The sequence below is a fragment of the Sander vitreus genome, chromosome 9, assembly GCF_031162955.1.
Source record: "Sander vitreus isolate 19-12246 chromosome 9, sanVit1, whole genome shotgun sequence".
NCBI lineage: Eukaryota > Metazoa > Chordata > Actinopteri > Perciformes > Percidae > Sander > Sander vitreus.
In genome coordinates this window covers 4,116,360-4,188,448 of record NC_135863.1, presented here as the reverse complement: position 1 = coordinate 4,188,448, position 72,089 = coordinate 4,116,360, and the positions used below count along the sequence as shown (strand labels likewise).

At 39.6% G+C, this 72,089-nt stretch overlaps 1 protein-coding gene across 1 annotated transcript; it reads left to right on the top strand.

The window, feature by feature from the left end:
- Positions 1 to 32,310: 32,310 nt before the first annotated feature.
- Positions 32,311 to 66,283, top strand: brinp3a.2 (bone morphogenetic protein/retinoic acid inducible neural-specific 3a, tandem duplicate 2). Its single transcript, XM_078258112.1, has 8 exons — positions 32,311 to 32,531; positions 49,584 to 49,774; positions 51,529 to 51,719; positions 57,189 to 57,294; positions 57,518 to 57,754; positions 59,692 to 59,914; positions 64,527 to 64,869; positions 65,513 to 66,283. Exons 1-8 carry the CDS (start codon positions 32,311 to 32,313, stop codon positions 66,281 to 66,283), a joined length of 2,283 nt encoding a protein of 760 aa, XP_078114238.1.
- The last annotated feature ends 5,806 nt before the right edge of the window (positions 66,284 to 72,089 follow it).

Here is a 72,089-nt window from a genome sequence, read left to right as displayed (position 1 = left end):
GGATTCACTACCACCGTGGGTTACCCTCAGCACAGAACACAGCAGACAGACAATTTACAGGCCAACAGTATTTATTTTTCTCTGACTGTTCACACTTAACACAAATTTACAACTACTAACCGTCGGCCCGGCTACGGGTAGGCGCACGGCCCATTACTCAATGTTTTAACAAAACGATCTCCTGGTGTGTGGCAGCCAAGTGAAGGTCCCGCACGCTACTGCATTAAAAGGGATAGCTTCAATTAGCACAACAACAAACAGCTGAGACAATCAACTCACCTGGCACTGCTCTCCTGCTCTAACCCCACAGCTTTCTCCACTGCAGCTGATTGCGGACCACGCCCACCTCCACATATGTGTTTCTGACTTCTTTATGTAGTAGGTCAGGATGACTCTATCCAAAGGTATTGGACAGCCAACATATTAGCAAACTTGTCTCACAAGCCAGAAATATGTTTTGGCACTTTAGGTCCTTATGCACTACTCTGGTATTTAGATCAATCGGAAAGTTCAAACCTGTTAGCATATTTCATAGTTTCTGGCCACTGATGAGCAGAACAACTCAACAGGCGCACAGCCCTGATATGTTATTGCCTTATTATGGTAAATGTGTTCTCAAATAGTTTCCTATTTACACATCTAACACAAACAGACTAACATTAGCATTCATTTGGAGTTGTATTTCTGTCGACCTGATAAAAGTAAAGCAGATTTACTCTTCCCTTCAGCTCTGCTTTGGTCTTGATCAATTCCTGAGAAAAAGATCTATCTAGCTAAATGTTCTGCTTTCTTCCCTAGCTCACCTGTTTGTCTGTCTAGTCTTTAGTGCTGGGCCAGTAGCGTAGACAGTGTTTATCAGAGCTCTTTTGAAAACTGCTCCCTGAAACCACAATATGTTTGTATGCTATATTGTGCGTAAACAATTAGTTAATTAATATATTTAGTAGATCTACAAATACTGAACCCACAATTCTGATAATTAATCTTGAAAAGTAATTCAGGTCAAGCAAAACTAACAATCACTGGTACTAGCTTCAGATACAGTATACGCCTAGTTTTTCCTATTTTCAACAGTTAATCAAATTATTAACTTACAAATAGTAAATGTAGCTGAAAGATGAGCTAGTAAACCAAGAACCAAAACAATGCAGTATGAGCTACATCTTTCACATTGCACATGGCCATTTTTAATTATTTTTAATTAAAATGTATTGTTAATTTATTTTGTATTGTTGTTGAGGCTCCAAATTAGCTTATTATACTTTTTTTTTTCCTTGAAACAATGTTTACCTGTATGTTTGCGTTTAAATAAGCATAGGATAGAGAGTAATATAGAGAATACTGATTAGTGGAGGTTTGAGCAAATTAAAAAGATCTGTAATCTGTCCACCACCGCATCTGTACATCACACTGTTATAATCCATATGCATCCCAAAGGTTATGATACTACAAAACGGATTAGGTAAGAGGTGATAAACAAGAGAATGTTCAATTCACATAATTAGAGGGGAAGGGTTTATGCCAGCTGATTTATTGGCTCTAATGACATCATACAGTGACGGGTAGAAACAACGCACATGCAAGGATAAAAACAAAATGGAAAGATAAAGGGCATCATAGACTTCTGTCCCTTCTTGTCCCATGCTCCCTCAGCCTCCGGCCTGAGCGATGGCTCTCAGTAACATACGGGATGGTGACTTTATCGCCATGATTGATGGAGCCCCAAAGGAATCAATAGCATGCATGCCTCCGACGGGGAGAAAATGCCTACATATTTCAGAGCTATTAACTGACCACAGTTATACTCTGGACAATGTTTCTCAATTTGACCTGCCTATTCATATCAGGAGGTAGCTAGGTAGTTAGATATGAAAAAATCTGATACAGAATGCAAAGGTGCCATGTGCACTGCTCCTGCTCTCTGTTAAAAGCATCGGGGGCCAAGCAGGAGGGGCGCTAGTCTGTTTCTAGGGTCAAAGGACATTTGCTAACAGCGTCTGCTAGATCTCTACAATCCCTTTTATAAGTGATAGTGTTTACAGGCAGGCTAGATGATTTAAGACCTTGCCTCCCACAATTGTACATCGCTTTCCAATTCTGAGATACCAGATGTAAAGCAAAGTCAATTAAATGACGGGTGAGAAGGTGTTTCATCAGAGTTGGCAACATCGCAAATGGAGGCAGTACCTTGGTCAGTCATTCGACCTTTAATTATCTTTGCTCAAAACTGGATTAGATAAAGCTTTGCACCCATTGGAAACATGTTGTTATCTATCCTTTCAATTACCCTGGTCCCTTGATAAAGGGAAGGAGGGATTACATTTGAAAGCAGAGATATAAAGGTTTCAGCATTCATGTTTTGGCTCCGATGTTTTTTTGTATCCTAATTTCTTTTGTCTTGTAATGTTGTGTTCATTCATTCATTCATAAATACATATATATGCATACACTCATTCATACATAAATACATATAGACATAACGACATACATAAACATGCACATATACACAGATAAACATTAAATGGGCAAGGCAGGGCGGGATGATAAAACTCAAGAGCATATTTAATATTCATGAATGCTTTCTTATAAAGAAAGTTTTAAGAAGGGATTTAAAAGATGCTAATGATGTGGCGTGTCTGATTTCGGTAGGCAGAGTGGATTGCATAATGTGTCCTTTTAACAAGGCATCAGCATGTCGACATGCTCACAATGACAGTATTAACATGCTGATGTTTAGCGGGTTTATTGTTGACCATGGTCAGCATAGGGTGTTAGCATGCTAACATTTGTTAAAGCCCCTTTTCCCCACCAACATCTGATGGTTGTGTTAGGGGGAAAGCGCACAGCCGTCATTCATTCCCCAGACAATTGACTCTGCAGTAGTCATGGGTGGTTATCATCTAGAGCTCCGATCGACAGTGACGGAAACATGACACCCGAGGGGACACCCTAATTTTCACACCCGAGTGGACACCCTAACTTTTGCGGTAACTTCTACGACTCTTTGTCATCTCAGTCACAAATTCCGTCTGTCACCATCCAAGCACTGCTCGAACATCCAAGCTAGTTGCCACCGAGTTTGAAAGAAACTGAATAACAGATATACAAAAGAAGTAACCACCGTGACATTTTCACTGGCCTCCATGTTGCTTTCTAGTGTTTACTAGGGGTGGGGGAAATAATCGATACAGCATAGTATCGCAATATTTTCTGTGGCAATACTGTATCAATACACGGATGCCAAGTATCGATCTTTCATTATATAAATTGCAAATGAGAATTTTGTCATTTTGTCTGCTTGACAATCACATTTTGCAACAATAAAATTGAAGTGAGATGAACTAACATAGACATTTATATTATAGATAAAACAGATAAAGTTTTCCTTTGGGGACTTAATTTGAAGTTGGGAAAAGGTAATAAATTGCAATATATCACAGAATATCACAATATGTTTAAAAACAATAATATTGTATCGTGACATAAGTATCGTGATAATATCACATCGTGGGGCTTTAGGTGATACCCACCCCTAGTGCTTACTAACAGTGTTTTCCGGCGCATAACGTGACTTTGAATGTGACACAAAAAACAAAGGCTTACAAGCGTAATGGCAATGGGAAAGGAATCTATCGCCTATTTTCAGTGGGTTCTCCCGCATTTAAAAACCCTGCTATGCAAATACAAATTAGTTGTAGTCAGTGGTGGAATGTAACGAAGTACAAATACTTCGTTACTGTACTTAAGTACATTTTTCACGTATCTGTACTTTACTTAAGTAGAATCAATAGTGCATACTTTTGACTTTTACTTCGTTACATTTTGCAGCAATTATCTATACTTTCTACTCCACTACATTTCTACAACGTTCCGTTACATTTTCGTTACATTTTCTGATCAGTTTTTCCCCCTGCCAAAACGTCTTCCTGACCGTCACACCTTTGACTCACCAGTGAAGTTTGGTTGCCATTGATATATATGGGGCACCGCCGATCCTTCATCGACTTCCAAGCCGGCTTCGGTGCTCCAGCGCCCGGGCACAGCGCCGCTGACCCTCGCTAATACAGCCTCCGGTAAAAGTGAAAATGAAAATGTTTGTTTTTTATTATTCCCGTTTTTAAATCAGAGTTGCCATCTATTTCTCTCCACAGCATTGTTTACTTCTCCGCCAGGCTGCGTAAGACGCGTTCATATCTTATTTATTTGGCTGGACCTCTTCACGTCGCCTCCCCATTTCTGCTGCTTCACACACTTTATTTGCTTACGCTCCCATGGTTAAAGGAAATAAAACCGTCTTAAAATACATCCATGAATAAAACGCATTCCGATTCTAACAACATATTTCCGTTTCATGTTGGTTAGGATAGGAACTTTTTTTAAAAGCCAGCTGGCCTTGTTTGTAGTAGTGGACAGTATGGATACTGTTGAAGCTTAGCATCAAAATAACTGAACCACCCTTTTCACAGATAATCATGGGTCACTAGACATAGTGCCCTCACTGACCAAGGTGCAAACTAACGTACTAACCAACTTTTTTTGTCTTATTTGCATATTACCATTTTAAATGGTAATATGCAAATAAGAAAAAGAGAATAAATCATTATGCATATACTTTTACTTTTAATACTTAAGGAACATTTAAAATCAGGTACTTTTTACTTTTACTTAAGTAGTGTTGTCATCGTGGTACTTCTACTTTTACTGAAGTAAATATGTCTCTGGTTATTTGTACTTTTACTTAAGTACTGAGATTCAGTACTTCCTCCACCACTGGTTGTAGTACAGTAGCACTAAACAGAGTAAACCTAAGGCTGGAAAGGTTGTTAGTCTTGCAAATATTATGAGGGGGACATGCATGTATATACCAAATTTAAATTCAGTTAATACAATAGTTGATACTTAAAACCATAAAAGTCAATCTCATTGGTGATTCTCTAACTGTTCATCTAGCAACAACAAAACCTTTCATTCAGATTTCAGTCGGTTCATCCTCTGAGGAAGATGAGCCCTGATACTGAAATTAATCACAACATTTTTTTTGGAAAGCAATGGCTCCGTAAACAAAATTAACAAAGCAGATGAGAGGGCCAATAAGGGCATATCCCACTGACACCAAAGCATTATTGTCAGAAAACACATGCACACAGCTGAATATTTCCTACTTGGCATTGTATGCCTTTATGAGGCCCAAGCAGCTGGGGTTCAATTAATTAACTTGGCAGTAGCAACGTTTGTTGTTTTTTTTCAGCACCAAGTGCACAAGGGTGTTTTAGGGCTGTTAAATTAGGGCTCAGGAACAGGGGAATGCTTGCACCAGATTCAGGGAAAATTACAGCCAGTCAAACCCCGAGGGAAGAGGCCTCTTCTGGAAGCTCTCTGTAATTTAACATGGCTGTCAATCACTGTTTCTAAAGGGCTCCTAAATCCCTTGTCTGTAGCGGGGATAAAACAACAACGCCAGGGATTGGCGACAGCGCCGTTTCTGGATAAATGTTCTTCAAAACCGTGAAAAACAGATGTCCAATATTCAAAATGCAAATACGTTTTTATCGTCAAAAGTTTGTATTGAATTCCAGCCAAAATGCAATGTTCTTTGTCCCATTAAAAGCACAAATGTACTGTATGTGTGGTATAGAAACACCCCAATTATGTCCCTAAGGCAGGTGGTTATACGGTTTTATGAAACTGACTTTTAGTTTGGACTTGACAGTTCACTGGTGCAAAGAAAATGCTTCTAGCAATGACCTTTCCTTGTTTTCAGGTTGATTAACCTTGTTTTGTTTTTTTAAAAATATTTTTTCATATTCTATTTTAGGTTCTACGTTCTCTGTAGATTTAATTGATAGTCAGCTCATTAAACTTCATGCATGTGAAGGTTACCAAATCTTTCAGCAGCTGTACTAGTGTTCCTTACCAGCACAAGAAGTGAGCACAACTGTGATGATTTCAGTGACTTAGATGATGATGATTTTGCTTCCTGAAAACCAATAACTTGATTTATTGACACACGTGCCTATGTCATTTGCTCTGAGGTGTGCCAAGGCCCCTTGTATTATCACCCCCATTCAAAGTGGCTACAATCAATATTTTTACAACAGTGTATCGAATGACAATGCGTGTGACAATGTGAAATGGGCTGCTTGTAGTAAAGAATCTACAGAGAATTAATATGTTTTAATAAATGAATGGAAAACCAGCAAACAATTGTCGTTTTAATTTGCAGTCATGATCACATGCTTAATCTATTATGTAAGGAATAATACAGATACATAACAGACATAACAGGGTGATGCAGGACCCCGACGCAAAGCCAAGTTTAACCTGTCTATTCTGTTGCTACCACCTCATTTCACTTCACTTTCACTTCATTTCCAACAACGCTTCAGAGAATAATTGGCTGAAGACACTATCCAGGCATTTATCATGAAGAGTCTTTTCAGGCATGTTAAAAAAATAAAAAATAATAAAAAAATTTGACTTCATTAATATTTAGAATTAGAATTACATGAATTTTAGGTAAAGGAAAGTAACTCTAAAGTAAGACAGAAGCAGAAGTTATCTTTTCTGAAAAATGGGTTCCCAAATGGGACCCATATTCATGTTTTACACCACACACATTAGTGGCATGCATTTTGAATACAAACATATATTTACCAAATACCTTTTTTTTTCATCCAGTATCCATGAGTGAAATAGAGTGGCTTTTGCTCTATGGCCAAAACATGCAAATCCATTTTGCTAAGCTCCGCTATAATTGAAGTAATTAATTTGGGCAGACAGATATACGGGTATTATGGTAATAATAATAATGTTGGAAGCACTGGTTTTAGTAATACTTCAATGAGAAAAGCCAGGTTTTAGTTATGCTTTTAATTTGTGTGTTTAATCAGGGCTCATAGTCCACAGAAGAAATCCATCACTTCCATCCGTGGCTTTGTGAGCACATTGAGATCTGCCTGCTGCTTTTGGATACCTAAAAAAAAATCCCTTTTCTAGTATAATAAATGCTTTTCATCACAAAATGGTAACTCACGGGTGATTCAACTCAAACTCAGACATAATGTCCAGCAGAGAACCAGTCTTACTCAGACAGAAAAATCTTCCACACAGGGAAAAAGTGGTACCAATCGCATTGTTATACAAATTGAAACCACACCTTAACCATAACTGTTGACGTTGTTACGACTTTACAGAAAAGCAATAAGTATCTAAGCAGCAGCGGCACATTATGATATTGATTATTCAAATCAGTGCCCCTAACAACATGATTTAGCAAGCACATTCATGGCATATTCTTCTTAAGCTTTACTGATAAGAATGAAAGCTGGAGATTTTGACATCTTTAATGACTTGGGGCAGACAGTGCACCAGCCAGCTCATCCCTGATAAATTAACTGTGGAAAACACAGTGCCAAACCCATCACTGCTTCGACAGCTTAAGTAGAGGTAGGTGTAATAAATGATTCAGTAGTCCCGAGAAGTAGGGTGTCAATTTGTAATGTCCTCCAAATGCCCAACCACCTCTGCCTACAGCCACAGAGCTTACAGATTTGTCTGAAACCAGCTGTAAATTTAATTTTAATGGTGCGATACCTTTTGCTGAGTCATGCACTTTCCCCCCCTTCTCTGCTTTTCCCCACTCCTCGCTTCTTTTCCCAACGCTGTCAGAAAACAGTTTTTCTCTCTGCCTTGTATTATCTTTGTCCACGGAGAGCCCATGGATCTATCAGGCCAAGCTGCGGAATACAGATAGTGACAGGGGTAATGTGGACCGGGTCACTTCACATGCCTTAACTTGTCCCTTCTTCCAACGCTCAATCCTTCCGCAAACCACAGGTTGAGAATTTATCTGTATGACTTCCACTCAGCTTTGTGTCATTTGTTTACTCTCTTCGAGCTGAAGCACAATTTTGGATAAGAAGAATACACACGGAAAAAAAGACAAGAAAATCATTACATTTTCCAACACATAGCGCCGCCCGAGACAATTAATTGGATTAAAAAATGCAAACAACCTAGAGCATTTTTTTCTCCTATCCCAGAATGTATCCAAGTAATTGCGGTGTGGCCAGACGTTACTCCATAGCGCTGTGGAGATAGGTCTGGCAATGGGAAACTACTCAGCAACTGACAAAACAGAAACATGAGCTCTTATTCCTTTATTTCTAACGCTGGCCCAAGGCCTTTTTGGGGACCTACGTAGATCCCAACACCACATTGTTGGTTACCTCATTCGATCCATCCAATTTGCCATTGGCCTGATGATATGTCTTACAACAAAACAAACGTAAACATCTCATGTCGCGCCTATAAAAGCATTGATGAGCAGCTAATGGTAATGAACATCTCCAATCCCTAGTACAGTAAATGTGTACAACAACAGCAGTCAAGGGTGGGAAGCCAGTGAGGGATATTATCCTTTTCTTGCTGCAAAATGACTTCTAATAATTGGACAGGGCATTTTTTGCACAAAGGATGGTTTGATCCGGAGGGATAGAATTCATTTCTGCATTACTAAAGGCTGGTGGATCTCCTTGCTAGCAAGTTAAAAGAAACGTGTATCAAAGGAGACATGTGCACACCTCAACCCTATCTTCTAGAAATTGTGTTTATGCAATAGTAATTTGTTTCCCATGCTGTGATGGTAAACACAATGTATGCATGGATAATGGTCACAAACATGTGTGTACTGCATACAAGTCATAGGAAGTTAGTCAGGGCGGATGCATGGGGTGGGTGCCCTTTCTCTGGCTTTCAAGTTAAGTCAATGCTTTCCATCCCATGTCTGGAGACAAATGGTATGTTTGTTCTTTTCTGCCAGTGTACACAGACACACCACCCCCACCAAGTAATAGTGTTGATATGAGTTCCCTTGTACAGAGACAAGCTCTGACTGTTGTATTGAAAAAAGGAGGTGTATGCTGGGATGGCCATGGGGGAGTTTTCGCTTTCATGAAGGAGGTCAGCTTCTCAGCAAGAGCTTGTTGCTGCCTAGTAGTTTATTTGCAATACATCATCGATGATGGATGGGTAATAGAGAAGCTATAGCCTTCTCATTCACAGCCCTATACCGTATCATTTCTGATGAATCTCCAAGCTATCTGTTCATTGGGTTTCAATGACAGGCTTCCTCGATGGCAGCATACCCAAGGTATAAAGGCACACTGGTCAAACCATATCCAGTCTCTCAATTCCTCAGTGTTTTTTCTTTACTGATAATGTCTGCACTATAAAAATGTGTAACTACAAAGACCAATACTGGCTGTGCTACAGATCATGATTATTCATTATTTTATTTTAATATTTGAATCATTTATTCTAGGCATGTTAAAAGAATACAGAAATAATACATTAAAGCACCAACAAGTGCGTGGTTGCATTGGGAATTATTTGTCAAATGTTTATCACAGTTCTGTTTCGTTGGCCAATGAACAGCTTAACAGGGGTGGTTGTAAGTGTAGTTCTTGACCTAAGGGCACTTTGACTGTAGTTGATATTCAACTATTTCTTTTTTGTCCATGGACTTGTTCCAACAAAATCTTTTTGTCCTGAGTTTACTTCTCAAGGCGCAATAAGAAAATAAAATTGCATTTCCAGTTATGACTTAAAACTTCACTAAAGCACTCTAAGCCTGCAGTTTTTATGGCATCATATAAACGATAAGAATAGCACATTATCTGTATGAGATTGTGAATATGATCCGTGTTTACTCAAAGGTAGACAAATCAGCTTACCTTCCTCATCCCCTTCCACAGTTGTTTTATCAATCCGGCAATCCCACTGAATTAGCAAGCCACACTGTTAAGCATTGAAGCTGCCATACCATGATAAATATCTTGAATGAAAACACTGATTACTATCACAGTATTGCTGTTGTTGCTTTCAGCCGAAAACAAGGTTATCTCACTTTTTATAACACTGCCTCTGGTATCAGCTTAATTCCTCTTCTCATCAGGGTCATCATTAAGCCTCATATTGGCCATTACACAAAGTGTTATTTATGGTATAATAAGTACAATAGTAGGGTGCATTTGGGAACGGTTTATGATATTATGAGAAGTTCCGGTAGATTAAAACATTGACCCTGAGTACCATTAGGTCTTTTTCAGCACCCAGTAAGTGTGTCAGATTGGGTTGTTCTTGAGATTTTTGCCGTGTTCAACAAAGGGAAAATAATGATGACTGCTACTCGACTTCTTAAAAAGTCAAGAGGGGAAGGAGCACAATTTTCTTTGTGATGAGACAAAATGTTGAATATTCTCCCTAAGCAGTTTAAAAGTCCCTTCTGTTGATGAACCTTTTGTCCTGGGTAATCAGTGATAAGCATACACCATAATAAACAGGGTATGATACTGCTGGTGCTGTCTTATATTCTAATACTGAATCTGTAGTGCAGCAATAGATAGAAGGTAACACAAGATAGCTTGAGGTAATCTGTATGAAGTATGAGGCATATTTATCCCCTGCACCAAATAATCCTAGCTGTTTTAAATATAGAATAGATAACTGCTGGTCTGATGGTATTCTAGGGAAATGATAGACGGTGAAATGGAGCCAAAATGAATGGGCCCTTAGTTGAACAGACCTAAATTCATTTCACAGGCCCAGTGGAATGGAGTTATCTGAATCAACTGTGCTCTATGGCTGCCTGAGGGATATTGGAGACGGGTAAGGCCAAATTACCGGGGGGTTCAGCTTGTGTGTGACTGTGGAGGAATTGCCTTCAGTTCAGTTCGCTGGAGCCTGACTGTTAGGCATTCTGCTACATTAAGAACTACTAAGATGGAGCACAGAATAGGGTGACAAACGCAAATCCTGTTGTGTGTTAAAGCCGCTATTGTAAAAAGAAAGAAACAAGCATCCGAGCGAAACCAAACAGCCCCCCCAAAAAGGTTATATCTCTGATTCAGAAATGACTCATCTCTGACATGGATGTGAACTCCTTTTTGAGCAGAACACTGGCATTAGAAAATGAAGAATGACAGTGAAAAAGGCCAAATGTTACACGTGACACCATTCTCCCTATTGGAGGAACATTTTTGCCGCTGTGCAGACAGTCACAGAGCTAAAATGAATGCGTTGCTCTCCAGACACTCCCAGGTCCTCTAATGAGACTGTGCTTAAGGTGTAAATTAGTTACACAGCCTTGCTCATCACAGACACTGGAGCAGCAAATCCACTGGGTTTCAGTTGCACCAGATATGATGGAGATCCATTTCATGAACATCACTCATTAATATGCTAATGAAGGTCATTAATGGTTGATAGCGAAATTAATGGAATCACATTACTTAGCAGGTCATGGCCAAGAAGAAAGGAAAACTGTTTCCTACGAAGGGCCATTTCGAAGAAAAAAAAAATTCTGTGAAATGTTGGTTCTGGTGAAGTGTTTTTGTCAAACCAAACACAATCACATAGAGTGGATAATAATGTATATGTTATGTCTGCTGTTATGTAAGGCAAACACTCTTGATAAGGCTCCTTTCAAGTTAAACGTGATGATCCCGGGGGCTCCAAACAGTTTGAGGCTGGTTATTCAGCACCATGGACAGCAACAACCACACAGCTGGAAAGGTTTAATATAAATGACAAATGGATTGGGATGGAAACAATGCCGTTTTGAATATATAGCACATGGATGGATTCATACACTTAAGGAAATGGTTAAATGAATCACATTTTTCTCACGTGTCACTTTTTGTGGCAACGTCATGATCAGAATTGACAGTTGGGAATATAGAACCTAGTCTATGACACACCAAATCTGGCACAAATCTCTGCTGGGACGCAACATAAATCAACTTCAGAACCATGGACAGCTACAGCACAGCACAGCATACTAAATGGACACTGAAATACATGGGGAACTGGGTTAATTAGCACCACACTGAGGCTGCTGTGCCTGAAGAATCCCAAGACCTGATTGCTTTCACAGATTAATTTCTGCTGTTTCTGGGTAGATTTAGTTTCTTTTCTGTAGCCCCAGCAGAGGTGTCATGAGTTAACACATGGCCCATGGACACCACCCACATTGTACTGTATATGATACAGCACCTTAACCCTTCACATTAGTTACATGTCTCAGTGTCTATCAGTATTCATGACATGCTTCTGTCACATGGAAACACTAATTGCCACATATACAACATTTTGCATTTCAACATTTGATATTTAATGTTCATATACTATTTAGAATTCTCTTTTGTCCCTTGCCATCATGGGCTTAAAACATACTTACCCAGGAAAGTGCACACACCATTGAGGGATTTAACTTGTATGATTCAGACAAAAGACAAAATAATCTGCCTTCCTCACCAGTTCAAATCCTACATGCTCTGGCGTTGATTAGAATCAATGCAGTCCAATATGAAATCAGGTGCCTTAGCATTCACTGTATCAGCACTGATCCCTGTTACTATAATGTGTCCTGTCATAGTCATTATAAAAAAATGCCAGGATCTACTTCAGTCACTCAGTGGCTAATGTATCTGCTGCATGGTGACTTTAGCAGAGCTGCCCTTTACAGTGCCACACATAGGCATGCTCCACAAGACTAAAACCAAAGGGGATTAAGCTTTATGCTCAACACCTTCGCTCTCCTCTTCTTACTAATGTGACAGCTCAGACAGATACGGACTTAAAAGTTGACGTCCTCTCTGGTGGTGCTTTTTTTTGGGGGGGGACTGGACCAGCCAAGCAGTTATGGGGATATTCAATTACTCCATTGGCCCCTTTATAGATAACTGCGACATTAAAAGAACTATATTAGAGCATAAAGTAAATGACAAGAGTGTCATTCCGTTTAGTGCACACCAGTGCTTTTCATTCAAAGTTAGGAGAGAGCAACACGCGTGTTATCATTCTCGCCACGTCGCCTACCTTAGTCTTCACTCTTTTGGCAGCTATTACAGAGGGTTATTTGTGTCTTAAACATGTGACTAAGTGAGAGAGGGGCGCAGGGGGGAGCTCAGGCGCCCATGCCTGTTTTCTGCAGCTTGGCGCCTACTTTTTTTATTATTACAGGATCTGGCTCCTCCGCTCCGCTCCACCACACGGAGATGCGGAGTAGGCGGGTCAAGTTAGACTAAAAAAAAAAAACGGCGCCGGGGTGGAATTCTTAACGGGATATTTAACCATCTTCGTGGGGCGACTGTCCGCGTCCCGGTAGCCGCATTCCGTCGCATCTGTCCGACGCAGGACCTCGTCGGATTCTGGCTGAGACAAATGCGCAAACGCGTCTTTTTAATCTTCTAATCGACATCCCCTGCTCCTTGAGTCTCTCTGCTCCTCCCCCCTCTCTCTCTCTCTCTCTCTCTCTCTCTCTCTCTCTCTCTCTCTCTCTCTCCTCCTCCTCTACTCGTCTCTCCTCTTGACTACATCTCCTGCTGGATGATTTCATTGTGTAAAGTCATTATCCCCAGAAAGGTCAAAGCCTCTGTTTCTAGGAACTGGGATAAACCGACTTTTCACCCCCCCTCCAGCGAAAGTCAAAGTTTCTCACTGGTGTAGAACCGGTCGACGGATTGGTCCGGAGCAGGCTTCCTCGCCGATCACTTTTACCTCTTTTCGGATCCCTGAGTGTGTGTAGGCTACTAGTGTTTTTGGAGTGCTGTTTTTTCTCCGCGGAGTTGCTATTGAACCCTGACAAACCCTGTGAAATGAGTTTACAGTTTACAGCAGCTGAGAGCCACCGAGATTCAGCAAGAGAATGGGAAATACTGAGTTAAACTTTATCTGCTGTTCCAAACCGCGGTGAGTTCTTGAATGATGCTTGAATTTGGATGTGTGAATACAAAGTAGAATTCCTAAACATCTTAACAACAAACCTGTGGCTATTTACTGCTATTTTATTACGGGAAAATAATAACACTGACAGTGTATAGCTCTCTCTCTCTCTCTCTCTCTCTCTCTCTCTCTCTCTCTCTCTAAAATATGCTGTGTTGTGACATGTGTGCAATGCTTTCCGAGGCTTGACCACAATGCAAACAGAAATTTCCACAGAGACACAAATACACACACTCATCTGCACAAACAGGACTACAGACGTGCACATGTATACACACACACACACACACACACACACACACACACACACACACACACACACACACACACACACACACACACACTCACTCACTTACTCACAAAACAATATTCATGCTTTCATGCTTGTCTGTATATACATGAGCACTCAGACTCATCTCCTCCCTTTCTCACTACCCTCCTCCATCCCACCTTTCCCTTACCAACACTGCCACCCTTTATCTGCCTTTCCAACAAACAAGACAAATTTCCTTCGGGATAATAAAAATCTATGTTATCTTATCAAACATCTCTAATCTATATTCCTTGGTGTGTATTGGCACTCTAGCCTGTAGAGGATCAGATCTCTCACACTGATGTGTGCGCGGAGCAGCGTTTGCCAAGCACCAGCGAGGCAGAAAACCCAGCTCGCTCTCAGCCTGGAAAAAAATAGAAGAAAAAGTCCCACTGATTTCATAATTATACATTTCACCCTCAAGCGTCACCCTCAACAAAGCCACATGAGTCAGGGCAGCCTTATGGGATCGTCAGTGGTGCCTCTGATAATGAGCCAAATGCCCTTGAAGAAAACAAATACCATTTTAAATGCAATCATACTGGCCCAAGGGTAGGCTGACATAGGTGTTATTTGCAGTATTTTGAAATTAACTTTGTATTAAACCACTATCTTAGAGTGAATAACCCTCTCCAGTGGCAGAAAGTTAGGTTTGTAGCTGAGCTTTATGGAGGAAAAAAACAGTGAATCACTGCTGTAATTCTCATTGCCACTTGCCAGTGTTAGGCAGAAGTGCCAAAGCCTCAGAGTTTTTATAGGGCCACAACAGGGCCACTGTTCAGCGGTGTCCTCATCTATCCTGGGAGACTGGTGAACCCGACCGTGTCCAGGCCTAAAAGGCATACTGTCTCCTCCTATAATAGGAGAGATTTCTCTCCTTGTCTCGCTCACCTGCCCCACAAAAAGAAAGTAGTGACACATTTCTACATTTTCTAATTGTTATGATGTGCAGCCAGGCTAGATGTATTATGTACTTGTTTTTGAGTGCGTGGATTTGTGTGTTGATGATAATACCAGCTGCCTGTGATGGGCATATACATCAGAGGAGACAAATTGAGCTTGGAAAAACACACAGCAACTGTGACTGAGCAAGGAGCCATCTATAGGCTTCCAGTCTAATGCCAACAGGAGGAATTACATGCCTGAGAGCACTCCTTGTTCTTATAGTTTAGTGTTGGGTGCCTGATAGGACTGGATGAGGCATCATTCGTAGGTGTGATGGCTGGGGAGAGAATGGGAGAGGAGGGATGGAACCAAATGAAATCTTCCACCCCTCCTCCCACCACTGTAAACAAATCACACAAGGGAATGAAAAGACTCTGTGGAGTAAATGCAGTTTCAGTTTTATGCAAAATGGTTCTCCGTTGCTTGGCTTTGGTGGGATGGTGAAAAGCTAACAATTGTTCAACCTAATGAATGAGGGCCCTTCCTTTGTGAAATACCGCTGCAGTATATTTGAACATAACAGATTTTTACTGGGAAGAGGGAGTTGGAAAAGGCAGGTAAAAACAAAGTCTGAAATAAGACTATAAGGTGTAGAAAGAAAGGAAGGAAGAAAGAAAAAGAAATAAGCATAAAAAGGGAAAAAAAAAGATTGACGATGCAGGTTTTGGTGGTATTTCGGGGTCAAGTTTTGCCAGGATCTGCTCAATATCCACAGCCCATTATTTTATGATAATGAGCAAACCGACAAGTTTGACTTCAATCTAAACAGATGGAGAAGAGCAGTTGGAGGGAGAAAATGGAAAAGTAGGAGAAGATGAGAATCAAGCTAAAGAGGGTAAAATCATAAAAAGTGATGAAAAAAAAGTCTCATTGAGGGGTTTGAAACTGACAAGGGTGTTAAAATAGAATATCTCAGATTAAGTGCGACTGGGGCCTTAAACCAAAAGCCCTCCCTGAGGCAACTGGTAATTGAATGTTGAGTCTCAACATATTCTGTAAAAGCACACACACACACACACACACACACACACACACACACACACACACACACACACACACTAGACACGATTCTGCTCTTAAATTTGCAGTCAGTCAGAAAAAGTAATGTGCTCAATTTCATTATGTTTTACACATCAAGTGCAGACTTCTTCTCACTAAAACAGGCATAGCCAGACCATGGACTGAACCATACACTTGGCATGACAGAAATGACTCACCGTGTAAATGTACGTCAAATAACTCATCCCTAAAATTAATCAAATTATTGCTATGAGAGATCATAGTTAAAGCTGCCTTCAAAAGGAAGTTGTGAGGTTGTGTTTTTGACATGAGACAAGTTGACAAGTTGAGGATCAAGTGGTATTAAGTCGCAAGAACACTCAAAAACACCTGGTTCCCTTTCAGGGGATGCTTAATAATTATATGCTTCCTACTGTATTACATGCCAAGTGCGAAAGGTTGAGCTTTATAGAAGACAACATGAAAATTACAGTTTGAATGCATTTAATTCTTTCTACATTGCCTCTTTTTCAGCGAGAGAAAGTGAGAGAACACAATTGTCTAATTATCTCCATTTATGCGTATTCAGGAGGCCAGTGTAGCAGTAGAAGACACTAGCAAAAGAACAAAAAGTGTGAAAGGAAACCATCCCTTTCATTTATCAGCAACCTCTGTCCCTGTTTGTACAAGGCCACTAGCAGAAGAGGTCTCTTTGTGTGATTTATAGACACCAGGCTCTCTGTATGTTCTTGGCCACTCGCTGATCTGCAGCCATATAAAAACATGCAAGTGAGAAGTTTAAAGTCGGGTTAGCTATTAGTAAGGTGACTTTTCCCCTTTTTGATTTCAACTTAAGTTTTTTATGTACTATAGCTTGAGATTATTTGCTACAACATCTTTGCATATTAAAAAAAAAATGAACACTTAATTTTAACTTGTTAAAAGTTACATATTTACACACATAGAGACCCCCAGCTGAGTAATTGATTGAATCTGCCTGAATAATTAATCTCCTGTTGCTGCCAAAAAGAATGTTCACACACATCCAGTGTATTGTATAGTCTGACACACACACACACACACACACACACACACACACACACACACACACTTTCTGTCTGTACTTCCATTGTTGTATTAATTGTCAACACTCAAAAGTCAAGGTTTGTTTAGAATTGATTTTAAACAGATGAGAGGCAACCTTTTTGGATCATATTTGTTGTCATCTATGCATAATGATGTGAATTTTTGATTACAGTGTGTGAGGTGACTGGGCTCATTTCTATAATCTGTTATCTACTGTTTTACTTTGTAAATAGCAGTAGAAAGATTAAGTGGGATTTTACAAAGGCATAGTTTTTGATGTGACGTACATTAATACTCCTTAAATAAAACTACCCACGGAAATAAACTAGGGGTGTACCATTCAGAAAATGTCACGATTCGATTCCGATTTTTATGCTCACGATTCGATTCAATATCGATTTTTGATTCAAAAACGATTCTCGATTCAAAAAACGATTCACAGTATGTAAATGTAGATACTTTTCCCATGTGATTGCAGTAGACATACAATTTAAAAGAAAAGAAACAACAAATTAAATGTAGTTTGATATTACTTTATATGTCTTCATACAAAAATAAAAACTTTTGCAACTAAAAACTGCAAAAGTGCCAAGCTTTGGCCAGCTTTCAAATACATTTAATTCAAGTATAAAACTGTTAAATAAAAAGAGATTTTACATTTAGCTTTAAAGTCCTGTACTCAGATCAAACAAAAAATACTGCTAAATGTGGTATAAGGAGTACTTCAGCTACCAGGTTGACTGTTGAAATGTGAACTTGACTTCCTAAAATTAGGCCCGTTCTTTGTAGAACTGTGGCAACTACAGTCCATTCAACAGAACTTTTGTGATGTGTCAGAATCACATAATGGATACACATTTAGGTGTGTGTGTGTGTGTGTGTGTGTGTGTGTGTGTGTGTGTGTGTGTGTGTGTAACCAGTTCAGTCCACCACTGGCTGGAATCTGTACATTCTTTTGCAGAAACAGAAGCTGATCTATGTGTTTTGGAGTGGGCATGCTCCGCTGTGCAGTTACGATGTCTCCGGCAGTTGAGAACACTCTCTCTGACGCAACAGTGGGAGTTTAGAGCATTGAAAGAGAGTGCGTTGGTTGACTGGCACGGTACGTTAGGTTGTTGTTTGTTCACGTCTTTAATGTTAATCTCTGGGTGATGCTGCACCATGTGAGTTCTCAAGTTTGTGTTGTTTCCAAAATACTTAACTTTCGCTTTGCAAAGCCTGCATATAGCATGATTCCTATCAAGTTCCGTCTTCCCCTTGAGGTTATAAAAGCCGAAATGTGTCCAAACTCTCGCCTTCAATGATGATGGAGCGTTCTCTTAATACATCCATGGGATGGAGCAGGTTGAATAATTCTTTCCGTGAGGTTTGCCATTGTTTGCGCCGAATAAACTACCTCCGCTGCACTCGTTCTTCTTCTGATTATGACAAGAGAGCCCAGGCATCAGTGTGAATTTGACGCAGCGCCATCTATGGGAATGGCAAAGTAATGTCATTTCAGGACAATAGTGTCAAAACGAGAAAAAGAAAAATGAATCGATTTTTGGAATTCTATGAATCGATTTTGAATCTGTAGAGCTTGAATCTCGATTTGAATTTGAATCAATTTTTTTGCACACCCCTAAAATAAACCATCCCACAATGCATATTGGGCACTAACGCTGCCCTGTTGATCAGCTGTTTGTTGATCAGCACTAATTTTATGATAATTGCTTAGTAACATGATTTGGATGAATGATGACATGTTTCAGAAGCCAGCTACAGAAAATGGCTTCTGTTTGGGCTCTCAGAGACTCTTGCTGTAAAACAAGGTTAGATACAATAGATTTTCAAATGCTCTATAACCGTGATTGATGTTGACAGTGTTTATGCAGCACTCTCTTCCAAATCTCTAAACTCCCCAACTAGTCTATTTTGTATGCAAGTTTTTTTTAACAATTTGTTCGCAAGAGTTCTAACATGGTCTCCTAAAGCGTAAGACATGTCAGTAATGTATGTAGGATAACATACAGTACATCTTTTTTCTGTGGATGACATTTGGCAAACAAAGGGGATATATAACTGCTGATATAACACTAGACACATTTGAATCAGTGTAATAACTTTATGGTAATTTCTGTATTTCAGATGTTTTTCTTTTCTTTTTCTGATCAGCTCTATCTGTTTCTATCTTTCCAAAAGCGTTACAAATCAGTGTTGAAAAATAAATCTGTTTAATGATGTGACATGATAACCCATGATGTGGGTTAGGTTAGGTTAAGGCACATGTGTCAAAGTCAAGGCCCGTGGGCCAATCTGGCCCCTTGCAGATTTAGATTAACACTTAGGTTAACAATAGATTTTGGCCCACCTAGTTGTGCGCCAAACCAAAAACACGGGAAAAATTACTGTAAGTACATGACATTCAAAGCAGAATTTGGCAGATTTGATGACTTTAAGAAAAAATGCTATCATTATTTTGCTTGACAATACAATAAGCATGTCCATAAACTTTACATGTCTGGCCCTTGATATGATTCTCTTTTTCCAGTGTGGCCCTTAGCGAAAATTAATTTGACACCCCTGGGTTAAGGCACAAAAATGACTTGGTTAGGTTTAGTGGAAGATCATGGTTTAGGCTAAAATAACTACATAATTAAGGTTGAGCACCTCCCTAGGGTTAGGGTTAGGGTATAACAATGTCAATCTCACTTCCTCCTTTGTTCCTGTCATAATGTTTTGGGGCACTTGCTGAAAAGACTGATGCCGTCATTCTTCTTGGAGGACAATCTCTATAAGGATGTGCAAGACCAGATTGTGGCAAAGAGAGCAGTTCAAAATTCCTTAGATTGTTACATATTGGGTTTTACCAAGGTCTAAAGAAAAGTAGACAATATTTAAATGTCAAAGTAAAGTTGATTTGCAATTATTATAATTATTTTTTCATCATACAGCAGTGGGGTTTAAGAGACCCCAAACAATGAGGAAATGAAAGTTTAAGAAAGCTATAGTTTGTGTTTGTCTTCCTATTAAATATGTCCACATATACAGTGTCTCCATGTGCAATATTCTACATAATTAAAGCAGCAGCCCATGTAAATAACAAATGTAAATAAGTTCATGTGTTGTGTGGCTTCACTAAACTTATTTACATACAAAGAGGATTATAAGAGATAAAGAATATTGCAGACAAAATGCAAATCATCATAGTTGAAGTCAGAATTTACAGCAATAAAAGCAGGAATTATATATACAGTGGGTCAAAAAAGTATTTAGTCAGCCACCAATTGTGCAAGTTCTCCCACTTAAAAAGATGAGAGAGGCCTGTAATTTTCATCATAGATACACTTCAACTATGAGAGACAAAATGAGAAAAAAAATCCAGAAAATCACATTGTAGGATTTTTAATGCATTTATTTGCAAATTCCTCGGGAAAATAAGTATTTGGTCACCTACAAACAAGCAAGATTTCTGGCTCTCACAGACCTGTAACTTCTTCTTTAAGAGGCTCCTCTGTCCTCCACTTGTTACCTGTATTAATGGCACCTGTTTGAACTTGTTATCAGTATAAAAGACACCTGTCCACAACCTCAAACAGCCACACTCCAAACTCCACTATGGCCAAGACCAAAGAGCTGTCAAAGGACACCAGAAACAAAATTGTAGACCTGCACCAGGCTGGGAAGACTGAATCTGCAATAGGTAAGCAGCTTGCTGTGAAGAAATCAACTGTGGGAGAAATTATAAGAAAATGGAAGACATACAAGACCACTAATAATCTCCCTCAATCAGGGGCTCCACGCAAGATTTCACCCCGTGGGGTCAAAATGATCACAAGAACGGTGAGCAAATATCCTAGTGAATGACCTGCAGAGAGCTGGGACCAAAGTAACAAAGGCTACCATCAGTAACACACTACGCCGCCAGGGACTCAAATCCTGCAGTGCCAGACGTGTCCCCTTGCTTAAGCCAGTACATGTCCAGGCCCGTCTGGAGTTTGCTAGAGAGCATTTGGATGATCCAGAAGAGGATTGGGAGAATGTCATATGGTCAGATGAAACCAAAATAGAACTTTTTGGTAAAAACTCAACTCGTCGTGTTTGGAGGGGAAAGAATGCTGAGTTGCATCCAAAGAACACCATACCTACTGTGAAGCATGGGGGTGGAAACATCATGCTTTGGGGCTGTTTTTCTGCAAAGGGACCAGGACGACTGATCCGTGTAAAGTAAAGAATGAATGGGGCCATGTATCGTGAGATTTTGAGTGAAAACCTCCTTCCATCAGCAAGGGCATTGAAGATGAAACGTGACTGGGTCTTTCAGCATGACAATGATCCCAAACACACCGCCCGGGCAACGAAGGAGTGACTTCGTAAGAAGCATTTCAAGGTCCTGGAGTGGCCTAGCCAGTCTCCAGATCTCAACCCCATAGAAAATCTTTGGAGGGAGTTGAAAGTCCGTGTTGCCCAGCGACAGCCCCAAAACATCACTGCTCTAGAGTAGATCTGCATGAAAGAATGGGCCAAAATACCAGCAACAGTGTGTGAAAACCTTGTGAAGGCTTACAGAAAACGTTTGACCTCTGTCATTGCCAACAAAGGGTATATAACAAAGTATTGAGATGAACTTTTGTTATTGACCAAATACTTATTTTCCACCATAATTTGCAAATAAATTCATTAAAAATCCTACAGTGTGACTTTCTGGATTTTATTTTCTCATTTTGTCTCTTATAGTTAAATTGTACCTATGATGAAAATTACAGGCCTCTCTCATCTTTTTAAGTGGGAGAACTTGCACAATTGGTGGCTGACTAAATACTTTTTTGCCCCACTGTATATGAAAAGTTAATTTGCATGAAATTATGGTTCATAGTGTCCACTTACTAAATCTCAATTTAGATTTGAAGACTATAGTTAGGAAATATGTCTTGGGAGGCTGAAGGAATGGATTTTTTGAGAACCTCCCATCAATAAATTTGATCCGCAGCTTCTCCGGGAGGCTCAAAAGTAAGTCCAGCAGTCCACAGAACAACACCTATACACTGTATACTATACACACTTTGCATTGACCTTCCCCACAGCAACCTAGCACTGTTGTTCATGTACTATTGCTTTGAGGCTTCATGTCTGACGCTCATGCATGCTTGTAGATCGTGTTCATGATTGCGCGTGTAAGCACTTGTGTAAGACATTGTTTTGTCTTTGATGTCTTCTTCCTAGGACATCACGGGAGCTCATGCTTTGTACTTTTTTGTAAGACAGCCGGATGAGTGCAACTGGCAGTCATATATTATAATTTCACAAGGGCTGTGTTTCACCCTTGGCGCTAGTATGAGAAGTATTGTTGACAGTTGTAGGAGGGAAGATAACTGGGTTAATTAGGACCAAAAACCTCATTAGTCAGCACGGAGGGGCAGATGTAAAGTTTATCAGTTCCTGTTTCCCTACTTTGAGGATGGTTTTGGGGTTGGCTCGCAGACAAGTTACAAAGTGGATCCTGTTGAAGAAATTCTAATGAAATGTTTTAATCAGACCCTCCCCCCTTCCTGCAAAGCATCTCATTTTCTACCATCGTTTTCCTTTAAACACATTCAAAGTGTGAGATTCAACAAAAGGAGACTCATTTCAATTTGCATACTTGCAGTGCCAACAAAGAGGATCTGCTGTGGTGAGTGTTCCAATCATGGACATACACACACACACACACACACACACACACACACACACACACACACACACACACACGGCTCAGGTAGGTGACCATTACAGCTCTGGCATCCGACAATAAGCGAGCAGATGTTTCGGGCCTGAATGCTCTGTTTTGTGGTGGTCTCCAATGAAAACGGCTGCTAAAATCCTCAAGGAAGATTACGCTTGGGAGTTCTCACATCTCATCAAGCTTATTGTATCCTCCAAAAGACAGGGCGAGAGTTGAGATTCAACACTGCAGTCAGTAGCCAGGCCTATAACTCTGGAGGGGAACATGTCATTCTGGCAGTCACACAAAGTTACAGATTACAAAGTACAGCCTGACAGACGTGCTTCGAAATCTTGCAAAGACATACTATTCATCACAAATGCCACAGGTTGGTAGGAAATGCCAATAAATTAACTTGCTTCGGATGTTCTTGTTAGAATCAGTCAAATTAAATAACTCAAAGCAGCGATCATTTTGAGTTCAACTCCATTTCATTGGAAGACCCAACAAAATATATATTTATATATATATATATATATATATACATATACATACTCACACACACACACACACATATATATATATATATATATATATATATATATATATATATATATATATATATATATATATTTGATGGCAATAATTACAGTTGGGTCACTTTTTTCTGTAGAATGCTTTTCCAACTTAGGGGACATAAACTCTGTCATGGGAAAGTGTTCATTGTTGTACCGCTCAGCAAAGATACACCTGTGTGTCAACGGCCAGCACTGCAGCCTCACTTGGACACTTGACCTTGTGTTCATTAACATAGGTCGCAACTTAATTGGGCACAGACTGTTTAAACTGCTCTAGAACCACTAAATCAAACAAAGTCTCAAATGTTATAACACCCGAAGAAGAGCACCAAGAGCAACAATTACAATTTAATTTTAAATCCCTGGCAAACTCAACATGTGTTTGTACACCAGTCTTTTCGCAGCCCCTGAAGCGTTGGCGATATGCCTTGGGAACTAGCTCATATGCCTTTAAGACAGCTGATTTTACAGTTTTGTACTCTTTACAGGCTTCAGAAAACAACGCTGAGTAAGCCTGCTGTGCTTTACCAGTAAAAATGCACTGTAACAACAAAGTTCGCTCCTCATCATGCCAGTCTCTTGAATCTGCAAACCGCTCAAACAAACTGAAGACAATCTCTACATCACTTTCATTAATCTTTGGCAACAACCTCAAATTGCTTGCAACATCAAAACATAAACAAGGCGTTTCTAAATTCTGATGCAGAAATGTTGCCCTCTTTCAGCCATGTCAATTTTTGAACTTCCTAATACAATTTCAGTTCCCTTCTGAATTTGATTTCCTCCAACTCTTGTTTATGTTCCATTTTCAAAACCAATAATACTTTTAGTTGTTCAAATGTTAAAGCAGCGGTAGAAGTACGTGCACCACTCTCACCTCCCTCGTCCCCCAGTACTCCTTCCTCCATTATGATACACTTCAGGGTTTCCTTTGTGCGCTTGGGGTAAACAACAATAGAGTAGTGCTGAGCAATCTTCTTCAGCTGTTCTTTATTACATTGCTCCAGCAACTCATTAGAGGGACCCTGAATAACCAATCTGTCAATATTAGACATAACAAATGATCAAATGTAGCAAACTAGATGCTCAAATTGAAGCAAACAAATCCTCCCAAGAACAAATGGCCCAAAAATATATAGAAATCCAAACAAACTGGAGTCTCCTCCTTCTAAACTAACTAAAGAATTGCTTTCAAAGGCTGATTTAACGAGCCCACATGTCATGACCTGGCTCAAAGGTATGAAAAAATGTGGAGAACACACATTTGCTCGATTAAATCAAATTTATTTAAATAAACAAAGGTAAACGTGCTATCAGTTTGTCAGTAATGTGTGTAGTGTATGGATGTGTGTAGGTGTAGGAATGAACTCTGAAAAGTACTCAACCAAGCAAATCCAGCAACATTGAGGAGGGAGAGAGGAAGAGTGACTGCCCAATATATATATATATATATATATATATATATATATATATATATATATATATATATATATATTTTACTTCTATAATTTGAAATTGTCCTTTTTGATCATTCATAGAAAAAGTGGAAAAACAAAGAGTTATTTCACACAGATGTTCTAAATTGCCGCAGGATGTGCCTGGCCCACACTGTGTACGACACACTGTAATTTAACCACAAATAGTGCTTGTAATGAAAACATGCCGTTGACTCACTGTCCCCTCATTCTATTGACCTTTTTTTTTTTTTTACATCATGCCTCAGGGAAGAAGTTATGAGCATGTTTTAGTTTTGTTCGAGTGGAGGTCTCCAACGTGGACTCCTATTTTACATTCTCAAGTTGCTTTGATTCCTTATATGAATTTATGGAGTGAAGTTGTCCAGATCGTTTTTTTTTAGTTTTTTTTTAAATGATCTTAACAATGGTTTTGTGGTTTATTGAGGAGATTTTCATTCCTTTCAGAGAACTTCATTTTGAAATCAGTTGATATGTATTCTGTCTTAGTTAAAAAAAGTAAACGGCATGAGAAAAAAAAAGCAGGAAAACACAGCACTCTTTGCTCTGCCATTGATCTGCTCGGCTTTTTGGTCATTAAACCATTGTAAATGACAGTAGTCATTACAGCCATCTTGTTAAATATTTTCACAGCTGAAGTATTTGATATCCAGTGGTGCTTACTGATTATAGCCTGTCATTATGACGGGCAGTGGGCGGAAAAATGTTGTAGAGTTTGATCCAATGTTGGCTCTGGCTGTGCCTCACTCGAATGGCCATTTGTTCAACACCCTCCTTTCTCCATCAAACTAGCAGAACATAAAAGATGAATATTTTTTCCCCGCAGAAATAAACAGAACCTTGTCTTACTGTTAGGTGCCATTTAAAAGATAAATAGCGATCTCTGTGCTTTCTCTCTAAAGAAATAGGTTATATGTTTCCTTTGCAAAAGGTGTTGGACATTTTTCAAACAAATGAAAAATGAAAAATGGTGCTTCACATGACAAGGTTGAGGCTATTGTGCATGGTGGTACATGCTGACTGTTTATTTAGCCAGAGAGCCATTTCTAAACCTTGAGGGCCCCATAACAGATGTTTTTCAAAAGCAGGAAAAAAAATGCTTCCGACAGCTCATACCGTGTTTTAATTTCACTTTTTAAAATTATGATTACCTTGGTGCTTTGAGTGTTTGTCTGGCAATGTTTTCATGATCTGGAAGTAGATTATGAAAACATTAGAAAAGAAAACAGTTACTTAACAGCTAAAATCAACATGGTAAAGGGCTGTATTTGCTGTATGATGCTACTTCTTGCCTTTCACCGACAGACGCTATTCTTGGCATTTGCCTGTTCAGGGAGCGAAAGTCCTCATTACATTCATGTGTGGGAAAATCTATTCCCCCATCAATTGCACTCTGCTCACAATTCCATTGAGAGGACCTCACAGGAACAAACAGAGCTTTCATTTTATACTGTGGTTCCAAACAGCCCCAGGTTATTGGAGGCCCACGTTGTGCAAAATCATATTTGAGTGGATTCACTGCAGCCCGGGTGTTTGCGTACCGCTTGAATTGAAAATCCCTTCGTGTTGTATCTCCCAACATTTGATTTGTTGTTTCTAGATTATGTGAGGGCTTCCTGCCTCAAGGAGGAGCGTCTTCTAACATTGTTTGATGAAAAGCCGTGTTTGCATAAGGTTGGAAATGTGACTTAATGCCCTTGTAAGTGAAAATGGCATGTATCTGATATCTTCCAGGCAGCTGATAACAAAGGCTTAATGGATGGCTTTGTTTGGGCGATAATGTGATTATAAGGCTGGCGCAGTCGTGACTAAAAAACAATGTTTATAGACAGGACTGTCATAGCAAGTTTGTTAAAAACAAACAGAACAAAAAAAAACAGGATGTTAGTCGAAAGGGTTTTAAGACTTATTTGAGAATGCCGAGGAGGAAAAGAGTGGGTTGTTTGAGGAAGGAAAAGACAAAGGTGTGTGAGAGGGAGGAAAAGAGAGTGAGTGAGCAACTGGGAACAGAGAGTGTTCGCCTGCATCCACTTTTTGGACAGCTGCCTGTAGGATGATAGGATTAAAGAGTCTTTTAAAATGACCTCTGTGCTCTATTTCACTATTAACACACCGCACACTCCCCTCTGAGATAGGTCACTCCATACACAACATGCACGATGTAAAGCAATAATATTTAGTCAACAGGGAAGTGAAGTTTTTTTTTGATTCAGCTAAACAAAAGATGCACTTGTAGCTGTTTTGTGGCCAATTTTTTTATTGCAGCAGAGACAAGTCGGCATACGTTATCATACTGCACCTTATTCTCAAACCTGATGCTTTAAGATAATAAGCCACAACTTCAGTGTCAGATTTTGTCAAACCACACACAAAGTGCTCATTGTGGGGCCATCTGCTGCTGTAGGAATAGAGAGAATAGTGCGACGCTTGAGGCCGACCATAGAGCATGGCAGAAGATAACAGGAAAGCCGGGAAGACAGCTCTGTCTGTTCAAATGAACTATTCAACACTGCTGGAATTAGAGCAGAGATTTCTGAAGAACTGCATCAATAACAAAAGAAGTTAAGGTAGAATTGGGGGAGGATTTGCTCAGTTTCAGTGTTGGAAAACTTTATCCCAGCCTCTATTTTACTGTTGGTAGCAGTGCTGCGCAGGTGTATATGACTGCACTTCATGCAATACGTGAGATCAAGTGTAATGTGTACAGAACTGTAGACTTGAAACTGCAGACCTGAGTCACACTTAAGGCATGGACACACATTGCAATTATCGCGCTGATTATGATTTGGCAGCATGACCATGTTTGACTATTACAATCTGGACCCGTTGGTGTTGACAGTTGGGATATAACATAATACAGTGAGTGATATCTTTATTATAATCACTGGCCTTCTGGTCAAGTCTCTGCCCGTTCTTCTTGCCATTATTTGAAACGTGTGATTTAATCGACTGCAATCAGGAAACAAGAACAAAAAAAAACAGGCTAAGCAATTAAGTACTGGGGTGTGTTCTGATAATTAATTTATGCTTCATTTCCGCACTTAAAAAGCACAGAAACAAACACTTTTTGATGCACCATCAGCATCATAACACTTATCACTGTATACCAGTTGTTCAGTGTGTTGGCCTCCTTTCTGCCTGTCAATACCAAACATATGTGTATGTTGATCTAAAAAGTTGTTATGTCAGGTGTGTGGTCTTTAGTTTTACGTTAAGGTCTATGCTAGTCTCGCTTTGCCAGACCTTCCTCCACAGCGCTGCGGAGGAGGGTCTGGCTAGTCCACACAGCATTCCGGGATGGGAGTAGTCGTGCAACAGAAAACTCAGATAGGACAGATAGTCTAGCTAGCTGTCTGGATTTACCCTGCAGAGATCTGAGGAGCAGTTAACCATAGTCCTCAGAAATCAACCAGAGTTTAAAATTCCAACACAAAGAAAGCAGAAGGTAACAGACATCCAGTGGAATTTCTGGCGGCACCGGAGCAATCCTGGAAGTGAAACGTCGTGGTTGTAGACTATGTATATTCAGACTGAAGTCACACAAATGAGAATTTTAAACTGGATTTGGACCTGACTGTTTTGACACTCACACTTACTTGAGACTTCACAGCCATACGACTTAATTCGTTTTGAAAGGGATTTGTGCAAATGTTGTGACAGACCTGAAACCTTGGATCGTGACTTTGCAATTTGCGTAGAGGAACTCCACCGGTTTCTTTACAGGTCTTGGGGAGTTGCGTATTTAAAAAAAACAGTTGTATAAAGCCTTCTGTGGCTCCAGGGAGCTGCAATCTGAAAAAAATGCCTTTAAGTAACATCACTTGAAGCAATTTATAACTTTTGGAAGTCTGTAGCCTGCTCTTCATCTCTGCTTGAGACTAGAGGTTTGAGGCTACATTAGCTGCTACTAGCATAACACATCGTAACACACCTGGATCTTGTGGGCAATGTTAAAATTAAACTAAGACTAAACTAGACAAGAAACAGATCTGTTGAATATGCAAGTTTTTCTCCAAAAAAGAGTGATACAGAGATATTTAGCTAAATAATATGTGCTTTTAAAAACAGTAAAACCTACAAATATTGTCATTGAAATCCCATTATCATGATAAACACACATACAAAGGCGCACAACAACAACAGGCCGAGTCTGGCGCGCGATGACAGCGATGTCTGACTAAAAGCAATTTCCTAATTGCCAGCTTATAGTCTTAATTAAGACTATTAAAATAATCAACTGAAAGAGACAGAAATAAGGGTTGATTATTGAAACTTTAAGCATACGGGAGGAACGTGTAATGGTATTTAATAATACATTTTAAATCTTTGTCTGCTCCTTCTATTCACCTCCAGCTGTTGTGCGCTCTTCCCATGCTGTCTGCTGTGTTGTCTGAGAGTAATGCTTTTTGAATCCCACGCACATGTGCACACACCCACACACACGGTCATATGGCTGAGTTAACTTGACAGATTGTCATCAGAATACTGTAATGGGACTCAAACCCCACCTACACCTCAACACACACACACACACACACACACACACACACAGCAAAGACGTGTCACTGCGGGGGAGATGATTGACAGGTCTTGAGATAGCGATGGAGAGTAATGTGAGCCCTGGACAACAGTCTAAACAGCAGGTAGTCTGATAAAACACAGCAACCGAGACTTGGTAGTTAAGCAACTAAAGTGTGTGTGTGTGTGCGTGTGTGTGTGTGCGTGCGTGTGTGTGTGTGTATGTATGTATGTATGTATGTGTGTGTGTGTGAGCGTATTTCTTCCTTGATTTGCATATGAGTACTCTTAATTGTTGCAGCGTTACTGTAAATCAAGTGTTGAAGTATGATGAGTACACTTTTCTAACCGCACAGCAATTATCTGCTGAGTTAAAGGGATGAATTCACAATTAGAATCAAAACTTCTACCAGTTTAGAAGCAGTTGTACTCTGCAATACTTCTATTATGAGAACATCTATGTAAATCACAAAGTGGGACTGCAACAGAAATGTTAAGAAATTTCTTATCAAGTCTGCAAAACTTGTCCCTTTTTTTCCAAATAAAGTTCTTGTCTTGTATAGGAAATTCCCAAGTCCCAGGAAGCGATGACTCATATCAAAGGTGAAATATGTTGTTCTAAAAAAAGGAGCTCAATTCAAAGGAAGATTGATGTATTTTAAACACATCACAGTGCATTTACCTTTAAAGTGCTGTGATGTGTCTTCTATTTGGTGAATTATTTCTCCACCAGCCCCTGATAACACCACTTTTAGTTTTAAGGATTGTTTACTTTTGTTATTGATCAATCTTTCGTTCATTTTTACAAATCATCAATAAATCCTCAGGTCTATAAAATGTCTAAAATTAGTGAAACATGCCCATCACAATTTCCCAGACTTAATTCCATTTTACATTTAATTTCACGTCTGAAATTATTTATTTTTCTCTTGCGGTGTAAACTGTTTAATTTTTACGGTTTTACCAAATGGTTACTTCTTGTTTGGATCAGATTAACTTGACAGTGGAGGACAAATAAAAAAACAAAAAAGTTTTATTAAAATTACAAATCATTGGTCTATATTGATTTATATTACAACGTCCAAAGACGTGTGTAGGCAAGCCTCCCAGTGTGCACCAGGGCATTAAACTCATTGATTTCTTGCATTGTCACTGGCGTTATTCTGTTCTACATCATGTTCTACAGTACAACATTTCTACTGTTTAAATTTAGAGATAATTAATGAGAACCATGAATCTCAGCAACCTCAAGCCCACCCAAAATTTGTACTTGTCCTTACCTTGCCCTTATTAAAGCACTCTAGTGAAAATGATATTGCTTGCAATGAAATTTGCTGCAGTTAAATCAGGTGAAGTTGTATTAAATGAAAGAGACGAGGAATGAAAATAATTCACTTTCATCTGCCTTGGTTGAATTGACTTGCACATTTACATCTGTTGTAATATGTCGGTTTAGAAACAGATCAATGTTGTGGACAAGGTCATTCCAGGCGTGTTTTATTCAAACTACATATGTGATCAAGTTATGTGAAAACTATTCTAGTTGTGTTCATGGCTGCATATGGTTTTTAATAGCAGTACATTTGCTTTCCCTTGCTAACTTTTTGATTGTACCATCACAATGATGTAAGGGAGAAATTCAATACAACTGCTATTCGTTGCAGTGGACAATATGCTTTATGAAAACCATATTCATGGTTTATTAGTAGGCAGACTGCATTAGCTGGCCTGTGTTGTCATGCAGAAAGGTTTTCTCACAGCCGATGTTTAGGTGGCTGAGATGCTTCAACTTCGATGCAAAAGCCACACGAGAAATACAAAAGCCACAACACAAATGCTCTGAAGATCTGACACACGCCTGAATCATGATGTATTTTGAGCAGTGATGTTGCTATCTGCTGTCTGCTGTCATTTTCTGCTTCCTTATAAACCCCGAGGGATTCACCTAATCAGGTGGTCAATGGAAATATCTTCAATTGGCACTGGAGTAATATTAGGATTTGTCATGACATGGAGTCTGATTTCTTGCATTGCTACTGGTTTTATTGTGCTCTGCCTCATGTTCTACAATAACTGTACTGCTTTTACGCATTCACTATTGCCAGAATTAGTTATTGCCATTGAATGTGGTTAGATTGTGAGTGAAATTGTGTGCACAATCTGTGACATTCTCCCCAATTTGAGCATTTAAAGTAGCATGGATCAAAGCAAGTCCGAGGCCGTCCATGAGTCTGGGGCTTGGCAGCTTGAGCCCTGGCTCTTCCTGTCTACATAATGAAGGCTCTTCGATATAGACACTAACCCCCAATGTCCTCTCAATAAATAGACCATGGTAAAAACACTACAATAATAATGTACAAGGTCACAACCAAAAAAGAAGATGACATATTTCAGAAATTGTGAATCGTTACTACAGTGTTTAGAGGTTGAGTCCAGGTTGTTTTTTTTGTGTACGGTAACAGTGTCAAGTTTCGTGTTTGGTTCTATCAACAAACAAAATCCTAGAAGTAAAGTATGAAAAAATATATATGTAAAAAATATGTTTCTATTGATAACTTAAATGATCAATTCATTATCAACATCGTTGACAATTAACTGATCATGCCACGTCTGTGTAATGAAACCCCCTTAAAACTATTGCCACTGTAAGCATCTACCTGCCACATGGATCTGTTAAAGTTTGTAATATTGTAAGGTTTCTGTCTATCCTTTATTGTTGGACGTGGGTGTTTGTATGTTTCCTTAACCTTGTGTTTGTTTTACTGTAGGTGTTCGGGGGGCGTTGAGGTGATGCAGGTCCCCCGGTCATCCCAGTGGAGGAGCCAGATAATGACGAGTGGCTTTGGCTGCTGAACGCCCCCCACCCCACCCCCCCCCTTCCCCCTCCCTAACATCACCACCCTCATCCCTCCTTGGCTCCCTCCATCTCTGATGGCTCTATGGGGCGTTGTCAGTCTCAGCCTTCACTGCTGGGTGTGTTTACGGTCTGCGGTAACAGCAGCAGCAGCAACAGCCAGCCTCCCCAATGACAAGCCAGGGGGCCCCCTGGACTGGCTCCTGTCTGATAAAGGACCTTTCCACCACTCCCCAGAGTACATCGACTTTGTGGAGAAGAACCGGCAAGGCTTCTCCACCAGATACAAGATATATAGGTGAGTAATGACATCAGGAGGAAGAGGCACTTTACACTGTATTTACTCCTGCTTTATCACTACTCCTATTATATAAATGACAAATCTCCCAGCAGCCACATCAAACGGTCTCCATGGTTGTCCTTTCAAAGATCGGTGTAAATTGAGGCCACATACAGAATCTGATTGTGTTCATGTGTTTACATAGTAGGATGAGTATAACTCACAAAGTCGTAATCATAATAATAAAAAGAAATATAACCCACAGTAAAACCACAAAATGTCATTTACACTTATTTTTGTATAAATTAAACCCCTTCATACTTAACATACAGACATGAGAATGGTATAATTTCCAAAAAAGGTTGAACCTTTCCTTTAAATGTAGTTACCACAGCATTAACACAGTTAACTGTTTACAACCACAGCTGTCCAAAGGCTGAGGACCTCCAATATAGCTATCAGACACAATGCAATGATTACTTTCATTGTGTGTATGTCCAACTGTTGGTTTGGGGGGAAACATTTTGCAAGGAGGATTTTACAGTATAAACCTAATGAGTATCTAATCAGCATCATTCTTGGATGTTGAAAGAGAGAATGCATGTTTTCATTCATACTGAAAGTTTCCTGTAAGTACCGCGAACCTATTAACAGTCAGCTGTTGCATATTTTGAAATTTTAAGTAAGAGAGAAATATAGATTTAGCGAGGCGTTTTTCATAATAAATGTGAACCATGAACTGCAGCAACCTCAAGCCCACCCAACATATGTTCTTACCTGACCCTTATTAAAGCACTCTAGTGAAAATGATATCGCTTGCAATGGAATGTGCCACAGTTAAATCAGTGTTAAATGAATTAAAGTTAAATGAAATGATAGACGGGAGGAATGAAGGGAGTGAACTTTCATCTGTCTTGGTAGAATTAACTTAAATGTGTATATGTGTTGTAATATGTTGGTTTGGAATATATTAACATTGTGGACAAGATTATTAAAAGGGCGTTTTATCATACAGTAACATCATATACTGCATAATGAGGTGTTCATAGCTGCAGAGGGTTTTTATTAGCAGTACATTTGCTTTTCCTTGCTAAACTTTTATTGCAACATCAAAATGATGTGAGAAATTCAATACAACTGCATTTTTGATATTTGAGCACACAGTGGACACTCTGCTTAATGAAAACCCTATTCATGGTTATTTAGACTGCATTAGTTGGCCTGCAGTGTCATACAGAACAGGTTTCTCACAGCCGATGTTCACTACGTATCTGGCACATGCCTTGACAGAATCATGATGTATTTCATGCAGACACGTTGCTATCTGCTGGCTGTACATCACATCCTGCTGTCTTCCAAACCCTCAGGGAGTCACCTGATCAGGTGGTCAACTGAAATATGTTGATTAGCTCTGGAATAAAAGGATGATTTGTCATGACAGCAACATAGTCTGAGGTATCGGCATGCAAGCGGAATTAGTGGAGATTGTGTCATGAATCATATCCGTCGTCATTTAGGAGGATGTTGTCCAGGCTTCTGGAAATAGATGGACAGGGTTCCTGACATCTATGGATCGGTGCAAGGATGCTTTATGGTTTCTGTGATCGGTTGCCACGTTAGAGCTTTTTAATATTTCCTTCTCTGGCAAAAGGCAGCGATCCACTGGAGCTGTGCTGCATGGGCGGCAAGATTAATAGTCTTATCATGTGGCCAAGTGATTAGTGAGCTCTTAGTACTTATTACTCTGCATTATCACAGAATCCCCTGAGAGGCTTCTGTCAGCTGCAAAGTTGTGTTTGAGACTCTCTAGATTACCACAATGCGGCATTGATTAATAGTGATGATATTAAAAGTAAAAACGTAAAACATAAAAAAGTAAATAGTCTGTAAATCTTCTTAAATTGAATTTACTTGGATTCAGTCCCATTCAATTTCAGAAATAAAATCTGACGAATACAGCGGCGGCTTCTGTTTTGGCAAATAATAGCTCTCTTTTAGTGCCTGTGTTGGTAGGGTGACATGTGGTGCTGATGATTTTGGCAACTAACACCTACAGCTGGCTTATAAAAAAAAACAGTAGGGTTGTTTTATTAAAGAAAGTGGGCCCACTGCAATCTCTCGAATGGGCCGGATTTATGCTTCTGCTTTGCAACAGCGGTCCTTACATTTCCAAATCAAGCTCTAACTCCCGTGTACAAACAAGAAGAGAAAGTGATTCTCCGTGGCAAATATTCCAGAACCATTATGTCTTGTAAAAGGCAAAAAAATTGTCTTTCCACTACTCTCAACAGGTTGAAACTGTGTTTGATAAGGAAACATCAGCCAATCATCAAGGCAGTCATTTGATGTAAGAGCCACTTCAAGCACAATGAACAACAGCAAATTTCCTAAGCCACAGGGGAGTCTGCAGGTGCTCTGAAGAGGGTTGAGGGGAGTGTTTTAGAGCAGACTCCCTCAGCGCTGCTCTTCAGCATCCCACTGCTAGATTCCTACTGATGTTCTTTGTCCCTTTTCCTCTTCTGAAATTCCATCAGAGGTTTTGGCATCTCTAAGTTGCTCCTTGTGGTAAAGAAGCTGGTGAGGGAAGGGTAATAAATAGTATTTTTCACCCTAAAGACTGTAAAATAAAGTCTATACAAATATCAGAGAAAGTCATAAGTCATAAGGGACATTATCCCTTGAATCAGCTGCATTAAGTGCTCAGTTTCTACTTTAGTTCTCACTTTTATTCAATTTGTTAATGCTGCAGGCAACTGCAGGCAATTTCTCTCTAGTTAAGCTGTCTTGCTAGTTTGATTCAATATAGTGCATTCAAATGTAACCAATGTAAATAGAGGGAAGCCTCATTATGGTTTCAATTTTCATCCTCATATCAGGTTTAACTACACTAGTGGCATGGATAGATGGCAGTGTCAGTCTGTCAGTTGGTTAATCGGTCTACCACTGTGGTTCAGACTGAAATATCTCAAGAAATATTGGATTGATTGCCATACAAGTTTGTAGAGAGATTCATGGTCCCCACAGGATGAATCCTACTGACTTTGGTGATCCCCTGACTTTTCTTCTAGCACCCCCATGAGACAGTGGTTTTGTTTAATCCCTTAACTTTCCATATCATCAGTTCACATGTTTTATTTGTCCAAAACTTTGGTTTATGACCAAATACCTGCAAAGCAAATGACATTGCAATCAGCAGCTGATGTACTTTGTGTTTAGTGCTACTTAGCAAATGATAGCAGGCTAACACACTAAACTAAGATGGTTAACATGGTAAACATTATACATGCTAAAGTTACACTCTTAATGTTGCTGACTTAATGCCATGTCAAAAATCGAAAAAAGAACCCATTAAATATACATTTTTAGTGATCTGCTTTCTGACTGCTAATAATATTCACACAGAATGTGTTACATTATTGATGAAGTTTATGACAGATTTCTAAGAAACTGGTGCATGAATGGTATTGTGACAGCAGTTATAGATATAAAATAAAAAAACAGCTTTTTTGGCTTTACAAGATCTGCATTATGATGAACTACAGTTATGCTTAGCCAAAAAAGGGCCATGCACCTGCTAAACTCTAATTGTCTCAGCAGTTTTTGTGCTGAATACTATACGTTGTGTTTCTTTTAATTTGAGGAACTTACATCAATGAGTGTCAGTGGCCATTGCTCACATCTAACAATCGTAATGTGGATAGATACATCTTAAGCTTGTGTTTGTTGTAAATGATAATTTTTGACTTTCCATTTTTATTTCGTGCAGAAATAGAGGGCAGAGGTGATTGAAAGTGACAATCTTATTTTCTGGTCTGGTATTCCTCATGTGTAGTCCTTTGCTAAATCCTAATAAATGCTCGATGGCTTAGGAAGATGGATCACCAGAATCTGAGCTTGGAGTTACAGTGTTTGAGCTACCTCAGCAATGATGGAGTAATACATTCACACCACGTTAGCCCTGTACTTAATTTCCCACTGTTCTTACTGATTGAATTTGATCGAATTTTTAGCAAGTCGGAAGGAAGGAAATGAAAGATGGTTTGTGTTCTTGTGTCTGTGTGTGTTTTGGCGATTCACTGGAGGGCATACCCATTGCTTCCAGTGCAAACACAATGTGGGCCTTCCGCCTTAGCCACCTGTCCACAAGAAACACTGCCAAGGGAAAGCAGCCATATTCACCAGGGTGAAGGCAGGAGTCTTGACATGTATTTGGCCGCGTTCTGAACATATTGCATTTGGATAATGGATGTGATTAGTTTTTTATTGCATAATAATTAATTATACACGCCATTTAAGTGTGGAAAATGCATTAAATAGCATAAAACTACTTGAACATTAGGCCACATGCCAGTGAATAAATGTGGGTACAACAACAGACACAGAGTGGCTCAAGAAGTATGTATGTGTATATATATATATATATATATATATATATATATATATATATATATATACATATATATATATATATTAGGGCCGAGCATAACGCGTTCATTTTTTTTAATCGCATTAATCGCATGCCGGCATTTATTAATTTATTTTACACTTCATTCGGCTTTGCGTCGTGCCTAACAGGCTACTATTTGACCCTTTGCAGCACCGTTACTTATCATCAAGCTGCCACTTTCTCGTAACACATCCTGCTGCTGCAGGCTGCAGGCATGATGGAGAAAGACAGCAGCAATAACTCTGAATAGAGCTTTTATTTTCCCAAACTCCCAGACGGCTCGTAGACAAGTCAAAAGCCATATGCACATTGTGTAAAGCCGAATTGAAATATCACCGAAGCACGTCAAGCTTGAGCTACCACCTACGAGCTAAGCATATAGTTCAGTTAACGTGATGCTACCCGCTAGCATGCTACCCACTCAGGAAAAGCAGTATTTTGGAGAGTGCTACTTGCCGACCTGTGGATGAAACCAAATCCCAAAAAATTACTACAGCTCTTGCGAAACGGGTGGCTACTAACTGCAGACCTGTCAGCATCGTAGAGGACTTGGGTCTTAAAGACGTACTACGGTTGGCATGTTCTGACCCGTCTCGTTGCCGTCGAGGGGGACAGCAGCCCCACACACAGCCTGTATAACACGGAGAAAGCAGCCACACTGGAACAGCTGCAAGGTGCTGCAAATGCTGTCTCATTAACCGGTGATCACTGGACGTCAGTGAGTAATCAACATTATTTAGGAGTTACTAAACACTATATTGACTCTGGTAAGGATAGGGATTTTTAGTTTTTTATTTAGGTACTTCGAGGAATTGTGCAATAATGACAGATTCACACATTTTTCTTTTGTTTACAGTAAATAAATAATTACAAATCTTAAAATCAAGTTCATAAAGTAACTTTCTTCTTTCATTCATTTGATTCCCAATGAAGATACACTGGTAACAATTGCTTTTGATTGTTAATATGTACTTAAAAACTGTTTTGAAATGCAAAATAATAGAATTTTAATCATGTGATAAAATATGCAATCGTTTGACAGCCCTAAAATATACATACATATATATATATATATATCCATTGTATGGTCTGTGGGACCCGTTTTCAATGTTTGCTAAAAGAAAAATTATGCTATTTATTATTTCTTCTAACTCACACTCATTGGCCTTGGCTCATTTTCTGTGAAGAACATAAGAAATAACTTATTTTCAATGACTGCACACAGTACACCCCCCCTACACATAACTATTACATATGAGGTGTACGGGTCTACTGGACCTGAGTGTATTTAATTGTAGGTGCTATGAAACTATGTTGTCTTTCTGCACCTGCTATTCCCACACAAAGTTACAAAATTGTTACATTTCAAGCACTTTCACCTGTTCTGATTAAGTTCTAAGAAATAAGCACCAATAATGATCAAACATCTTGTTTCTATTTTTTTTTAGCTTTTTTTATAATTGAATTTCCTTGTTTTCTCACAAAAAACGAAAATGATCATATGATCATAAATTTAATCTCACAGGGGTAAATGGCAAACATGAACAATAAATGATGTATATATTATTGGTAATTGAGCTAAAGTAAACATCTGTTAAGTATTTTTACATAAATTGTTATGGCTGTATTGATTTAAAAGCCTAATAATGTGGTGGGTCCACCAGACCCAGGAACATCAGCTGTGTAACAAAAATATGAACACCACACAAGGGATATATATATATATATATATATATATATATATATATATCCTTAATATATATATATATATATATATATATATATATATATATATATATATATATATATATATATATATATCTCCTTAAGTACAAATACACAAATAAAAAAATACATATAAAAGTTAATTTCAAAATCCTACTTAACTAGGATCAGCTCAATGTATTTAAGATATCACATGTAAAAGTACTTTGCCTGTAGAAAAATGGGCCCTGTAACATATTACATTATTAAACATGTTACTGATGCCATGGTCTCTCTTTTGTCAACCTCCACAATGCTGTCAGCGCTGGAGTATGGTCTGGCAACATCGCTTAACTATTCTTGGATAGGGGGAAAAAAACGCTCTGGATTGTTTGTATTTCTTTTAACGAATCACAATCGTCTTGGGTGGTACTAAGCCCACGATGCAGCAAATATGCCCTTGCAAAATAGATAGCGGAGATAGCGGAATGGAAGAGACTTCAGGCTTTATCCCAGCAATGTTCATCCGGTGAGCCAGACTACTGAAGCATCAATGCATACATTTTCTGTTGTAGCTGTTCAAGGTGTAGCTCATTTTAACTACTTTATATGCAGTTGGGTATAATCCAGTGGTTCCCAACCCAGGGGTTGGACCCTACCGAAAGGGTCACAAGATTAATCTGGGGGGTGGTGAGATGATTAATGGGGTAGGAAAGAAGGAAAGTTCTGCTAAACAAATTTGTATTCATATTTTCTCCAATCTTTGCTTTTCTTGTGAACTATTGGATGAGTTTACCTCTTTGGACCTTTACATTTATTAAAATATGACTCTCTGAGAAAAGGGAAATCATTCTTCATGACACACATTTGATCCCAACTAGACACTGCTTTTTTGTTTGGGGTCAAAAGCCAAAAAGGTTGGCAACCACTGGTTGAATCTTTAACAATTGTATGTAAGCTTATACGTATATGATTATTAGTAACTAGCTGTGAAGTTAATACAGTGAGGTAAAATGTAGAATATTTCCCACTGAAGTAGAAGTAGAAAGAAACATAAACTAGAAATACGCAAGCACAATTTATGAGGCACTTGTACTTTACTTACTTACTTACTTACTTACCTACTTACCTACTTACTTACTTATTTACGGTACTTTAGTTAATCTACCTGGTTAATTTCCGCCACTTGCCAACATGATGAACCAGCCAAGAAGAAAATGGGCCTCTTTGAATTTGGAGGAAATTAAACAACTGAAACAACTCGGCTATGATAGCATCCAAAGTGTTAAACCGACAAAACTGATGTACCTTGGTGAAAAGGAGCAACGGAATTGATAATAATAATGACTTAGCTGGTTGTAGGGAGGATTGTAGCCCCGAAAACCAACTCTGTGGTGAAACCCATTTCATTTCCTCCTCTCCCCACAGGATGAACCATTTGGCCTAGCGAGGGATTTAAGATAAGACGGGGCTAGCTTATCACATTTAACGATAACTGAAGAAATGAACGACAGCGGGGATTTGCGAATACTCTTTCTATACCTGTTCTCTACTCCCCCCCCCCCCTCTCTCTCTCTCTCTCTTTTGCGCGCCCTCCTTGTGTATTCCTCTTTTTCCACAGAACGTGCTGCGGCAAACTGCAAAGCACAACTCAAGAGACACAGTGTCCCATTTGAAGAGGTCATTTATTTGTATGGCATGAAATGAGGTGAAGATTAATAGCTACACTAGATATATCTGAGCAAGAGATTAGTCAGAGGCTTTGTCTGAATACTAGAGCGTCAGCAAAAAGGTCATAGGATAACACTTATCAATTTAAAATCATTATGTTTACTTCCCACGCTCTGCCTACGGTTTCTGCTTAACATTGTGCGAATCAGTGTCTTGGTCCGTAATTACATAACAGAAATTGGAATTGATGTATTGCAGATCTTTTCCACCATCTTATTCTAACTTGTGTGTGCAGCAGTTTAAGTTCTCGGGGATTTACACGGTGTATCATTCAAACATCTGGGTGTTTGAGCTTTCCTCATTACTCCTGGTTTAATGTGATATATACCCTTTCAAAAGGCCACACTCCCTCCATCTATCATCAGCAGCCAAGGTTGCTCAACCCATTCTGATTACAGCAGTGAAGCTTTTATTTTGGAGAGAAAAAAGTGCAACGTTTGACTGATAGAACGATGCAGTTCACATAAATTCACTGACTGTTTATTTTCTTGTCACACAATGTAATCTGACAAAAACAATGCTTCAGTCTAGACAATTAATCATGTTCATTTCTACTTGGCTCCTTCGTGGTTTTATATCCACGTAGAAAGGGTTATTTTGGATGCTTTCTAAAAAGTATCAGAATGTAGCCATTCAAAAAACTTTTTAAACAAACAGAGTGCTATCTTAAAAGGCAGATAGCTCTCTGAGGAACATTTTTCCCATTCCTTTCTTCTGATATAAGTGTGATTATGTGAGTAAATTGGGGCTATGCCAGGTGGATAGGAAAAATTGGCACCGTACTTTTTTGAAAATTTCAGAGTAATCACAACTGATGTTATAATTACAGCTTTGATATCTGTCTGTGACTTCATAACTGTCTCTTTATACATTCAGTGCTATGCAGATTTGCAACGGAGGGAAAATGCTTGCAAAAATAAATACATTCTCGCCTATGGCGTACTATCAGACTTGTACTTTTTTAAACATCAAAGATAGTTATGGTCTTCAAACTGAGTCCTCGTTTTTGCAAGTACAATTAGTTCTAGTTACAGATGCTGAAACAGGTTATTTCTCTGTAGGTGGGTTGCTTAGCTAATTTTCCCTCTGCATCATGATTTCACATTAATACCAACCCACACATAAATGCACTGCCTTTATCTACATGTGAGTTATTCTTACTTTCTCAAAATGTTGATGAAACAGTGAAAGAGCCATGCTGCTTTTCTAATTAGGTTATTGATGTAGATGAGGGCTCATTTCCTCTAATAACACAAGATTTTATGAAGAACATAATACTTTCTAGACACATACTGTAAGTAAGCTGTTTTTGGGAGTCAAATAAACTAAAAGAATTAGATAGCAAAACATCCCTTGGGTTTGTATGTCATTTAAGCCTCTAAAAGGAAATGTCAAAGTGTTAGCACTGTACACTGCAAATAAAAAGAACTCTATACTTTGTTGGAAAAAATTGTATATACTGGCGCGATTTCATAGTTACTAATAAAAACTCCTTTGTGCTCTGCAGTGAAGTACTTTAAGTCTGGCCTGGATGTGCGCACACTCTCCTGCCCTTTCATTGTTAGCCATTTTACTGGCTTAAAACAAGTTGATTTCAAAAATATTGTTTCTGAAAACCAGAAAGTAAAAGATAAAGGTCAAGACAGATGTCATACTGCATGTGAGCAAAAGCTGTATAGAAAATGTGAATTTTTACATTGGTATTGATGTGGAGTCTCTTTTAATTAAGTGCTTTAACTTTATATGTAATATCTCTAACAGTAGGTATTCTATCAAGGTGCAGCACCAAAAAATGTTATTTGTGAATTAAGCCAAAATTGAGATACTTAGAAATAATTTCTACAGGTAAAGACAGGTATGACATCATATGTTTCTGCTTTCAAGCCCAAAGCAGAGCTACGTATTTGGAATTCCTGAGCTAAATGCCCACTTCTGAGAGCATATTTTCAGTAAAGCAAGCTATTTTGACCTTGCATTTTTGATCTTGTGCTGCCTTAGTCATAAAGAGTTTGGCCGTTGGTTCTTTTATCCAATTTGTTATGACAGCAGGTTAGCCATGGTCAGAGTACAACTTGTAGTTTTGCCTGCTCGGGGCGAGTGGTAGCACTTTCATCAAAATTAGTTTATTGAATTTTTCTGTGGGAGGTACTGAGCTTAACGACCTCGCATTGCAGTTTAATGGGTACATGTGCAGGCAACTACTGTGCGGTTTGAACAGTGGTGGAGGAAGTACTGAATCTCAGTACTTAAGTAAAAGTACAAATAACCAGAGATATATTTACTTTAGTAAAAGTAAAGGTACAACAATGAAAACCCTACTTAAGTAAAAGTAAAAAGTACCTGATTTTAAATGTACTTTAAGTATTAAAAGTACTTGCATAACGATGTATTCTCTTAATGTCTATATTCTAATAATTAAAAAAAACAGTAGGCCTATGGGCTGTGGCATTTTAATTAAGTTAGTTTTAGGTTAATGTAATTGTACTTACCGTCTGTGTCCCAGTTTACATTCTGACTTACAGTTCTGGTTATCTATCAGGGTGATCTGCATGAAGTTCGACTTTGCATTATTTCCCCCGGGACAGTGAATGCTGCACACATTTATCTAGCGAGAACACACGGGCTTGGACAACAAGTACGTGGCTTCCAAGGGGGTAAGCGTCTCCTCACAACCCGAACCTCCTATGGCGCCATGTTGATGCTAATAAGCATTCCATTGACTGCCATTCATTTTGACGTCACTTTGACAGCGAATAACTTTACATCTGAAGCGTTTAAAGACTTTATTTGTCCATTGTTTATTCCTAAAGAAACACGACAATGGATAAAAGGCTCCATTACCTTGTACCTCACGTTATGGCTCCATAGCAGATGTTTTTGTAAAAATAGGCAAACGATTGTGTCATAACCACGGGACTTACTGTCGCATAGTAGAGGAATTACCGCATAGTACAGGAGAAGCTCGCAGGCAGTTTCAACGTACATTAGCTGTTTAAGTTTAATTACTAATGTTAACTAACATTTTAGTTAGCAATAATTAGCCTGTACCTATGGTATCTCCTTACACATAACTACGCTCTCCGTCTCTACAAGATTGGGAATGATTGAGATTTCTCTTGGCACAGCTACCAGAAGACTTCCAACTTTCAGACAGGTTGCTCACATCACATTTACGTCGTCTCTGTCAGTTGGAGGATGCGCAGTAACGCTCGGCGCTCACCGGACCGGGAGTGTTTTTAAGATAAATATACGGGTTGTATATTAACCCTATGTGAATGGATGCTTCACATATGACCAAGCAGAGTATCGGGAGCAGCAGCAGTAACAGGAGCAGCGGTAGTATGCGCCTGGCCAATAAATGCTATCGAAGGACGGGTCTTGGCGTGGCCATAGTGGGATTCGTAATATCGCGAGGGGCAACGGGAGCTGGACGGCCACTGCTGAAGGCTTCCCTGCGGACTGCAAACGTGTGACGGTCAGGAAGACGTTTTGGCAGGGGGAAAAACTGATCAGAAAATGTAACGAAAATGTAACGGACCGTTGTAGAAATGTAGTGGAGTAGAAAGTATAGATAATTGCTGCAAAATGTAACGAAGTAAAAGTCAAAAGTATGCACTATTGATTGTACTTAAGTAAAGCACAAATACGTGAAAAATGTACTCAAGTACAGTAACGAAGTATTTGTACTTCGTTACATTCCACCACTGGGTTTGAAGCTTTGTATCCATATACACACGGTACAGAACATGTTAGCAAAAAATATTATATTATATAAAAGAGCACAGCCATTTCAAGGTTAATGTCTATGCCACTTCAAATGTTTTGTTTAACAGATGTAATGGTTCCCATTAAGCTTTCCATCAGTCTGTCATGGATGGCAAATTTTGTTACATTTTTCACTGCCTACATTGTATTTTTAGTAGGGCTGTCAGCGTTATCGCTAATGTGATGCGATTAAGGGCCGACGCGATTCATTTTTTTTTATCGCATTAATCGCATGCCGGCATTTATTAATTTATTTTACACTTCACTCGGCTTTGAGTCGTGCCTAACAGGCTACTATTTTGACCCTTTGCAGCCCCGTTACTTATCATCAAGCTGCCACTTCCTTTTAACACATCCTGCTGCTGCAGGCTGCAGGCATGATGGAGAAACACAGCAGCAATAACTCTGAATAGAGCTTTTTATTTTCCAAAACTCCCGGACGGCTCGTAGACAAGTCGAAAGCCATATGCACATTGTGTATAGCCAAATTGAAATATCACCGAAGCACGTCAAGCTTGAGCTACCACCTACGAGCTAAGCATAATAGTACAGTTAACGTGATGCTCAGGTCAACATTTTAGTTTTTAAACACTTTGGTCAATGACCACAGACCTGCAAAACTAGTGACCTTCCCATCTCTACTTTGTGTGAAGTGCTATTATGCTAACAGATATTAGCATAATAACATAACTAAACTAAAATGGTAACCATGGTAAACATTACACCTGCTTAACCTCAGCATGATAGCATTGTCATTGTTAGCATATTGCCATAGTGTTAGCATTTCTCCCAAGGCTTTGCAGAGCTGCTAGCAGAGCTGTTGACTCCTGTAGTATCTCAACTCTTACAGCCTGTTCTCATGAACCATACGTTTGAAAAGCTACGAAAAGATAAGCACTGTAATTTGTATGATTTTTTTGCTGTGCGCACCACATTGACAGCTGCTGTATAACATACCTGCAAACTAGTCGCTTTTCGGCGATAATCGCCGTTTTGAATGGGAAAAGGTCATCCACGTGAATCGTGTAGATCCAAAGACTTTCTATTTGGGGGCGGTGCCTTAACGGCAGTTATCTACCGGACCGAATAGCAAAGCGGATTTTGGTGCCTTATTTAGGTGCCACTTAAATGCCTGCACTTCTCTCTGATGCTCCGAAAACAGACGTTAGAGGCAACTGAAACATTGCCGCAGGTGCTGTGACGTACACTCAACAGCAAGTAACGTTAGCCTACCGTTAGCTAGCAGCTGGAGTAAACACGGTTAAAATGCTGACAGCTAAATGGTGTAAAAGTGTGTCTGTATTTCACTGTTGAGGATTCCAACAAGTCAGCTGCTGCCGTTGCCTGAAAAACAACACAGATGTTGCGTTCACTTGAAACTCGCCTCGTCAGCCTCGTGCTACATTCAAAGTTATTGTAAAATACCCTTTTCCCATCCAGTGGTTGTTTTTGTCGTTGAATTTACTGGTGAAAAAAGTTATTGTTATAAGTTATTATTACATTTTTAATAAATCATTTAATTTTGACCCTGTGGCCTTAAACAAGCCATTCTTTAATGTCGGCGACTGTCGTTTTGTGCTCCTTTTCTTTTTAGATCAACTTTTTATTTTTTTATATTTTTGAACATGCAGAACAGACAAAAACAATTGAACAAGGTGCTCCTTTTAAAAAATAAAATAAAAAAAATAAAAAAATAAAAAATATATATATATTTAAATCTTTCGGTTCAGGCACCGTTTTAAAAGTGTCGTTTTAGCACTGGGAAAATGTTGTATTTTCCCTTTATTTTGTTCTCGGCTCAGCCTCCAAGAAAAAGCTGCTGATTTAGGTTTATCTTTTCTCCTTTAGTGATTAGTTTACACTCATGAGGCTTCTTCAAATATTTCCAGTCATTAGTGTCTGGGATAAAAATTAAATAATAAAATTAGTTACTTTCTGCTATCAACCTTATTGAGAGGGTGCCAATATACTTTGGGTTCCAATTGCAGCTGCCCAAATGCAACATTATGTTGATCAGAGAAAAATAAATAGTGGCTTACCATTTAAATGTCTGTGATCAATCTTGTTCTTAATCAAATTGACAAATGAGGATTTTATTTTTAGCAAATAACTGGATTGTATTAAGATTCTAAAATAGTAAATCAGCTTAATTGTTTCAGATGACTTATTTGACTTTGCAGAGCTATTCAGATTAAGGATGCCATGCACACCTTTTTTTTTTTTCCAAACACAGTATTAACCCAATATTCTCAACCTAAAATACCTACTGTTTTGCCAAATGTCAGACAAACAAAGCACAAGTATGTCTAATTTGAATTCATAGCATGCTCTCTCTGTTAAGCTGAGTGTGAAAGTGCAAGTCAGCAGTACACAAATGTATCTGTGAAGGACACTTCCCATAGATATCTACCACTCTTCCTTTAAGTTTTTGGTAGTAGAATAACATTGTATATGAGTCAAAGCACTGCTAAGTGCAACATCAGCTCAAAGACCTTTTCTATGGGCAAATGTTTTGCAAAATATGAGAGAGAATGCATGCAGGGTGCCAAGTTGGTCTTTATTGATTGAACATCCATATCCTTTTGATCCTTGAGTTTTGCTCCAGTTCAGCCTACCATGTTGCCTTTGACATATCTATTTTTCCCTTCCATAATGTATGTGTTAGGTTTTTACATGAAAGTAGAAAATAACGGTAGCTTTAATGCTGTAAGAGGAAGATAAGCAGGAATAAAGTCCTGCCTTAACAGTATACAAAGGTTTATTCAAATCCAGCTCCCTTCCTGCTGCCTGCGCTATCATTGTGTTAATTGTCAGCCACAGTGCTCAGCAACAGCGACTCTGAGTCTGGGCCTTTTACAGTAGCAACAGGGGTCAACACACGGGTGTATCATAGTACCCACCCTGTGCCATCTTTATTGTTACCATACGCCACCTCATTGATAAAGAGCTGCCACAGGGAATTCCAATCCTATACCGAACTGATGGCCGGCTCTTCAACCTTAACAGGTTTAAAGCCAAGAGCAAAATCAGGAACACCATCATCATGGAGCTTAAGTATGCGGAGGTCAACGCCATCGTAGCACACTCCGCAGAAGACCTCCAGGGCATCCTGAATGCCTTTGCTAAGGCATGCAACATCGTCCTTGAAAATGTTGACCACTTCCCGTACCTTGGCAGCCTCCTCTCCTCAAAAGCTGACATCGACTCTGAAATCAACCATCGCCTGAGCTGTGCCAGTGGTGCATACGCCAGACTCAGGAACAGAGTCTTTGAAGACAGAGACCTAAGGTCCAAACAAAACTCCTGGTCTACAAAGCTGTGGTCCTCCCCACCCTGCTGTATAGGTGTGAGTCATGGACCACCTACAGCAGGCACCTGAGAGCCCTGAAACAACATCATCAAAGACACTTAAGGAAGATTCCGAGGATCAACTGGGAGGACAGACATACCAACGTCGATGGACTGGCCATGTTATTCACGTCAAACACTCGTCTCCCCAAACAGATCCTATACTCCCAATGGAAGGAAGGTCGGCGAGCCCCCGGTGGTCCAAAAAAACGCTTCAAGGACAATATTAAGCCTAAAGAAGTTCAAAATTCCAGTAAGCAACTGGGAGCAGATCATTTTGGACAGGCATTGCTGGAAGACAACTGTGCAGGAAGGAGCTTTGCGCCATGAAATTGAACTCCGCTGTGTCGCAGAGACAAAGTGACAGCACTGCAAGGGAAAAAAGAAAAATGCTCCTCTACCACCCACCACCTCCACTTTCCCCTGCCCACACTGCACCAAAATATATGGATTACATATTGGCCTGTACAGCCATCTAAAGATCCATTAGAAGATGACCCTACGGAGAGGACAGTCATACTCTTTTCGAGTGACCACCAATGACGATGATGTGTTAAATGTCCCATGGCATGACAATTTCACTTGATGAGTTTTTTTTAACATTAATATGAGTTCCCCCAGCCTGCCTATGGTCCCCCAGTGGCTAGAAATGGCGATAGGTGTAAACCGAGCCCTGGGTATCCTGCTCTGCCTTTGAGAAAATGAAAGCTCACATGGGCCAATCTGGAATCTTACCTTTATGACATCATAAGGAGCAAGGTTACCTCCCCTTTCTCTGCTCTGTCCGCCCGGAGAATTTGGACCGCCCATGAGAAAGAGAGAGACATCATGGCTTGCAAACGAGTGAAGCATGGCAGTTGGTCAAGGCCACACCCCCACCCTCCACCTTGCCCCGCCTCTCTCCTCCTCAATAGCATTTAAAGCTACAGACACAGAAATGGCATGGCCTAAGGAAAGCTCATTGTGGGACTGGCTTGAACATGTCCAAGGCTTATCAATGAGATTCATATAAGCACAGCATATAAGATGCACTTATTGTTGGGGTCAGACATACAGTGTTAGTTGTCAGAGGGAAAGAGAAGAACATAAAAAGGCAACAAAGTATTTTGTTCATACTGCTCTCATTTGTATGGCATTTTTGCTACCACTTTGTTTCTCTCTCATTACAGAAGGCATTCTCTATTTGAGCAATGGGGCTATTTATTGTACCACCTTGTACTTTATTCATTTCGATGTATATCTTTGTCATGATAGGCTATTAAGAAAAGCATCTGTCAGATGTGCAGCAGGAGCACATTTCCGTTCCAGGTGACAATAATGGTTCCAAATGATACCAGTTTTTGTTCTGGATGTTTTTTCTTTTTTCTTTTCTTCTGTCTTTTCACTAGCTTTCTCTCTTTTCTCATTTTCTCTTTCTTTTTCCATCAATTCACTTTGACTTTGGTTCAGGCTGTGTCGCCATGGTTGAGGGATTCCTCACATTGCAAAAGCACAGAGTGACAATGAATTAAATTCACTACTTTCTCTTTCTCCTTTTCACAGTCTCTCTCTTCTAGTCATTTATTCTGCTTACCTAGGCAAATAATGTACCTATATGATGTCGCTACAGTATAAGAAGCAGACAAGGTGAAATTGCCCTCTGCAGGCTCACCCCTCTACCTTAGTACTACTAGGGCTGCCATAATGATTATTCTCATTCTGAATTATTCGTTATTGTTGACTGATTAATGAATCATTTAGTTTATACAATTTACAAACATTCTGGGAAAGTAAAAAATGTCAAGAGCTCAAGGCAATGTTTTTACATTGCGTGTTTAATTCAACCAACAGTCCAAACCCAAAGATATTCAGTTTACTGTCATATAAAAAGAGAGAAACCACATTAAGGCTGGAACCAGTCAATGTGAGGCATTTAGACTTTACTTGATAAGTGATTGTTAAAATGTGTATGACTTTTCTTTTAATGGACTTAGAAATTGACTTATTTTATGTTTCCTTACCACACTGTTAACCAAACTCCACTCTATACAGTGTATACTTATATGTGTTGTTTTGTTTTGGGTTTTTTTCTCCAGGGAGTTTGGGAGATGGAAGGTGAACAACTTGGCAGTGGAAAGGAGAGATTTCTTGGCATCTTCGTTACCTCTGACTCCTGAGTTCATCAGGAACATTCGACTGCTGGGCCGCAGGCCCACCACCCAGATGATCACTGACAATCTGATCAGGAAGTATGGGACTCACTTCCTGTTGTCAGCTACACTGGGAGGTAAACAAAGGAACTGTTAAGCTTAAACGGATATAGGTAGATTACATTGTTTTGATATCTTTATAGTAACTAATTGAACCCTTGGAATAAACTGGCCAAACAGACTCCACCAGTATTTAGTTTGTTCACACAAGCCATGCACCCTTTCATTTTTTGCATTCTAGCTCACGATGTATGAGATTAAAAAATCATCGTGATCACTGGAACAATGGGTCCTTGATTTCAGGCAGACGTAGACAAAAGAGGTCTTCTCATTATTAGTGAGCAACCCTAAATTTTCCTGGATGAAATTGATGTCGTTGCTGGCAGATTGTATCATCTGTTGCCAGTTTGATCATTTAGAGTAATTGTTGAAAACTGTCCTTTTGTTGATTTTTCTAATGTTTCAACTGACTTAATTGAAAATAACAACCCTGCGAAAATGGCTACAAAGATGATGATCAGGCTAACTGAATACAGCAAGTATGCAAACAAGGTTGAAGACACAGAAATGAAGGAGAAGTAGTGTTGTTTTTCAGTATAGAGCTTATTAGCCTAAGTATTACAATGTTGCAGTATGAGGAAAAACGTGCTTTAGGAATTACTTCCCTCCCAGATGATATAGGCTTTAGTAAAGTATACAAGTTGTGTTAATAAAAGCTTTTAGAGTTTGCTCCCCCCAGGCGTTGCATATGGAAAACAGATGGACATGGCACAATAACTCAGTCACAGTAAGTAACTGAATAACACATCACAGCAAAATAATGTGACACTGGCAGCACAGATATCGCTCTTCAGAGATGTATTTTATGAATACATGTAAAAGCCTGTGTACTGTAAACCCGCCACTCCCCGTCACAGTCACCGCATTTTTGGTTTTCTGCAGTGTGATGAATGGATGAGCATTAATGGTCCTCTGAGTGAAGAAAAAAAGAAGGAAAAAAAAATGCGAGAGAGGTCCAGGCAAGTCTTGCAAAGCCGATTTGCTTTTACAGAGCAACACTTGTCAATTATTTTAGACCTTACTCCTGGCTTAAAAAAGGTCGCTGTGGCTGTGTGAGTGGCTGCATATAATGCAAGCCTATCAGCTGCCTGAGCTGATGCAGCCCCTCACTCTGGCTCCCAGCCAGCACTTAGTGGTATGAAGAGAGGAGAATGAGGAGTTTGACTTGGCTTGTTGCCAGAGATATGCCTCTGTGGTTCTGAATGGATTGGCTCTGTGTTGAGAAACATATGGACTTAATGAAATTAATAAATAGATTGTGGTATTAAGATGGTGCCCTTCAGCAGCTGAGGAGGAAAAGGCAGTGGGCAGAAAATGGCCCTGAAGCATTAACACTGCATTATGATGAGGAATATGATGTGCAGTGTCTTGGGGACTCTCAAGCAAAGAGTGTGCTGCACCGTGGCCCCTATACTTATGAAGTGCTGATTGCTATGATCCGCGGCTACTGATACAGGATGATGTGGCTTATCCTAATTGTGGTCAAGTGTCTTTGTACTTCAGAGGCTCCTGTATGGCTGCTCCTGTGTTTCTCCTGGAGCAGAGCCGGGGACATGTTTTAAAAGTATGGCAAAGTGTTAAATTGTAGATTATTTGGAATATATTCAAAAGAAAGAAAAAAAGGTATCGTGAGCAGCCGAAAAGAGTGGCAAATGCCTGACACTCAAACCTCATTTACAGAAAATCAATGAAAAGGCCTGACATACAGTATTTGGAACGCTTTTTGATTTAAAACTAGCATTTTGTTTTTAAATGTTATGTTTCTGTGCAGGAGAAGAGGCCTTAACGCTATTTGTGGACAAGAGGAAACTGAGTAAGAAAGCAGAGGTGAGCGATTACTCGGGTAACTCCTCCACTGTGACTCTGGAAGCTCTGCACCAGCTGGCTGCCTCCTATTTCATCGACAGGGAGAGCACTCTGCGCAAGCTGCACCACATCCAGATCGCCTCCACTGCCATCAAGGTAATGCCTTTGTTTCTAGATTGTTGATTTCTTTGGGCACATTCACAGACTAATGCATCGATTATTAAAGAGTCAATCGTCTTTAAACGTCCATCATTCCAAATGACATAGGCTATAAAGCTAAGATGGTAAAAAGCTAGAAGGCCGGTAGTCGTTGTGGATTACTGTCTCTCCTACTGTCTCTTTGGCAACCTTTTGTTGCTTTTGTTCCTACAGTATCTTCTCTCATATTTGTACAAAACTAAAATGTCTGCAAATGTTTTCCTGTGTTTCCATACTCATTTTCAAATTATGTTATGTAGATAATACCAATCCAAACTGAGATTTACTTTCTGAAAATCAGAATTAAAACACCAAGACTTTAAATAAGCAAATAGGCAACATTTGTATCTAATAAAGCAGAGTACAATTGTTCAAATTACATTGGAGTGACCGATTAAAGAAAATGTTCTACAGGTACAGGGGGGGGAAGTATTTTCTTTGGCAGCAGAGAGCAAGTGCTTTATTCTAAAAACCCAGCAATCACAAACATAAGAACTTGTGCTCCTGTTTTTCTTTTATGCTTTGTTATTAAGTAGCAGCCTGGCTTTGATTGTAAAGATGAGCTTGCACTAAATCTCAGTACATGATTGGTGGGTTGAAGGATTTACGTCTCACTGCCAACTGGAGCTGCTAATGTGGGAAGCTACCCAGAGAAGCTTCTTATTACTTACTCTTCTTTAAAAGGAGAGCAAAGCACAATTACCATAGCTGGAAGTGATACCATATGATATTCTGTCCTAAACTAAGTCTATCAGAACTATATCAGAAAGATTCCAATAAATGATGCCTTTGGCATTGTCAAATTAGTAAATAGCAGAGTATGGAGAACAACAATGGTACAGTAAGTTAGTGTTTCACCAGGAATTATATTATTTTATATGGACATAATGACACAATTGAAAGATTCAAGATTCAAGAGACCATTTGTGTTTTTGTCTCTGACAACAAAATAGCAATGTAATTCCTAACAGGTAATAAATAAACAATACATATGTTAAATATAAAAGCTCAAAATCTTCTCAAATAACAAGAAAGAATGCTAAGACAGGCAAGAAGTGTCAGTAAGATAAATAGTAGAAAAGAAGATTACTAAACAAATAATGTCTTTAATAAGTTTAAAATGACTCTCTGTGTACCTATTCATCTCTACAGTGCACACACTGTGAAACAATCACAGATTCCAAGGTCTTTCTCAAAGTTTCAATTTGTCTGCGCTTTCCCGGGTGTCATTTGCAAAGTAAAAACCATTTCCTTGTTATAATACAATTAAAAAACAGTGACGAAAATACAGTGGAAGATGATAGTTTTTATCAGCCTGCTTGTGATGAGATGTGAACTTTGGCAACCGTGAACACATCCGGTCTGGAGGAAGCTCCGTGATGAACACATATGGTGAGGGGAAGATAAATTAATCTTGTGAAACACAGTGTCCGGACAGGTTTCTGCCTCCGGTTGTCACCTTCAGGCAGCATGGGGTTAATGAGGCTACATAGCAGATGATGACCCTCCTTCCTGCCTTTTTCGTTCCTCGGAAGACAGCGGCAGTCTGCTTTTAAAGTGTGGCTTTCTCTGCTGTAGGAGAACATAAATCAGACTGTACTTATATCAAAGCTCTGTCCTTTCACTACATTGTGTTCAGCGAGGGTTCTTTTGCAGCCAAGGTGGGCGCATCAGAGGTGCAGAGGCAGATGCTTTTGTCGGTTTCATTCCTTGGGAATTAGTTTTTTTTTTCTGTAGCTACAGAGGGGAAGAGAAGAAGAGAGAGTGTGTGCTTTCATGCTCTAAAGGCAGTGGTCTGGCGTAACTGACAGGTAGGAAGTGGAAAGAGGAGAGATTTACCTCTGTCACTGGTAGAAAGTGAGTCAAAGGAGCGACACATTCCTCCCCGCTCGTGCATCATTTACACAGGGCGTTGACCCACGCAGCAGCAGAACAGACAACTAAGCACTCCTCTGCATGAATTTGAAATCGAAGAAGTTGAGGAATGAATGAGAAAGGGCTGGTGAGGCAAAGACCCCTCCCGTTTGACTCCATGCAAAGGGGAAATTGAAGCACATTTTGGAGGAAAGGCATGTTACTGTTGTGGTGTGCTGGGTATTGGCTGTGGTAATTTGGGCTCTCTTGAAGAGGTCACGGAGTCTGTGATCAGGTTGGCTTGTTTGTACAATGAGTAATAACTACAGTTGTTCAAGAGCATCTGGGATCATTTTTGTTACCAATTGAGAATTTCACAGACTGAATCAGTGACGATATCCCCACTCAGGCCATATTTACCAGTATGTGCACACAGTGATGAGCAAGGCGACACACTTGAACAAGGACACAGCAGGAATCTCTGGTTTCATATTTTCATTTTGTGGGCAGCCTCTCGATTGTATTGTGTTCTCATTATGGTAGAGAAATAGCCTACATTTTTGTGTTCCCAGTCTCACTCAGGCGATTGTTGTTTGGACTATCACGGAGTAGAAAGATGGCTAACTTCCTCATGTACTCTATAATCACACTCAAACCAATTTTTCTTTTAACAGCATATTCATGGCATAAGGACAACAAATAGTAAAATAAAACAAAAACTGCCACAGCAATACATTTCAGGCAGAAAAACTCAAATACCTCAAATCCTTTTCTCAGGATATCATTTTTTGTCTAGTAATTTGAATGTTACATTCGAAAGGGGAGACTGAGAACATACACACTGCTGGGTGTTAGATTTTTTTAAAGCCTTTTAAAATGTCAATGACGTCATACACATATACGGCCAGAGATACTGCTTTACGGCAAGCTCTGAGTCGCTTCCTTTTTTCTCCCGAGGCATCGGCAACACAGCTGACAGGTTAGGCTCTCCCTGTCAATACACGTGCTAGAAAGAGGTTTGCTAATGTTTTAAAGACCACGCCGAAATATTCACTCTGACATTCTAGTTCTGCTTCGGATGCCATCAAGCGGGATCTCCAATCGTAATCAGTCCTTCGCTGACCAATCAGCATTCATTAGCAGAATGCTAGCGTGTTATGGGCAACAACGACTCAACCTGTAAGAAATCAAAAGGACATAAGTACTGAGTTCATTCAACTTTCGACCTATGTTAAACTTGCAAAAACTACAATTAAATCTGAGATTTCTCAACGACAATCAGGCGAAAGAGACAAATGTAGCCGTCTAGCTCCATAGAGTCCCATTAATTTTGCACTCGCCTGCGATCACCCCCAGTGGAACTCTAGTGGAACTGCAACCAAATTCGGTACAATGGGGCTGAATAGGGAGTGGAAATGCTTTCCGTAGACCAGCTTTGACTCAACTGTCAACAGAACTCAACACCAATGAGACGAGACGAGATGGTGTATCATCTCCATAGCAACTACTCTTCCGTGCACTTTCGTCCTTTTTTGAAGCTGGATATATCATTTGTTTTGTGTAAATATGAATGTGGATAACGTTAGTAAAAGTGAGATGCTTGCTACAGTTTCATTTCTAGTGATGAATCGGCGAAAACCCCTTTTATTTCTCTGATTCATGGCTTTGTTCTAATGGCACTGGGCACTCCCTCTCTTCAGTCTCTCTTTATCTCTCTTGACCATATAACGTTACTGTGCTTTTGGGCGGTCGTTGAGGCTCCGTTTCATACAGCTGTTGTAACATAAAAATAAAATTGATTACTGATCATTTTATTTCTATAGTTTATAGCTGACTTTACCAGCTGACTTCTCTATTGGCTGCTGAAACAGGACATGTCTCTTACGTTCTAAAACCAGCCTCTGCGACTTGAACAGCTGAGTCGCAGCGACACCATCAGGATTTTAAAATGAATGCGCTGTCGATATCTTCTATAACAGATGCGGAATCTACACACATCTCAATTCCGTGAATTCAACCCAAGCGTTCTTTTGTGACGTGGTTGAATACGTTACTGTTGATCATCTGTCCATCATCGTATAAAGCCCCCCCCCTGACAATTTGATTGGTCCAAACAGCTCTGGTTGGAGCATATTTGCTCCACAACGGATCAAGTCCAGACCAAACTTCCCGACCTCAAATGTTGTGGGGGGGGCTAAGTTTGGCATCCAGACTAAAAGCTTCTAGTAATTATCACCATTTCCTGACCAGCACCAAACAGAAGACAGTCAAATGTTGTGGCTAGCTGGTGAATACATTTTAAGATGTACAGCAAGACAGATTTCTCAGGAGCTGGTGGAGACCAAACTAGAGCTAAAAGGAGCACAAGTTAGTTGTAATACAAAAATATTCGCTGCATGTGGCAATGATCAAAACTTTCTTCTTCCTGTGCTTGTCTTGCTCCCACTCTTCTGTTTGAATGAGTCAGTGAAATATTTTGTATGCACTGTAGCACCTGGACTAAAAGTTCACATGTCATAATAATGAAAATATACAAAGGAAAGGTGCAAATCTTTTACAAAGCTCCTGGTTTTCCTTCATTCCCAGAACCATGTACCAAGATACAGGTGGCCAATAATGTCCGATTAAGTATTTTTAATATACCAGAATGTATCTACCCTGAATAGCAGCTGCTATGAAAAGCGGAAATTGAATGATCTGCTCATCATTCAATGTTTTGCCATATGGCATATCATATGGCATATCAAATAATTCCTTATAAGGATTGAATGTGCATGTGGTTTGAAACCCAGGGTTGTATCACATTTCCTCACATATCAGCATTAAAATCCCTCATGAGGGAAACAAAGGATTTATAATGTGATATGAATATTATTGTTGAGGAATTGCTCTCAAATTATCTTCATTTTCCTTTTCTCATTCACACAGCATATTTATTCTTCCTCTCACAAACCCCTTTCTTCTGGATTAGGCTTTTGATTAAAGAGTGATGTAGTGAGTTTTCACTTCCCTGCAGCACTGGCCTCATATGAGTTCCCAAGCCCTTCAGCCCTTCATGATTGTGTTACTGATCGACTGACCCTCATTGTCTTGCCTCATCCATCTGTCACTTTACACCAACTGTCCTCTGACAAGCCTGACCAGGACAAATCGCTGAACAAAATATGGTGTCCCGCAACCACAAAGAGAGAAAAATGAGAATCAGTTAGATGCTCTCCACTGTGTCAGAGCAAGAAAAAGGAGAGCGCTAAAATAATATCTCTTCTTGCAAATTAAGTGAAAAAGGATGGTTTGCCGGAGCTGATTTGTGGCAAAGGTCAATCGAAATGTCTTCAATCAATCTCTAGATAAAAAAGGAAACGTGTAGCATTCTTGCAGATAAATGAGTGTAAATGACATTACCCCAGTTTTCTTTCCCATTCTCAAGTACAATCGATTATGTAGAAACTACTTCTATGAACAGAACAGAGAAGGCAATTTATGGCATGTTTCTTTCATGTTTCTTTAAAATGGAGGCTGTACCCATTGTAGGCTGAGGATTTATAAATTAGCTTTTTATTTGTTGTTGCCCAGGTGACAGAGACCCGCACAGGTCCTCTTGGATGCAGTAACTATGACAACCTCGACTCTGTTAGCTCCGTGCTGGTTCAGAGCCCTGAAAATAAAGTCCAGCTGCAAGGTTTGTCTGAATTTTACCACTTTATTGTTATTGTCATGATCTGTTTTAGAGATTCAACATTATCCTGAATATGCAGTAACAGTTTGGCATACAAACATTTAGATTTATAGATTGTATTAAGTAAGTTATTAGCTCAGCCAGCAATATATCGCCACTGCACTTTCACTGTCACTCCCCAAGTTCACAGTTTGATGATGGTACTAAACCTAGCTTGGTTTTATAGGCTTGCAGGTGATCCTTCCAGACTACTTGAGAGAAAGCTTTGTGCAGGCTGCTCTCAGCTACATAGCCTGTAATGGAGAGGGTGATTTTGTCTGCAAGGACAACGAATGCTGGTGCCATTGTGACCCCAAGTTCCCAGAGTGCAACTGTCCCTATATGGACATCCAAGCCATGGAGGAGAGCCTGGAGAGGATCACAGAGACATGGGGGGTGCTGTATAAAGAGTTTGAGGAATCGGGTAAGAAATCCCTTTAGAAAATAATGGATTTTTGCTTCCTTTCACGTTGCATGCCTCATCCAAAATGTAGGAAAATCTAACTTTTAGAATATAAATCATTCATATGAGAGGGAGTGAGCTCTGAGTGAGGTTCCTATGTGTATGTTCCTCCCTGCTCTATGATGTATAGGTGAGCTATAATAGCTAGGTTGTGAATCCTAGGTCCTGGCACACTATCTTCATAAAGGAAATTAACAGTGCAACAGGACCGAATGGAAAAAAAATCAACAGCTTTCGCTCAGGTAGTTTACAATATGTCTAGAGAAGATTAATCAGCTATAAAAGCCATGTATTGCCTGTCCAGCTTTTCATATCACCGGGGAAACAGAGTTTGAGCTAAAGCTTTTAGCATAATGTTTGGGTATTTTTGCTGTGCTCGGTCACCCTGCATGGTGATTATTACTCAGGTGAAATCAAAGTGGCTGTCTTTTTTCCACTCCTTAGATTTGGCTGAAATATCCCTAAGTGCAATTACTTTCAAAGTTTATGTTTTAATAGCTGGGTCTGAAGTAAGGGCATGAGCGTGCCCAGAATGCAGACGTGCCCAAGTGTCATAAATGTGTCCTTCAGTGAGAGATAGCACAGATTTCTAGCTGGCTGCTTTATCTACAGACGAAGATGCCAGGAAGTGGTCTAAAAAACACGGAGATCAAGAAGTGACTCCTCCTGAGTACCAATGCTTTTGTTCACCTTGAACCAAATGGTGACAAAACCTAACAGACATAACAGAATCAGAAATCCAAAACAGTTACTTATTGTTTTAGGCAGGACTTTCAGTACTGTAGCTCATTGTTACAGTGTGTGGCTGTTGCAAGAAGTGATGAAAGGGACAAAATGTGAAAAAAGTCATCATATTTTTGACTCAATTCAAATATTGAAAACGATTTAAAAGAAGCAACATGCACGAAGGAGCTTCACCTTTAAGGAAATAAATATGATGGTCATGCTAGTGATACAGATTGCAGTAGTAATACTGCATCAGAGATTCTATATTTTGCATTTTTAAACAATAAATATAGCTGAAATAATTATGACCCATAGGCAAAGCTTACCCTCTATAAAATATGACCATCTTGCTTTCTGCTTCAAGTGGACCCTCTCATGTCTTTTATCATCTTTAGTGTCATTCCAGATGCTTTTGGTTTCCTTTTGCTTTACTGAACATAATGAAACATGTTTGAGCTGACTTTTCAAAGCACCACCTGCCAGATGCTGTCTCAATTCAAGGTACTCCAAAATGTACATTTCTATCCTGAATAGAATAGGCTGCCAAGGTCTGTGAAATTTCAAAGGCTCCTGCAAATGCATCTAAGAAATACAGCCATCTTCCGCCTGAAACTGGAGGACACAACTGGTGCATCCTCTGCATTTCATACCATTCCACAATCCAATGTGCACTGGTCAGTTGTTTACTGGAGCGTTGAGGTGATACCTGTCGAATCGTAAAGTCAGAAAATATCACATTGGCACATTGTATTTACGAGGTATTTCAGGTGGTCATCATTGGCTGGTAAATGTATTATATGAAAACAGGACGTTTATAATGGAGGCCAAGCATGAACTTAAAATGTGTTCTTGTTAGCAGCCAAGACATGTTGTAAACACAGAACAGAAAAAATCCAATTAAGGCCACGTAGATATATTTACCGTTAACATGGTACACTATTTGCCAGTTGTCCATTATGTTGCAGTAAAATGTTACAACTCCTACTGTATAATATGATATCAATGGACTAACATTTGTCATGGTAATATTTAATGTTACATGCATTAAAGAGGATAGCGTATTCTAACAATCCTCTTGGAAATAACCATGGCAGTATGCTGTATTGCTGTGTTGATGATGAAATGGTAAATTATAAGATGTCCCCATGTATGTGTCTTTTCTGTGGTTACAGATGAATTCAAGGTATTCTTTTCGAGGCTGCCCCAGAACTTTTTCCTGAACGTGTCAAGCATCCAGCACTTATGGTCGACGGACAACTTGTTCCAGTTGCGATATGAGCAGCTGGAGAACAGCATGCGGGTCCTCTCCAAACGAGCCCAGAGAGTGATCTTCAAGCTCTTCAGTCTCAGTAAAAGATGTCACCGACAGCCCCAAGTCCGCCTACCAAAAGAACGGTGAGCACAACTGCTGAAATACACATCTCATGTGTATGTGAACTATGTATGTTTGATAATTTTCTTTACAAAATGTATCTGTTTTAACTTTGATCCTGAGTTAACCTGCAGCCAACATTTTTACATTTAATCTGCCTTTTCTTTTATTGTAGTTCTCTTTTTGTATATTCTTTCCTTTCTGTTTGATGTATACCCCCATGAGGTTGCTGGCATTTTTTACCTAAATCTGCAGTACATTCCGATATAGCCTGCCATTCTCCCTATAGACTAATCATGTCGGCATGTCGGTGGAAGTAAACAAGTTGCAGTTGCTGTGGTGGCATTGCATTTGGATATCCTCACAATACCCCTTTAATGTATGTATAGGATTCATTTTTATCTCTTGTGTACAGCTTTTGCCAAGACATTGGGTACATCCTGCTAAATTTTGAAATGCAGTGAAATACCATTAAACAAGCCAGATATCTACTGTAAAAAAACTTTTCAACCAAATGCAGTTCATTTTTTATAGACACGTCTGACTCACTTTGCTTTTATCAGCTGCTCCAAACTTCAACTTCAGAAATCCACAAGCCTTTGCTCCATTAAATCTTTATTGGGCTTCATGAAATCTTCATGAAATCTTCATCTCATTTCACTGGATTTTATCTCCATGAAATCCCTTTAAAACCACATTCTCTGCATTGGTTTCATGGCCGCAAAGACGAAAATTCCACTTTTACAATTGTATATCTTTCACAGCATCAGAGATTTATCCTGTGTGGTCAGGGCTCAGTTTAGGGAAATAAAACTAGTTGGTTAATTAGGTTAATACTGCCCTCAAGGAAACCGTAAACTGAATGAAAATCAGTTTTGCCAAAAAAAAGTTGGACATTTTATACAACCTTCGTTCCACTCGGATCTCCTCCGTGACTTTTTCGATGTTATTACAACATCATGTGCCCTGGTGCCGTCATTTTTATTATGCCAGCACGATGTCACTTGTCGGTAAAACAAATACACATAGGCCATTGTAAGTGTATGACCAATGCTGGCGAGGACAGTTTTCGAATTTAAGACTGATGTTTTAAGTCTGGATACAATTCACATTCACTCTGGCTACCTTCCTCCGTATGAGGGGCTGATTGCCGAAGTGATGAATCCAAACATTACTGTCAGTCACAGTGCTCGGATCGACTGAGCTTCCAAAGTAATGGTGGTGATGCTAGAGAGCACAACACATAAATCAACCGGCAGATTAATCTATACAGTACTCTCTGTTCAATGTCCAGTCTCTTTCATTCCTAATCTGTGTCGTCCGCTCCACCACATTGCCGAAACATACATTAATCACTGATCTATGCAGCTGATATTCCCACCCACTTGCCAGGAAAAGGAGTGGCAGCATCATCTGCCTCATCCAGTCAGTGTTTATCTATGTTATTACCGCAGCGTCTACTATGAAGCTTTCCCTTTCTTTTCTCTCTTCACAGAAGTCTCCATACTCAGTGGAAAGAGATTGCGATGATTGTCAGTTTTGCCTGGGAGAGAAACACAAGCTCTTGAAAAACCCCTCACCCTCTCTTTAACATCCTGTTTAAGGCACTTGAGATAGATGAGAGATATGTGATTGATTTTGCTTCCTGGGGGCTACTTTTTCTCGGCGCTGACAATTATGAGCGAATAAGCCAGTCGAAGCAGCAGTCAGCTTGGCTTTTATTAGCCGGGTAATGATAAGACTGCACAGCATACTTTGTGCTCAGACTTTAGCCATTAGGCATAATGATGCACATTGTCATTCAAGTGACGTTTTCTGTACTTCTGCTTTAATCAGCTTAGTAAATGCCTTTCTTCTGCTTAGGCTTCTCTCAAAAAAGGGTGCTGAATTTTTTTCATGTATGCAAAGTTCTTGAATGCTTCACTGGAGGAGTCATTTCATCTTTGTTTGACTACTAAGAGAGTGCAATTAAGATTTCACTCAAAAAATGTTGAAAAGCTTTTCAATTAACTTGTCAAGGGATTCAGTAGATCAGACCAATTCCATCTTTGCGGCCTCACGCTGTTTCAATTATATGGATTCGTGCAGAGGAAAAATGGCAAGAAGGCCTGATTATTGCATATCATGACACTGGACTTTTCATCCTTTACCTTCTTCATATTTATTGCTTTTGCTTTCTTTCTTGCTTTAGTTTTGACCTTTCTGCCTTCTAGTCACTCTTATTGTGGCATTGAAATGCCACAATATGAAAAGAAAATGTTTAAATCGAAAATCCAATCCAATCGTGACACCCCTAGTTTATAGCCCATATGGCCAGAACTATATGGACACCCCTTTTTCACATACATATGGTTAATTTTGGTTTGTGGCTGCTTGTTTTGGTATTTTAGACAACATTGTGTTTCCAACTTTGTGGCTACTGTTTGGGGGACAGACTCAGCAGACAATGCCCAAAGCCAGGTCCAAACAATGACAGTGACAATGCACAAAGCCAGGAATGTTTTTTTCTCCCCATTTGGAGTTGAATAACTTGAAAGAGCCCTGACCTCAAACCAATACCGTTAGGATGAACTGGAACACTGACTGTGAGCCAGGCCTTATCGCCCTACATCAGCATTGGACCTAACCGATGCGTTTGTGGCTAAATGAGAGCAAATCCTTGCAGCCAGGTTCCAAAATCTTATAGAAAGCCTGAAACCAGCAAAGTGGAGGCTGTTCTTACAGCGTATTAATGCCAATGGATTGAGAATGACATCAAATATGACATTTAGGTGTAATCCAAAAAAATTCCACATCATTTTGGCCAAGTTTTGTACATTACTTCAAGCAAAGCTCTATAGTTTAAAGTACATATTGGTCTTGTGTCATGGAATCCAATATTTCTTAATTATAAAGTCCACCAATCTCCAGAAGTCCCTTAATCCTTTCTACATCCCTGAGATTTGCCTTTATTAAAAAATATGATCGGTAGAAACAAAGCTTCAATGTCCTTTGAATCAATGCCTGACAGTAGTTTTTATTGGGTTTTTCAACATAAACAGCCAGCAACTGTATATTTGTCTGATTTCATTTTCAGTTTTGGAAGCTTCTTATGAAAGTGGCACAGAAGTTCGAAGACACTGTGATTTACAGCAGTGGTTTGGACTGAGAGTTGCAGGGAGCAGGAAGGCTGTACATAATCACACCAGGGAACTAACAGTACAGCTGCAATCTTGTCTTGACGACAGCTTTGCTCTGCTAAAGCTGTTGGAGGTGAAATGCCTTGCCCACAGGTAGCGCGTGATGAAAAGGAAGAGCCCTTTCGGATCATTTCCCTTTTTCCATTAGGGGGTTTTAATATGCAAATCAGTGATTTTATGAAAGCAGACTTGCTTCCGACTGCCAAGCACACAATATGATTGTGATACAGAGGAAGGATGCCCCAAATGTAATCCAGCAAACATTTTCAGATTAGCATAAAGTTTACCGCATTACACCCTCAACAAAGAAAAAGGTTGTTGTTTTTTTTCTGAAAGGAAAGACAGCGGTATGTACAGTGCAGTCCTTCTCTTTAGCAAGCAAAGAGGATGAGAGGCATGAAAGGATCACAGTCAAGAAAGTGCTACAGACGGGAATCAAACTCTGGCCCACATTGGGAATTTATACAGTATGTATGTCTGATAGTCACCCTACGGCTACAGCACACTTCTAATATTTATGTCACAAACTGATCAAAGACAACATTCTCCCTCTCTACTGTATCTCGCTTTAAAGTATCTTCCTTTTCAAACAACGAATCGGGACCTTTATGATGCATGTCTGACACAGCCTGACTTAATAACAAGGTGGTATTTCTTCCATACAATATTGAGATCATTACCCTGCTGCGAATATCCAACTAAAAAAGGCAGACTGTGGATTCACTTTGCTAAGCCAGAAATTTGTTGCTGTGACATTAGAATACAACTATAAACCTCTTGATGCTGATAAATGCTAGAAGGAATGGAGGAGTGACCTACGTAATTTGGCTGAAAAGTGATTTGGATGTCTATGTTATTAGCAGTATTGCATAGACCTTTTTCATGTTGACATGTCATAGTAGGAAAAGCACAGGTGTATTCAAAACCATTCATGATGGCTACATTCCAATTAGGAGAGGCCCTGGTATGGTGCATGCTGACTCACTGAAATAGCTTACTGGGACACTTGATAGAATTGAGCCATTGTTAAGGTTATCAGTTTCAGCTGTGCTTTTCCTACCATGACAAGTCAAAATGTCTGCTGTGAAAAAGGTCCATTGTGTAGTCCAAAGTATTCATTGATATATAATGATTGAAAAGCTGTTGAAATAATGATTTAACTTAAAAAAAAACTCTTTCACAGAGGTATTTTGACCTCAACTAAACCATGCTTACTTGAATCCCTTCACGCCGGTCTACACGCCTTACATTATGCTGATTATGCGTTCAACTTTTAATGAGCAAGCTGTCTCCACACCCAGACAGGTGTCCTGGACCTAATAAAGCAGCTACCTTTTAAACCAGCTCATCCTATGAACCCCTTTCAATAACCTCTCTCTCTCTCTCTCTCTCTCTCTCTCTCTCTCTCTCTCTCTCTCTCCCTCCTCTTTCTGTTTTACTGCATTCCCTGGTGCAGGCCTCAGTCCTACTGGCTGAGTCATTTGCAGTCTCTCCTGTATTGCTCGGAGAACAACCAGCTTGGTGCATTCTCTGAGGAGCTCCAAAGCTGCAGCTGCCGATACGAACACAGCCCCTGTCAGCTGCCTCCGCCCTGCTCTGTTGGGGAAGGCTCGGCCTGCGCAGCATGTGCACCAGACAACCGCACCCGCTGTGGGAGCTGCAACCCGGGCTTCGTGCTGACGCAGGGGGCCTGCAGGTCCATGGTGGCAGACTCTACGGAGAACTACCTGGGATTCGAGACGGACCTCCAGGATTTGGAGCTGGGCTACCTACTGCAGAGAGCTGACCGCAGGCTAGAGGTATTATTTTCTTTTAGCCTTTTGTTCAATCATGTCAGCCTGACCGAGAGCTGAGCTGTCTTTCACAGCATTATCCTGGGGAGGATAAACTCACCTATGGGATGCTCTCAGCATTACAATGTCTTGGCCTTCTGGCTACTGAGAAACTTCATAGTTTCCTCATGTTTTTTCTTGTATTTGTTGAAACACATTTTAGATGTCCTGTACATCTGAGGATGCTTGTGGTTAATTGATGTTTTCATTAAAATAGAGAATAATATTATACAAACCAATTGAGATTGTTTAGGGATTTGATCTGTAGACAATGATATATGGTGAGCCAGTAATGGTCAACATTAGACTTACTTTTTCTTTACATTCCTTAATATTACATATATGCATTGTTTGACAAAAACAGTCATTGTTACATACAATAAAACCTCTCGTCTCAGATACCTCAACTTAATACTACTTTATATAAATAAAAATAGGTGACCTCATTATTGACTTTAAATTTGTGTGTTGTGTGTGTTACCATGCTACCATGCTACATAAATATAGATAAAATGGAGTGAGGGTGAAAATGCTAAAAAGAATAAGCCACCTTATGCCTATTTTGCGGTAAGTCTATACATTTTTTGTATAATGTCTGTGTGTCTGATAGGTCCATGCGATCTTCATCAGCAATGACATGCGACTCAACAGCTGGTTTGACCCATCGTGGAGAAAGAGGATGCTGCTGACGCTGAAGAGCAACAAATACAAGTCCAACATGGTCCACATGCTGCTGGGAGTATCCCTCCAGATCTGCCTTACAAAGAACAGCACCCTGGAGCCTGTCCTTACTCTATACATCAACCCCTTTGGAGGGAGCCACTCAGAGAGCTGGTACATCCCTGTCAATGAGAACAATTTTCCAGACTGGCAGGCCACTAAACTGGACCTGCCTTTCGAGTGCTATAATTGGACTCTGACGCTGGGTAACAAGTGGAAGACGTTCTTTGAAACCATTCATATCTACCTTCGGAGCAGGATAAAGACTCAAAGTGGAGTGAATGACAGTATATATTATGAGCCTTTAGAAATTACAGATCCTGCTCGGAACCTGGGCTACATGAAGATCAACAGCATCCAGGTCTTTGGCTACAGCATGCACTTTGACCCAGAGGCGATCCGTGACTTGATTCTGCAGCTGGACTACCCATACACACAAGGGTCCCAGGACACTGCCATGCTTCAGCTCTTGGAAATACGAGACCGGGTGAACCGGCTGTCCCCTCCGGGTCAACAGAGGTTGGACCTGTTTTCCTGTCTTCTCCGGCACCGGCTCAAACTGACTGCCAGCGAGGTGGTTCGCATTCATGCCTCCTTACAGGCCTTTAGTTCACATCTGCCCAAGTCGATGGATTACGAGACCACCAAGTTGTGCAGTTAACAGCTGTTCGAAGGAATATCTGGACTGTACATGGCCTCAAGGAGAACTCCTGGACATAAGAATGGTTCCCATTGTGGTGCAGATGCTTACAGTTGTGTCTTTGTGGATTATCGAGCTGTATGGTGAATCAGGAGAGAACCAGTCGTGGACAGCTGAAGAATGTACTCATCTGGTTGTTTTGGTTTCTGTTTTGTGGCAACTACCTTCAGTTCTATAAAGTATGAGGTGGATCAGCAAGAAAACGCACAACTGTTTGACAAGAACAAACTCTTTTCAAAAGAATTCTACAGTAAATTCAAATACCGCTCCATAAAAGTTTAACCATCCTGTTTCAATATGACTGCTCATTTATACTGTAAGTACCAATGCCAAATTAATGGACATTTTATGGTAAAAATGGTACACTGTTTGTTTGTAACTTTTATATGTTCCTTTGCTTCAGTGACAGTGAACTTCCCATGAAGACCAGAATACAGTGGTGTCAGTCAATATTTTGTAGATAAATTGATATTAAAACATCATGTTATAACAGATTCCAGCTGTTGAAATGTTTTTCCTTATACTTTTAACAAGCTTTCGTTTTATTCTAAAATACACTTTTGACAAATTAGAGCCGGCATAAATGAATTTGATGAAGTGATTGTAATGTCCACGCAGTCATGTTCAGATTATTTTATTTTTAGTTCCATGTGTGTGAACATATTTGCTCACTTCACTGAAATCAATCAATTCTTTGAGGCACTGGAAGCCAGTGTAAAGACTTCAGAACTGGAGTGATGTGATCCACTCTCTTGGTCTTAGTGAGGACTCGAGCAGCAGCGTTCTGAATCAGCTGCAGCTGTCTGATTGATTTTTTAGGGAGACCTGTAAAGACACCGTTACAGTAGTCAAGTCTACTGAAGATAAAAGCATGGACAAGTTTTTCCAAATCCTGCTGAGACATAAGTCCTTTAACCCTTGAGATATTCGTAAGGTGATAATAGGCTGACTTTGTAATTGTCTTAATGTGGCTGTTAAAATTCAGGTCTGAGTCCATGACTACACCAAGATTTCTGGCTTTGTCTGTTGTTTTTAACATTGTCGTATGAAGCTGAGCGCTGACTTTTAATTGTTCTTCTCTTGCTCCATAAACAACCACCTCAGTTTTTCCTCATTTAATTTAGGAAAGTTCTGCCACATCCATTCGTTAATTTGTTCAATGCAAGTCAGTGAGATCAAGTAATACTAAGAATGAAATTTTGCCACTATCTGTGTTTAAGTGGATGTCATTAAAGACTTTAACAAGAGCTGTCTCAGTGCTGTGGTGTGGTCGAAAACCCGACTGGAAGGCATCAAAACTGTTGCTTAGTGACAAGAAAAGGTTGAGTTGTTGAGAAACCGTTTATTCAATGATTTTACTTAAAAATGGAAGGTTTGATATCGGCCTATAGTTGCTCATTAGTGACGTGTCTAGATTGCTCTTTTTTAAGAGTGGTTTAATGACTGCAGTTTTCAGGGCCTGTGGGAAGATACCTGGGAGAAGAGACATATTTACAATCTGTAGAAGATCAGAAGCCAAACAATGCGAAACATAGTTGAAAACGCCCGTTGGTAGAGTATCAAGGCAACAGGAGGAGGTTTGTCTAATTTTCTGAATTTTGTCTTTGAAGGAGGCAAATTCATTACAGGCCTTGGTAGATAAAAGTTCAGATGGTACTGGAGGATTTGTTAACCCAAAATTGCATTTTAACCAGTGAAGAAAAAAAAAATTATGATTGATAATAATGAAGCTGACTACACCAGCTGTGTTGTGGCTTGTGCCTCACTCACATTTCACAACTGCGACCTGGGGGCTTTTTCAACACTTTCAGCATTCTTTTTTTTTTTTTTTTTTTTTAAATCACTTAAACATAAATGCTTGTGTATTGGGCTATAAGCTCTGTCAGACATGTCTTGAGTTCACAGCAGTACTGAGGCTGAACAGATCCAGTGTAGACACTGACAGAGAACAGCAGCTGCTGCTATTGTGCTGCTGACGAGCTGCTTCCACTGCATGACCAGTTCAGACAAAGTGACGGGACCAAATACCAATTAAGCTCAGGCAGCACACAACACTTCCTGTCCAACCCAAGTGCATTGTAGCTCAACAAAGTATTGTTAAACTGTGCCAGCAAGACACAGTGTGTGTGTGTGTGTGTGTGTGTGTGTGTGTGTGTGTCAGTGTGTGAGGAGAAGAAGAAAACAAGAGCTTTAGCTACTTTTAACGACAGGCGCCATTTTGTCATTTGGAAACAGGCAGGCATTATCAACAAATTTCCTAGCAGGTGATTGGATGAACCATCTTTTCATCTTTTATCATCTTTCATGTCCACCAATGATGTTTTGAACACAGCTACCTAAACCACACACGTAGCTGCCAGTAGCTCCTCATGTGACTCAGATTGGTACAGTTAGCCGGTAGTTAAGACACAAATGCATTTCTTGAACCCTGACGGATTTTCGTGTGATATGTGATACTGCAATTCTCGTGTGATCTCGTGATTTTGGGAGAATCAAGCTGCCACACAAGGTACATTTCATCACCCACTCTGGTCAATTCAAAAAGAATAAAAGTATACAGTACGGAGTTTACGGAGGTTTAACAGCCAGGCTCAGCTGTGTCGGTTCTATTTCAGTCATGAACAGGGCAACATTAATCATACTAATGTCCCTAGATTAATAATTATTTATTGATGTTAAAGAGATACACACACACACACATGGATTTTTAGTTTAGTCACTGATCAAACGCTGTTGTGCCTCTGTACTGTAGGTCAAAGATTCTGTCTGCATTATTAATGTCAGGTACAAGATGTCACCTCAAATCTGTTAACATGCACGTGCTTTAGTGACAACAAAGACCAAAGGGAAGTCAAGCACCTGTGAAGGTTAACAGTCATCACCTCAATTTGTTTGTTCCTCCTATCAACTCCAACTCATGTCAAAAGCTACAATGGACGAGGGCTGTACATGAATGTGATGAGATTTATGAGTGGTGAAATGGATTACCAAATTTCAGCACGTCCTTTCCTGAATACAGCCGTGTCGATTACATGCGGGAAATGAGTGCTTCATCATTGCATTAAAATAGCAGGTCCGAAAGAATGAGCGACTGGTTGCGTTTGTGAGTCTGTCGTGACTTTGTTTCAACTGTGAGGTCACTAAATGTCCAAAAATGGGCTCTTGCAGCTCTTAAGCAAACCCTTTTATAACTCTGTGCACATGAAGGAAAGGGATCACAAAACAGGAAAATGCAGGCGTAAAATACTAATACATTTTACTTATCTTCACCAAAAAATTAATTAGACATCCGCACAGCCTGAGTCTGAGTAATTAGGTGTATGGGTGGTGTTTTTTAAAGACAAATGGAAATGGAGGGCTGAATAATCCTGTACTCCCCACAGTAGGTGTTCCTTCTCTGGGCAAAATAAAAAGATCCCAAGGTAGCATACCTATAATTATGATGTTTAACAGCACTCTGCTCATTGTGCAATTACCAGACTCGGTTCTAAAAACCCATCCTGCAGATGATATAATACATTACTGTGCGCTTGTAAATAGCTAAAAGTTTTATCCACCAGTGTCTCATAGCAGCCTCCCTTATGACAATGTGAGTGGGTGGCAAGAGGCGAGCTTTGATTAAAGAAGCTCTGACATTTAGTAGTCTGTCAATCAAAGGTATCAGAGGCAACAAAGGTCCATCCGATTCACTGTTATCCTGTTAGATTAAATTCTCTGTGATTTCTTTTACTTTGTTTGTTTTTTTCTGCATTGAGTGAGCCTTAAGGGAATAAAAATACCCACCTCGGACAGCTGGACAAAAAAAGGGAAGAAATGCAGCAATAAACCAGCATAGGCTTGATTTAAAAGCAATTGCAAACATATTGAAACAAACTGACCACCTGGAAGTTTGTGTAGATCTATTTGTGTATAGATCAATAGGCTGACTTTGTTATTGTCATGATGTAAGTTAAGGTTAAGATGTATGTCTGAATCCATGACAACACCAAGATGTATGATTTGGGATTTACTTTTTCATTTAAGCAGAGAGAAAATATTTGCACTGACTTTCAGGTTCTTATTTTTGGAACCAAAAACAATTAGTTTAGTTGTATCCTTCAAAGGAATCATCAATTCATATATTTCATAAATAACAAAACTACATGGTACCAGTGTGCATGACCAGAGTTGACTGAATTCATCTGTAGGTAAGCCTTTATTCTGAAAGAACGTTGTGAAATTTCATCATTTTCTCATTAGCGATTTGCAGCAAATGTGCTGTGAGAGGAACCCAGATTAAATTTTTTATCAACAAAATGAGTAAACATTTGTTGCAGTCAAGCCACAAAATGATGTTTGCTGATGACATATTTGTATTTCTGTCCTACAACATCCTTTTCTAGCAACTATGGCATGATACAACTTTTAATGGTTATGTTTAGACACTCTAAGAAATTGGAAAATGTTAGAAGACATTAGGAATGGTATAATACTTGCCTAAACCAACGACACACAGGAATAACAGACAGGGTTTCCCAAAGACATTTTGATACATCCATGCATTGATTTGGTGCATGATTTGGTCTGGAATGCACTTCCAGGGGTCCTTGGAACCAGTGTAAGAATTTGACATATTCCAGCACTGATGTGGTTAATGTGTTTTCATTAAAACCCTAGGCTCAATTGAATCACGCAGTATTTTTTCACATAATTTGGTGATATGTAGATAGATATGTACATTTGAAGGCTTATTTACAATCTTAGAACAGGACGCAGGAGCTGTTCAAAATTACAATTACAGTTGTGTAAAAACAAAGGGTTGGACATTGGCATTCTGTCCTCTTGGTGCAACTGATGTTTAGCTGAGTCAGGTTCTGCTCTCACATCTGCCACTTTGTTTCCTGCATTAACTCCTGCTCACATTTGCACAATTATGAATGCTCACACGATTATGACAACTTGAGTAGATCATTAAAATCCCTGAGTGGAGATTAGTACTAAGCCTGTTTTGTCATTTGACAGTGTCAGAAAATCAACAAACATCTTTGTACATGATGATACCCCAGTCCTGACTAACACCCATACCAGAAAACAAATCTACTTGTCCAGATCAATACGTCTTGCATTGTGTTTTCGAGGAAGCTTGAATGTCAATGTCATTATGGATGTGTATTCTGTAGCAAAGTGTATAGCTACAGCTTCCATACAGACCAAACTTTTCCTCCCTCGGGACCCGACAGTGGAACGAAACAGAGAACAGGAGGAGGAGGCAAAAGGTAACTGTCGCCTGCCAATAAATCAATACGCTTCTTTATTACTTCAGAGAACAAAAGGCTCTGCACCAAGATCGATAGCACCGCCGAAGAGCCTCCGATAAGAAAAAAATAAAAATAAATAAAATTCTCCTGGCATTTGGCTGCTCCGTCCCCACGAACAGATCAGCATCAATTTATTACTGATGTGATGGTTCCTGCCTGATGTGTTTTTGTATAAGCACAAATCAATCCTGAGTTTATTAGCCGCTATGATGCATTGTAAAATGACATTACTCAGGGTGCCAGATGAATGCCATTCATTAGGAAGTAAGGCTGCATCGACTGTGGATGTGCAGAGAATATGAAAGAGAGAGAGACAAAGAGGGTTTGAAAGAAAAAAAACTTTTGGTGGTTGGGGTGAACTTGTGTTTATTAATTGGTTATGTCCTTCAGTATTAATTATGAGATAGATTACCAGATATAGCAATTACGGTATAACAATAATTTCTCAAAGGAAAATAAAACAAAAACAA

What these genes read in the sequence shown, in the direction of transcription:
- brinp3a.2 (XM_078258112.1), top strand. Translation starts at nt 32,311, where the DNA reads ATGGCTCTATGGGGCGTTGTCAGTCTCAGCCTTCACTGCTGGGTGTGT. An exon ending in ACCAGATACAAGATATATAG is followed by an intron (nt 32,532 to 49,583) that starts GTGAGTAATGAC and finishes TTTTTTCTCCAG; the next exon opens with GGAGTTTGGGAGATGGAAGG. An exon ending in GTTGTCAGCTACACTGGGAG is followed by an intron (nt 49,775 to 51,528) that starts GTAAACAAAGGA and finishes GTTTCTGTGCAG; the next exon opens with GAGAAGAGGCCTTAACGCTA.